The sequence below is a fragment of the Ranitomeya imitator genome, chromosome 4 (assembly GCF_032444005.1).
Source record: "Ranitomeya imitator isolate aRanImi1 chromosome 4, aRanImi1.pri, whole genome shotgun sequence".
NCBI lineage: Eukaryota > Metazoa > Chordata > Amphibia > Anura > Dendrobatidae > Ranitomeya > Ranitomeya imitator.
In genome coordinates, this window is record NC_091285.1 from 1,311,813 (window position 1) to 1,380,725 (window position 68,913).

Below are 68,913 nucleotides of genomic sequence, written 5' to 3' on the forward strand. Positions count from 1 at the left end.
CGACCAGCGATCTCCCAGCAGGGGCCTGATCGCTGCTGCCTGTCACACTGGACGATATCGCTAGCGAGGACGCTGCAACGTCACGGATCGCTAGCGATATCGTCTAGTGTGACGGTACCTTAAGGGAGGATCAGGAATGGTGAGGGCTAGGGGTGGACAGGGAGGATCAGGAATGGTGAGGGCTAGGGGTGGACAAGGACAATCAGGGTTGGTGAGGGCTAGGGGTGGACAGGGAGGATCAGGGATTGTGAGGGCTAGGGGTGGACAGGGAGGATCAGGGTTGGTGAGGGATAGGGGTGGACAGGGAGGACCTGGGTTGTGAGGACTTGGGATGGACAGTGAAGATCAGGGTTGGTGAGGGCTAGGCATGTACAGGGAGGACTGGGGTTGGTGAGGGCTAGAGGTGGTCAGGGTTTATGAGGGCTAGGAGAGAACAGGAAGGATCAGGGTTTGTGAGGGGTAGGGGAGGACAGGGAGGATCAGGGTTTATGAGGGCTAGGAGAGAACAGGAAGGATCAGGGTGCGGGAGGGCTAAGGGAGGATCAGGAATGGTGAGGGCTAGGGGTGGACAGGGAGGATCAGGAATGGTGAGGTCTAGGGGTGGACAAGGACAATCAGGGTTGGTGAGGGATAGGGGTGGACAGGGAGGATCAGAGTTGGGGTGGGCAAGGGGAGGACAGGATTGTACCAAGAGGAGGGGACCAGGAGGTGTAGTTTGTGACTGCACAGGGTGTGATCTGAGGGAGGACATAGTCCAGCATTCACACAAGCAGGAAGCAGTTTGTTCTCTGACTTCTGTCCCAGGACCCTCACGGCTCTCAGGTGAGATTCATTAGGTTTCCGCATCTTGTCCTTATCTTTTGCATTTGGAGTCTCCTGTGCATGCTCTGCGGTTCTGCTCTGCGGTTCTGCCTGCGATGCATGTTCTATGGTTGTGCTCTAGTCTTGCTCTGCGGTTCTGCTCTGCTTTACATGCTCTGTGCTGCCGTAGGTCTTGCATAATCTATGATTGGAATTTGTAATTGGACTTTGCTCTCCTGTTATGCATGCTCTACGGTTTGGTTCTGCTGTTTGCTCCATGGTCGGGCTCTGCTGTGTTTGCATCTTATCCTCCAGTCACCTCCAGAGCTGCAGTCACTATTCTGCTGTTACATTGTGTCTTATTCTCCAGTCACCTCCAGAGCTGCACTCACTATTCTGCTGTTACATCATGTCTTATCCTCCAGTCACCTCCAGAGCTGCACTCACTATTCTGCTGTTACATTGTGTCTTATCCCCCAGGTCTTTTATTAAATAAAATGAAATACTTTACATGACAATAACTGTGATACATTGCAAAATAAAACACAACAGAACAGAACATAAGAACAAAGCTCCAATCAGACGACAACAAACGACAAAAGCCACAAAGTAATAAACCGGAAATGGAACAAAAATGGAGAAAGTTCATGACCTACAAATCAGGGACGAGAAAGAAAAATTCCAATAACATAAAAAAAAGCAAAACTAAAAGACAACAAACAAAATATTCATAACTTACGTGAATACCTGTAAAAAATTATAAATAATAAATAGTATAAAATCATGTAAGACCCCCGGCCCAGCGTCATTCATACTACTATATACAACCCCAACTACATTCACACCGTCCTATATACAATATTATATACAATATATACACTATAAACACATTATACTAAACCAAACACTATACAACACCGCAAACACAACACAACCCTGCTGGTCCCACTGCCGAACCTTACAGCCCCCCTTACACCACCACATTCACCCTAAATACAATACAGTGTACAACATTAACATTTGGTTTTTAATTATTATTTTTTTATTTTAAAATATATATACACACACCTACTCTAACTATCCCGCCACCCCTGATCCAGCTCTGGCCACAAAGTTCAGGAATCATCCGAGCTAGGATCAGGCCCCAAAGTTGTTCCCCAGGCGGGGCCTGGGCCAGATCAGTCTCTTATCACCGCCGCTGAACCCCCCAATCCCCCCACCCAACCTAACTAAGACCCTCTATTATACACACTATATACAATATATACAATACACTATATACAATATATACATAAACCAACATCACAGAACACAACCTACATTCTCACCACCCGAGGCTCAAGTTCGATGCCTGCAAACCTTCTATTCAGGGAACAGAAATACAAAACACAAATCTAGGGTGTAAAGACATCAGCTGTTGTGAATTCTGTGGCTGAGTTCACTTCTGTGGTCACAAGTGGTATTGCAGTCTCTGGGCTTCCTCCCTCAGGTGTTTTGGTGAGCTCGTTGGCTGCCTTGCTATTTAGCTCCACCTGAGTCTGTCTTCCTTGCTCCTTGTCAATGTTCCAGTGTTGGATCTGAGCTACTGCATCTTTCCTTGGGCCTGCTGCTCTGCTAGATAAGTGCTTCTAGTTTGTTTTCTGTTTTTTCTGTCCAGCTTGCTATTGTCTTTTGCTGGAAGCTCTGAGAAGCAAAGGGGTGCCCCGCCGTGCTGTTAGTTCGGCACGGTGGGTCTTTTTGCCCCTTTGCGTGGTTTTCGTTTTAGGGTTTTTTGTAGACTGCATAGTTCTCTTTGCTATCCTCGCTCTGTCTAGAATATCGGGCCTCACTTTGCTGAATCTATTTCATTCCTACGTTTGTCTTTTCATCTTGCTAACAGTCATTATATGTGGGGGGCTGCCTATTCCTTTGGGGTATTTCTCTGAGGTAAGTCAGGCTTGTATTTCTATCTTCAGGCTAGTCAGCTCCTCAGGCAGTGCCGAGTTGCATAGGTAGTGATAGGCGCAATCCACTGCTGCTTATAGTTGTGTGAGGATAGATCAGGTACTGCAGTCTACAGAGATTCCACGTCTCAGAGCTCGTCCTATTGTTTTTGGTTATTGCCAGATCTCTGTATGTGCGCTGATTACTGCATGCTGTGTTGCCTGATTGCCGGCCATAACAGTACAAGGAGCGACACCAATGATTCCCAATAGAGGGAAAAAAGAAATCCTGACATCATTTTTTTTTCTTAGCTCTGTCTTCAGTCTTTTTTTTCCCCTAGACATTAGAGTGCTTCAGGACACAGCTGTGGACATGGATATTCAGGCTCTGTGCTCCTCAATGGATAATCTCGTTATAAATGTACAAAAGATTCAAGATACTATTGATCAGAAATCGATGCTAGAACCAAGAATTCTGATTCCTGGTTTGTTTTTTGGTGACAGAACTAAGTTCCTGAGCTTCAGAAATAATTGTAAGCTATTTTTGGCCTTGAAACCTCATTCTTCTGGTAATCCTATTCAACAGGTTTTGATTATTATTTCTTTTTTGCGCGGCGACCCACAGGACTGGGCGTTTTCTCTTGCGCCAGGAGACCCTGCATTGAGTAATGTTGATGCATTTTTCCAGGCGCTGGGATTGCTTTACGATGAGCCTAATTCAGTGGATCAGGCTGAGAAAAATCTGCTGGCTTTATGCCAGGGTCAGGATGATGTAGAAGTATATTGTCAGAAATTTAGGAAGTGGTCAGTACTCACTCTGTGGAATGAATCTGCACTAGCGGCTTTGTTCAGAAAGGGTCTCTCTGAAGCTCTTAAGGATGTAATGGTGGGATTTCCTATGCCTGCTGGTTTGAATGAGTCTATGTCCTTGGCCATTCAGATCGGTCGTCGCTTGCGCGAGCGTAAATCTGTGCACCATCTGGCGGTATTGTCTGAGAGTAAACCTGAGCCTATGCAGTGCGACAGGACTATGACTAAAGTAGAACGGCAAGAACACAGACGTCTGAACAGACTGTGTTTCTATTGTGGTGATTCTACTCATGCTATTTCTAATTGTCCTAAACGCACTAGGCGGTTCGATAGCTCTGCCGTTATTGGTACTGTACAGTCCAAATTCCTTTTGTCCATTACCTTAATGTGCTCTTTGTCATCGTATTCTGTCATGGCGTTTGTGGATTCAGGCGCTGCCCTGAATCTGATGGATTTGGATTATGCTAAACGTTGTGGATTTTTCTTGGAGCCTTTGCGGTGTCCTATTCCGTTGAGAGGAATTGATGCTACACCTTTGGCCAAGAATAAGCCTCAGTACTGGGCCCAGCTGACCATGTGCATGGCTCCTGCACATCAGGAAGTTATTCGCTTTCTGGTACTGCATAATTTGCATGATGTGGTCGTGTTGGGGTTGCCATGGCTACAAACCCATAATCCAGTATTGGATTGGAACTCTATGTCGGTAACCAGCTGGGGTTGTCAGGGAGTACATGGTGATGTTCCATTTTTGTCTATTTAGTCATCCATTCCTTCTGACATCCCAGAGTTCTTGTCGGACTTTCAGGATGTATTTGAAGAGTCCAAGTCTGATGCCCTACCTCCGCATAGGAATTGTGATTGTGCTATCGATTTGATTCCTGGTAGTAAATTCCCTAAGGGTCGTTTATTTAATTTGTCCGTACCTGAACACACCGCTATGCGCAGTTATGTGAAGGAGTCCCTGGAGAAGGGACATATTCGCCCATCGTCGTCACCATTGGGAGCAGGGTTCTTTTTTGTAGCCAAGAAGGATGGTTCGCTAAGACCGTGTATTAATTACCGCCTTCTTAATAAGATCACTGTTAAGTTTCAGTATCCCTTGCCATTGATTTCTGACTTGTTTGCTCGGATTAAGGGGGCTAGTTGGTTTACCAAGATAGATCTTCGTGGTGCGTATAATCTGGTGAGAATCAGGCAGGGAGATGAATGGAAAACGGCATTTAATACGCCCGAGGGTCATTTTGAGTATCTGGTGATGCCGTTCGGACTTGCCAATGCTCCATCTGTTTTTCAGTCTTTTATGCATGACATTTTCCGTGAGTATCTGGATAAATTCTTGATTGTTTACTTGGATGACATTTTGATCTTCTCAGATGATTGGGAGTCTCATGTGAAGCAAGTCAGAATGGTTTTCCAGGTACTGCGTGCTAATTCCTTGTTCGTGAAGGGATCAAAGTGTCTCTTCGGTGTGCAGAAAGTTTCATTTTTGGGGTTCATCTTTTCCCCTTCTACTATCGAGATGGATCCGGTTAAGGTTCAGGCCATCCAGGATTGGACTCAGCCGACATCTCTAAAAAGTCTGCAGAAATTCCTGGGCTTTGCTAATTTTTATCGTCGCTTCATCTGTAATTTTTCTAGCATTGCCAGACCATTGACCGATTTGACCAAGAAGGGTGCTGATTTGGTTAATTGGTCTTCTGCTGCCGTGGAAGCTTTTCAGGAGTTGAAGCGTCGTTTTTGCTGTGCCCCTGTGTTGTGTCAACCTGATGTTTCTCTTCCGTTCCAGGTCGAGGTTGATGCTTCTGAGATTGGTGCAGGGGCGGTTTTGTCACAGAGAGGTTCTGGTTGCTCAGTGTTCAAACCATGTGCTTTCTTTTCCAGGAAATTTTCTGCTGCTGAGCGTAATTATGATGTGGGCAACCGAGAGTTGCTGGCCATGAAGTGGGCATTCGAGGAGTGGCGTCATTGGCTTGAGGGTGCTAAGCATCGCGTGGTGGTTTTGACTGATCATAAGAACCTTACTTATCTTGAGTCTGCCAAGCGCTTGAATCCTAGACAGGCCCGTTGGTCGTTATTTTTTGCTCGTTTTGATTTTGTGATTTCATACCTTCCGGGCTCTAAAAATGTGAAGGCGGATGCTCTGTCTAGGAGTTTTGTGCCCGACTCTCCGGGGTTATCTGAGCCGGCGAGTATCCTCAAGGAAGGAGTCATTGTGTCTGCCATCTCCCTTGATTTGCGGAGAGTGTTGCAGAAATTTCAGGCTAATAAACCTGATCGTTGTCCGGCCGAGAAACTGTTCGTCCCTGATAGGTGGACTAGTAAAGTTATCTCTGAACTTCATTGTTCGGTGCTGGCCGGTCATCCAGGAATCTTTGGTACCAGGGAGTTGGTTGCTAGATCCTTCTGGTGGCCATCTCTGTCACGGGATGTGCGTGCTTTTGTGCAGTCCTGTGGAATTTGTGCTAGGGCTAAGCCCTGCTGTTCACGTGCCAGTGGGTTGCTTTTGCCCTTGCCGGTCCCGAAGAGGCCTTGGACACATATTTCGATGGATTTCATTTCTGACCTTCCCGTTTCTCAAAAAATGTCGGTCATTTGGGTGGTCTGTGATCGCTTTTCTAAAATGGTCCATCTGGTGCCCTTGGTTAAATTGCCTTCCTCCTCTGATTTGGTGCCTTTGTTCTTCCAGCATGTGGTTCGTTTACATGGCATTCCTGAGAATATTGTTTCTGACAGAGGTTCCCAGTTTGTCTCGAGGTTCTGGCGAGCCTTTTGTGGTAGGATGGGCATTGACCTATCTTTCTCCTCGGCCTTCCATCCTCAGACTAATGGCCAGACCGAACGAACCAATCAGACCTTGGAAACATATCTGAGATGTTTTGTTTCCGCTGACCAGGATGATTGGGTGTCATTTTTGCCGTTGGCTGAGTTCGCCCTTAATAATCGGGCCAGCTCGGCTACCTTGGTCTCTCCATTTTTCTGCAATTCTGGGTTCCATCCTCGTTTCTCTTCAGGACAGGTTGAGTCTTCGGACTGTCCTGGTGTGGATTCTGTGGTGGACAGGTTGCAGCAGATCTGGACTCAGGTGGTGGACAATTTGACCTTGTCCCAGGAGAAGGCTCAGCTTTTCGCTAATCGCAGACGCCGTGTGGGACCCCGACTTCGTGTTGGGGATCTGGTTTGGTTATCTTCTCGTCATATTCCTATGAAGGTTTCCTCTCCTAAATTTAAACCTCGTTTTATTGGTCCGTATAGGATTTCTGAGATTCTCAATCCGGTGTCTTTTCGTCTGACCCTCCCAGACTCCTTTTCCATACATAATGTATTCCATAGGTCGTTGTTGAGGAGATACGTGGCACCTATGGTTCCATCTGTGGAGCCTCCTGCCCCTGTTTTGGTGGAGGGGGAATTGGAGTATATTGTGGAGAAGATTTTGGATTCTCGTGTCTCTAGACGGAAACTCCAGTATCTGGTCAAATGGAAGGGTTATGCTCAGGAAGATAATTCATGGGTTTTTGCCTCTGATGTCCATGCCCCAGATCTTGTTCGTGCCTTTCATGTGGCTCATCCTGGTCGGCCTGGGGGTTCTGGTGAGGGTTCGGTGACCCCTCCTCAAGGGGGGGGTACTGTTGTGAATTCTGTGGCTGAGTTCACTTCTGTGGTCACAAGTGGTATTGCAGTCTCTGGGCTTCCTCCCTCAGGTGTTTTGGTGAGCTCGTTGGCTGCCTTGCTATTTAGCTCCACCTGAGTCTGTCTTCCTTGCTCCTTGTCAATGTTCCAGTGTTGGATCTGAGCTACTGCATCTTTCCTTGGGCCTGCTGCTCTGCTAGATAAGTGCTTCTAGTTTGTTTTCTGTTTTTTCTGTCCAGCTTGCTATTAACTTTTGCTGGAAGCTCTGAGAAGCAAAGGGGTGCCCCGCCGTGCTGTTAGTTCGGCACGGTGGGTCTTTTTGCCCCTTTGCGTGGTTTTCGTTTTAGGGTTTTTTGTAGACTGTATAGTTCTCTTTGCTATCCTCGCTCTGTCTAGAATATCGGGCCTCACTTTGCTGAATCTATTTCATTCCTACGTTTGTCTTTTCATCTTGCTAACAGTCATTATATGTGGGGGGCTGCCTATTCCTTTGGGGTATTTCTCTGAGGTAAGTCAGGCTTGTATTTCTATCTTCAGGCTAGTCAGCTCCTCAGGCAGTGCCGAGTTGCATAGGTAGTGATAGGCGCAATCCACTGCTGCTTATAGTTGTGTGAGGATAGATCAGGTACTGCAGTCTACAGAGATTCCACGTCTCAGAGCTCGTCCTATTGTTTTTGGTTATTGCCAGATCTCTGTATGTGCGCTGATTACTGCACGCTGTGTTGCCTGATTGCCAGCCATAACAATCAGCCCACCACCAGGATATAGGAGCGCTAACGGACTAAGGCACCCTGAAGGAGAAACCCCTCCAGAGATGGGCCGCCCTCCGGGCACCCAGACCCCCACACTCCAGAGAACGCACCTTCACCAGGGCACCTAGGATGCTGCTACAAACTTCATCTACTCGGAGGATTTTACTCTGCGTCGAAACTAAAACTCGTGCGTTCCACGTGAAATACCTGACCACTGCGCTGACTAAGAATAAAGTGGCTCGGTCCCTTCTCCCAAGGTCTCTGAACGCTCCATAGGCCCACTCGGCATAGGACAGAGTGGCCAGCCGCGGCCAACCAATGGAAGCGCCCACCCCGTTGTACACCTCTGTATTAAAGGGACAATGAAGCAGGAAGTGCTCCATGCTTTCCAGCATGGTAGCGCAAGCCTCACGGGGACAATTCCTGTCCACAGAGTCGTGTGTTATCCTCCAGTCACCTCCAGAGCTGCACTCACTATTCTGCTGTTACATCGTGTCTTATCCTCCAGAGCTGCACTCATTATTCTGCTGTGACATTGTGTCTTGTCCTCCAGTCACCCCCAGAGCTGCACTCACTATTCTGCTGTTACAACGTGTCTTATCCTCCAGTCACCTCCAGAGCTGCACTCACTATTCTGCTGTTACATGTCTTGTACTTCAGATCAATGACTGATAACACAGAGTAATAGATTGGTTGCAGCTATAATACAGTTGCCTCCCCCCACTGGGTCACCCTTAAGCTCCTCCGCCATTAGGGTTATCACTGGGGCGGCGGTTCTTGCAGGAAGCTGCTGTGCCCCCCAGGGTCAGGGTGATCTGCTCATGCTCCGGCCTCTTCTCTCTTGCAGGATGGTGCAGTTGGCAGATAATGAGGTTTTCCGGGCGTTTGCCACGTACGCCACCATCGTCCTTCTGAAAATGATGTTATTGGGCATGGTGACCGCCTTCTACAGAATAACCCGAAAGGTAAAGCTCATCACCCCTTCGCAGACCACCACAGACACACTCCAAACCCCTACAGACCACGTCAGACCATGCCAGACCACCACAGGCACACTCCAAACCCCTACAGACCATGCCAGACCACCACAGAGACACTCCAAACCCCTAAAGACCAGGTCAGACCACCGCAGGCACACTCCAAACCCCTAAAGACCAGGTCAGACCACCTCAGACACACTCCAAACCCCTAAAGACCAGGCCAGACCACCACAGAGACACTCCAAACCCCTAAAGACCAGGTCAGACCACCGCAGACACACTCCAAACCCCTAAAGACCAGGTCAGACCACCACAGACACACTCCAAACCCCTAAAGACCAGGTCAGACCACCACAGACACACTCCAAACCCCTAAAGACCAGGTCAGACCACCACAGACACACTCCAAACCCCTAAAGACCAGGTCAGACCACCACAGGCACACTCCGATCCCCTACAGACCAGGTCAGACCACCACAGGCACACTCCAAACCCCTAAAGACCAGGTCAGACCACCACAGACACACTCCAAACCCCTAAAGACCAGGCCAGACCACCACAGAGACACTCCAAACCCCTAAAGACCATGCCAGACCACCACAGACACACTCCAAACCCCTATAGATCAGGCCAAACCATGCCAGACCACCAGACACACTCCAAACCCCTAAAGACCATGCCAGACCACCACAGACACACTCCAAACCCCTAAAGACCAGGCCAGACCACCACAGACACACTCCAAACCCCTAAAGACCAGGTGAGACTATGCAAGACTACCACAGACACACTCCAAACCCATAAAGACCATGCCAGACCACAGATAACTACAAAACAGGCCAGGCCACCACGTCATGCCACCAAAGACCACCACAGACACACTCCATACCACTACAGACCAGACCAGACCACCACAGTCACATATCAGACAAGATAAGACCATCAAAGGCCACCTCACACAGTACAAGAGACTAGGCCAGACCACACAGACACACCTCAGACCACTATGAACTAAGCAAGACCACCAGAAAGACATCTCAGACAACAACAGACCAGGACATCACAGACACATCCCAAACGACTACGGAGCAGGCCGCCACGTCATGCCACCAAAGACCACCACACAGACACACCTCAGACCACTATGGACTAAGCAAGACCACCATAAACAAACCTCAGGGCACTATAAACAAGGCCAGACCACCACAGACACATCTCTGACCGTGACAGACCTGGTCAGTCCACCACAGACATACCTCAAGCCACTATAGGGCAGACTAGACCATGACAGACTACCATGGACTGAATGAAACATCTAGTCTGAACAGGTGCCTACCAAAACAAGCAACTTATACATCAAAATAGGAAAATGGATGCACTCAGTTGTGGTAAAGGAAGTCAATGTGAGATACATGAAGTGGGAAGAGCAAAATGGCTTTTGAAATTTAGGAAAGATACACGAGACGTTTAGCACAAAATTTGGCCAAATAGTGTGAGCCCAACAACCATCGTCTTGGTAATCTCATGAATCGGATGGGTCCCCGACCTAACTGCCCAGTGTGAACATTCACCTATGGCTAATCTCTGAGTGCATGGGTGAACACAAACACCATTTAGATATTAGCCATATCGGCAAAAAATTCTACATTAGACGAGGTGCAGAGTGAACATTAATGAGGAAAAATGAACTTTATAGAATTTACCAAATGGCTGCAATGAAACAAAGAGGGAAAAATGTAAAGGGGTCTGAATACTTTCCGCACCCACTGTATACCGAAGTTCGAACACAGAAGAGATCCAGAATAAAAAATGACTTTAAACAATTAAAATAAGCAGAGAGGTCACAATATGGGATGCATAGAGGTGACACTCGAAGGACATAGGGTGGAACATGCATCATTTGTTAGAATCCTTGTGGAGCAATAGATCATTGGAATAAATCAGGTAATATGCACAAATATCGTAGTTACTTACCGATAACGGTATTTCTCTGAACCCATGACGGCACTAACGAGAGAGAGGGATCCGCCCTCAGGGACAGGAAACCCACAGGTTAAAAAGGCGGGACCTCTCCTCCACCTCAGTTGGTTTACAGAGCCTTGCAGGGAATTTCTGCTGTAACTTAATTGGTTATTTTTACACAACAAAATATAACTGTATAACTTATATAAGCTCCTCTCTATATATATATATATATACACTTTTTTTTTTTTTTTTTTTTTTTATGCACACCTCGTGACTTAATTTATAAGTAGTGTGGACACCCATACGTGAAGGGAGGGAATATACAGGTGCCGTCATGGGTTCAGAGAAATACCGTTATCGGTAAGTAACTACGATATTCTCTTACCCCATGACGGCACTAACGAGAGAATTTCAAAGAATGAAAATTTTAGGGTGGGACTACTGCCTCAAGAACTCTCCTACCAAAAGTTAAGTCTGAGGGAGAGGATAGATTAAGCTGATAGTGCTTGAAGAATGTAGAGGGGGAAGACCAAGTGGCTGCTCTACATATTTGATCTATTGATGCTCCACCACGTTCAGCCCAAGAGGTTGCCACCGACCTGGTTGAATGAGCCTTAACTGTGTCTGGAACTTTTTCCCCGGATGAGGTATATGACATCTTGATGGCATCTCTTACCCACCTCGCCAACGTGGCTTTCGATGCCTTGTGACCCTTATTTGGTCCCTGAAAGCAGACAAACAGAGCCCTCCCTTTCCTACACTCCCTTGTGGCTGATAGATAGTGTGTTAGACATCTCTTTACATCTAGAGTGTGTAGAGCCTCCTCTTTTTTGTTTTTTGGATTGGGGCAAAAAGATGGTAACGCTATCTCTTGAGATCTGTGGAATTTTGACGCCACTTTGGGAAGGTAAGAAGGGTCAGTTTTGAGGATTACTCTGTCATCTAATATTTGGGTTAGAGGTGGGTAGGCTGATAAGGCCTGCAGATCACTAATCCTGCGAGCTGAGGTTAGGGCCACCAATAAACAGGTTTTCCAAGATATTATTTTTAGTGAAGCCTGAGATAAAGGTTCGAACGGCGCTTTAGTTAGTGCTGAAAGGACTAAGTTCAGGTCCCAGGGAGGAGCGGTGAGATGTATAACTGGTCTGGACCTAGTAGATGCTCTAATAAATCTTTTTACCCAGTGATTCCCCGCCAAATCCTGGTTGTAAAGGGCACCCAATGCTGCAATCTGAACCTTCAGCGTGTTTGTTGCTAGGCCTTTCTCTAAACCTTTTTGAAGAAATTCTAAGATTTCCTGAATTGGCATCTGATTTGATAGGATAACTCCTGACGTGGAGAGGAACTTTTTCCAGACTTTGCCGTAGGCTCTGGTAGTTATAGGTTTTCTACTGGCCAGCAGGGTAGAAATTAAATTTGAAGAAAACCCCCTTTTTGTTAACAGTTCCCTTTCAAAAGCCAGGCCGTCATGTGCAAACTTTTTATTTTAGGGTGATTCACTGGCCCTTGATGCAGAAGGTCTGGGATATCTGGGAGTACCCATGGATCCGCTATGGACATTAGGCGTAGCCATGGGAACCATACTCTTTTCGGCCAGAACGGAGCTATCAGTATCACTTTGGCTCTGTCTTCCCTGATTTTCTTCAAGACTAAGGGAATTAGAGCTATCGGAGGAAACACATAAGCTAGATGGAATTTCCATGGAATTAACAACGCGTCTATGGCCACTGGACTCCCCCGAGGATCTATCGAGCAGAAGGCCTCCGTTTTCCGATTTTGATTGTTTGCAAATAGATCTATATCCGGGGCCCCCCAAAGATCCACTATGCGTTTGAATATACTTGTATTTAACTCCCATTCCCCCTGTTTTAATTGGGTTCTGCTTAGAAAATCTGCAGTTTGATTTTCTGACCCTTTTATGTGAAGGGCTGTCAGGGAGGACAAGTTGGCTTCTGCTTGTGACATGATGAAATTTGTCACTTTCATTAGGGATTGAGACCTCGTCCCTCCCTGATGGTTTAAATATGCTACTACCACCCTGTTGTCCGTCAGTACTCTCACGTGGTGGGAACGGAGGGAAGTTAAAAAATGATTGATGGCGTACTGAACTGCTAAAAGCTCCTTCATGTTTGAAGTAAGGTCTTTTTCTTCTACTGACCAAGGACCTTGGGCAATTTGCCTGTTTAGGTGGGCCCCCCACCCCCAAGGGCTTGCGTCTGTGGTCAGGATTATCGAGACCGGCCATACCCATGGAACCCCCCTCCTGAGATTGGACGGGTCTGTCCACCAAGCTAAGGAAGTTTTTGTCCGAGAGGATATTTTTAATTGCTTTTCTAAATTTCCTCCTGCGTGGGATACCGCCTCTAGTATTTCCCACTGGAGATCTCTCGAGTGACTCTGAGCCCACTGTACCGCTGGGATACAGGATGTCATTGATCCCAGTATGGACATGGCTCTCCTTAGAGAGATCAGAGGAGAGATACTCAACTGATTCACTAGATGTATCATGTTGGATACTTTTTCTTCTGGCAGACGACACTCTTGCTTTGTTGAGTCTATTAATATCCCCAAGTACAACTGTACTTGAGATGGGATAAGCCTGGATTTTTCCAGGTTCAGAAACCATCCTAGATTCGATAGGGCTACCATCACTCTGTTTAGTTGCTGGCTGCAATGTAGAGAGGAACTGCCCATCACTAGGAGGTCGTCCAGATAAGGCACAATCAATATGTTTTGTTCCCTTATATGGGCCATTACTTCTGCCATTAATTTTGTGAATACTCTCGGGGCAATGGCTAGACCAAACGGAAGAGCCTTGTATTGGTAATGTTTCAGTTCCCCTTGTATCATTACTGCAACCCTGAGATATTTCCGGAAATCCGGATGGATTGGCACATGATAGTATGCGTCCTTTAAGTCTATAACAGTCATGAAACAAGACGGGATAAGGGATCTGACACATGATTTTATTGTCTCCATTTTGAATTTTTCTATTACCAGGTATCTGTTTAGTTGTTTCAAATTTATAATTACTCTGAAAGTTCCGTCCGGTTTTGTTCGAAGAAAGAGCGGAGAATAAAACCCCCTCGTCTCTTCCTGTTGTGGAACTTCCTGTAAGACTTTCTTCTCCAGAAGAGTGAGAACTTCTCTCTGGATGCTTAGCTGCTCGATCTCTGACTTTCTTCGTGGTGTGACCACAAACTGATTGTGTGGCATTGTGTGAAAGCTTAGTTTTAGGCCCGTCTTTATGATGTTTAGAGTCCAGGCACTTCCAGAAATTTTTTCCCAGGTTGGAAGAAAGTGGGTCAGTCTCCCTCCTACCTGGGGCACACCCTCATTGTGGCTGTTTTTTATTATCCGGCTTGTTGAACATGAAACCTCCTCTTTTGAATTTTCTGTCTTCCCACCCCTCCTTTTGATTTTTTGGGGGGCGTCTTTGTGTGAACCTCCTTCCTCGAAAGGGCCGCCTATAAGATTGATTTAGGAATCCCGGAAAGGCTTTCTTTTTATCAACCGCTTTTTCGAGGACATCGTCTAGGGTGGGACCGAACAAATATTCACCTTCACACGGAATGGAACACAACTTAGCTTTAGTTTGCAGGTCCCCCGGCCAGCACTTTAGCCATAATGCTCTCCTAGCCGCATTTGAGAAGGAAGCCGATCTTGCCGTCAGTCTAACTGAGTCTATTGAGGCATCTGCTAAATATGCAGCGGCCCCTCTCATCGCTGACACGGAGTCTAGTATAGACTCTCTCGGGGTTTTATTTTTTAATTGAGTCTCTAAATGATCCAGCCAGACCATTAGTGCTCTAGCTGTACACGTAGCAGCTATACCGGGTTTTAGCCCCCCGCTGGCGGCCTCCCAGGACCCTTTTAGGAAGACATCGGCCTTTTTATCCATAGGATCCTTGAGGGTCCCCATATCTTCAAAAGGCAGAGCGAACTTTTTAGAGGCTTTCGCGATGGCGACGTCTAATTTTGGCGCTTTTCCCCATGAGGCGCAGGCTGGGTCATCAAATGGGTATTTCCTTTTGGGTGTTAACAGTACTTTTTTGTCTGGTCTTTTCCACTCCTTTTTTATAAGGGCTTGAATTTTTTCATTTAATGGGAACACTCTGTACTTCTTTTGTTCCAGGCCACTAAACATAAGATCTTGTACAGATTTTTTGGAACGAGTGTCTGCCAGACCCATTGTCGCCCTAACCATTTTCACCAACGCATCCGTTTCATCTATTGGGAAACAGTTGCGAGCGCTTTCTGAAGATGCGGAGGAGGATGATGAAGCTGTAGAGCTATCAGAATCCCCACTCATACTATCTCCCTCGCTGGAGCTGTAATCTGGAGATTTTTCTTTATGTTTTCTTTTACGGTTTTTTACGCTTTTTAATGCGTCTGCTACTTGGGTTTTAATTAAATCTTTTAATTCAGATGTGAAACTTGGTGTCTCCTCATCAATGGTGTTCTTAATACATGGCGCACAGAGTTTTTTAACCCATGAATCCGGCAAATCTGCTGAACAAAGCGGGCATACTCTATGTTTACTTTTCCCCTGGCATTTCTTTCCCTAGGAAACAATAAACCCCTATTAGAATTTACACTTTCACGGAGGTCACTTACCCTCCTAATGTGAGGAAGATACCGGCTGTGGCTTTGAGGATGCCTCCTCCACTTGAACCACCGTCTCCCTCCTGGATCCACCAGAGCCTCTGCTACGCTGGGATCCTGAGCTGCTGCGCTGCGTGGGTTTTCTTGAGGAATGGCGCTCCTTCGGGTTCTTTGTCACAGGGGCCTGTGAAATTTCTTCCACCGACTGCTCTATTCCACTCATGGTGGTAATCTCTGAGCAGCGGTATACCCCTTTTTCTTCTGGATATATACTAATGGAGCGGCGCCAGGCAACTTCCGGTTTACCCAGAGGTGCCCTGCGCCGCCCCGGAAGTGACCCCCACGCCTGCGCAGTAAGTCGCCGAACCCCGCGCGCGCGCTCACTGTTTGCCGGCTCACAGGAGGGACGGAGCTTCCGCAGCCGCCGCTGCTCCCAGCGTTCTCCTGTCAGTGACCGGCGTCACCACTCCTGTGTGCCTTATGGATCGGTGGAGAAACCCTCCAGGTAGCCGCCGCTACCTATTGCCGATCATCCCTTTGAAAAGGAAGAGGCAGGCTTTCTCGGCATCCTCTTCACTGCCTCCCCTCTGCGCGCATCTACGAGGCCCGCCGACCCCGGATCGCGCCCTCAGGGAGGAATCCACCTGAGACCGTGGCAGGGCCCCCCGCTGCCTGAACTCGGCCTGATGGTCCCTGGACTCCTGGATGGTGAGTTGTGGGATCCCCGTCGGGGACAGGAAACCGAACTGAGGTGGAGGAGAGGTCCCGCCTTTTTAACCTGTGGGTTTCCTGTCCCTGAGGGCGGATCCCTCTCTCTCGTTAGTGCCGTCATGGGGTAAGAGAAATACAGCATTTTTCGGACTATAAGACGCACCGGACTATAAGACGCACCCAGGTTTTAGAGGTGGAAAATAATATTTGAAGCAAAACAAAAAAAAATTGTGGTAAAATGTAATAACATAAATAACATACTATTATATGTGGTGTTATTATATATAATAGTATGTTATTATGTTGGAAGCTTCGGGACCAGTGTGGTGTCTGTAAAGTTCTATAAGACGCTGGAGGGTGAGTATAAGAATCGGGGCACATGGCTGATATTTAAAGCACCACTCCAGCACTGCAAAATAACACTGGACTGCTGCTTTAAGACCCCATTGGGAGAACTATAACTCCCAGCATGTCCTGCAAATTCTATGGCATGCTGGGAGTTATAGTGCACCACAGGAGTGGCAGAGTGCTTTATGGTGTGTTGTAAAGACTAACCTTTTAGTTGTGGCAGCTAGACACATGGAGCCTCCCATGACCGCACACACAGAGCTCTCCCTCTTGTTGCCTCTCCACAGCACAGGTCATAAGAGGAAGCTGCAGATTCTAGTGGGGAGTCTGAAGGATCTGTGATGACATCACAAGAGGGAGGGCTCTGTGCTGCTCCAGCCCGCCCTCTTCATGACATCACACAGGTCCTTATGCCCCAGCATCCAGCACAGCCCAGGCAGGTATGCGGCGATCTTGTCTCCTCCGGCCACTGCTGCTGCCTCCTTCTCTCCCGGACACACAGATCTCCCTGCAGGAATCCAGCGCTGGGGAAACCATGTGTGTTTCAGTGAAGGAGTATTCAATGGCTGCTCCCTGCTCAGCTGACAGGTGGGCGGGGAAGCGGCTAATGAATATTCACTGCACTTTAATCATGGGGACCAGTGGTTTCCCCAGTGCTGGATTCTGGGCAGTGAGGACATTTTTCTGCCTCCTGCGAGTGGGATCACAGTGGATCCCACTCCGCGCTGCCCCCTCCCCACATTCTGACCATAAGACGCACCCACACTTTCCTCCCAAATTTGGAGGAAAAAAGTGCGTCTTATGGTCAGAAAAATATGGTAGATATTGCTATTATCGTACAAACAAATCAATGTTGCAGTGTTATTTCTTCATATTAGTAACAGGACAGTAAAGGTCTCAAGAAAGGTGGTGCTGTAATAATAGGTGCAGCACCCCAGGTCACCGGCTGCTGCAGTGATGCTGCTTTCCCTTCGGGGAGGGTAATATTATGCTCAGAGGCAATGGAGTTCTCTTCACAAGGTAAGGCACCGGCATGCAACACATTCTGAATCCAGGCCAGGAGGGGGAGCTTCCCTAGGCCTTATGTATCCTGACCTGGAGGAGAAGTTTAGTCTGGGAGAGACACTGAAGTAGAAGGAAGTCTGGAACTGAGTGCAGACGGAGAGGCCTGGCAGCCACGAGGGAGCTGCAGCCTCAGGAAGGACAGATAACCTGGAAGGGTTGTATGTGGAGTAGCCGGAAGGGAAGGAGCACAGGAGAGGAACGGAGCTCAGAGGGGAACAGTGGCAGGGCACCCTCAGAGCTGAAGCGCAGTACAGGGAACCGGGAGCCCGAGGTTTTTGTGAGACTCTAGGACACAGAGCAGAACCGGAGGGCACGACACTACACGTTAACTGCCCGCACCACACCTGAGATGCAGCAGCACCTGAGGAGCCCGGGGCATGATAGAGTCTCTGTAAAAAGGCTCAAGCTGCCCGTCATGCAGGTACCTGTCTTAGGACAGGGGGAATAGAGGACTCTGCAGGAAGCTTCAGGCAGCAGGGACCTCACCTTTAAAGGGAACCTGTCACCCCCCCAGGCGTTTGAAACTAAAAGAGCCACTTTGTGCGGCAGTAATGCTGCATTCTGACAAGGTGGCTCTTTTAGTTATTGGTGCTGTAAATGCAGAAATAATCCGTTTCGCAATTTGTCCGAAATAACTGTTTTCAGTCCTGGAGGCGGGCCTCCCCCCCCCGCTGCAGACGCCACACAGCCGTCACTGAAATCTGCCGGCGCCTGCGCTCTTCTGTCATGCCTGGGGCAGGCGCAGTGAGCGCTGCCCGTCAGTCCTCATATGCAGTCTCGCTGACTGCGCCTGTGCGGCCGCCCTGCCTGTGAATCCCAGCCCCGCAGTGTCTTATGATGTATTCACACTGCTGGGATTCCTGGGCATGCGCACTGCGACCTGGGTGAGTGGCTTAGACACGCACTGCGCATGCCCAGGAATCCCAGCAGTGTGAATACATCATAAGACAGTGCGGGGCTGGGATTCACAGGCAGGGCGGCCGCACAGAGGTCTGGGTGTAGGACACGAGGGGAGGAGAGGAGGTCTGGGTGTAGGAGGGGAGGGGAGGTCTGGGTGTAGGACACGGGGGAGGAGAGGTCTGGGTGTAGGAGGGGAGGGGAGGTCTGGGTGTAGGACACGAGGGGAGGAGAGGTCTGGGTGTAGGACACGAGGGGAGGAGAGGTCTGGGTGTAGGACACGAGGGGAGGAGAGGTCTGGGTGTAGGACACGAGGGGAGGAGAGGTCTGGGTGTAGGACACGAGGGGAGGAGAGGTCTGGGTGTAGGAGGGGAGGTCTGGGTGTAGGACATGGGGGGAGGAGAGGTCTGGGTGTAGGACACGGGGGAGGAGAGGTCTGGGTGTAGGACAGGAGGGGAGGAGAGGTCTGGGTGTAGGAGGGGAGGTCTGGGTGTAGGACATGGGGGGAGGAGAGGTCTGGGTGTAGGACACGGGGGAGGAGAGGTCTGGGTGTAGGATAGGAGGGGAGGAGAGGTCTGGGTGTAGGAGGGGAGGTCTGGGTGTAGGACACGAGGGGAGGAGAGGTCTGGGTGTAAGAGGGGAGGGGAGGTCTGGGTGTAGGACACGGGGGGAGGAGAGGTCTCGGTGTAGGACACGGGGGGAGGAGAGGTCTGGGTGTAGGACACGGGGGGAGGAGAGGTCTGGGTGTAGGACAGGAGGGGGAGAGGTCTGGGTGTAGGACAGGAGGGGAGGAGAGGTCTGGGTGTAGGACAGGAGGGGAGGAGAAGTCTGGGTGTAGGACACGGGGGGAGGAGAGGTCTGGGTGTAGGACACGGGGGGAGGAGAGGTCTGGGTGTAGGAGGGGAGGGGAGGTCTGGGTGTAGGACACGAGGGGAGGAGAGGTCTGGGTGTAAGAGGGGAGGGGAGGTCTGGGTGTAGGACATGGGGTGAGGAGAGGTCTGGGTGTAGGACACGGGGGAGGAGAGATCTGGGTGTAGGACACGAGGGGAGGAGAGGTCTGGGTGGAGGACAGGTGGGGAGGAGAGGTCTGGGTGGAGGACACGGGGGGAGGAGAGGTCTGGGTGTAGGACACGAGGGGAGGAGAGGTCTGGGTGTAGGACACGAGGGGAGGAGAGGTCTGGGTGTAGGACACGGGGGGAGGAGAGGTCTGGGTCTAGGACACGAGGGGAGGAGAGGTCTGGGTGTAGGACACGGGGGGAGGAGAGGTCTGGGTGTAGGACACGAGGGGAGGAGAGGTCTGGGTGTAGGACACGGGGGGAGGAGAGGTCTGGGTCTAGGACACGAGGGGAGGAGAGGTCTGGGTGGAGGACACGGGGGGAGGAGAGGTCTGGGTGTAGGACACGAGGGGAGGAGAGGTCTGGGTGTAGGACACGAGGAGAGGTCTGGGTGTAGGACACGGGGGGAGGAGAGGTCTGGGTGTAGGACACGGGGGAGGAGAGGTCTGGGTGTAGGACACGGGGGGAGGAGAGGTCTGGGTGTAGGACACGGGGGAGGAGAGGTCTGGGTGTAGGACACGAGGAGAGGTCTTGGTGTAGGACACGGGGGGAGGAGAGGTCTGGGTGTAGGACAGGTGGGGAGGAGAGGTCTGGGTGTAGGACACGGGGGGAGGAGAGGTCTGGGTGTAGGACACGGGGGGAGGAGAGGTCTGGGTGTAGGACAGGTGGGGAGGAGAGGTCTGGGTGTAGGACACGAGGGGAGGAGAGGTCTGGGTGTAGGACACGAGGAGAGGTCTGGGTGTAGGACACGGGGGGAGGAGAGGTCTGGGTGTAGGACAGGTGGGGAGGAGAGGTCTGGGTGTAGGACACGAGGGGAGGAGAGGTCTGGGTGTAGGACAGGTGGGGAGGAGAGATCTGGGTGTAGGACACGGGGGGAGGAGAGGTCTGGGTGTAGGACAGGTGGGGAGGAGAGGTCTGGGTGTAGGACACGAGGGGAGGAGAGGTCTGGGTGTAGGACACGAGGAGAGGTCTGGGTGTAGGACACGAGGGGAGGAGAGGTCTGGGTGTAGGACACGGGGGGAGGAGAGGTCTGGGTGTAGGACAGGTGGGGAGGAGAGGTCTGGGTGTAGGACACGAGGGGAGGAGAGGTCTGGGTGTAGGACACGGGGGGAGGAGAGGTCTGGGTGTAGGACACGGGGGGAGGAGAGGTCTGGGTGTAGGACACGGGGGGAGGAGAGGTCTGGGTGTAGGACACGGGGGAGGAGAGGTCTGGGTGTAGGACACGAGGGGAGGAGAGGTCTGGGTGTAGGACAGGTGGGGAGGAGAGGTCTGGGTGTAGGACACGAGGGGAGGAGAGGTCTGGGTGTAGGACACGAGGGGAGGAGAGGTCTGGGTGTAGGACACGAGGGGAGGAGAGGTCTGGGTGTAGGACACGAGGGGAGGAGAGGTCTGGGTGTAGGACACGGGGGAGGAGAGGTCTGGGTGTAGGACACGAGGAGAGGTCTGGGTGTAGGACACGAGGGGAGGAGAGGTCTGGGTGTAGGACACGGGGGAGGAGAGGTCTGGGTGTAGGACACGAGGGGAGGAGAGGTCTGGGTGTAGGACACGGGGGAGGAGAGGTCTGGGTGTAGGACACGGGGGAGGAGAGGTCTGGGTGTAGGACACGAGGGGAGGAGAGGTGTGGGTGTAGGACACGGGGGAGGAGAGGTCTGGGTGTAGGACACGAGGGGAGGAGAGGTCTGGGTGTAGGACACGGGGGAGGAGAGGTCTGGGTGTAGGACACGAGGGGAGGAGAGGTCTGGGTGTAGGACACGGGGGGAGGAGAGGTCTGGGTGTAGGACACGGGGGAGGAGAGGTCTGGGTGTAGGACACGAGGGGAGGAGAGGTCTGGGTGTAGGACACGGGGGAGGAGAGGTCTGGGTGTAGGACACGGGGGGAGGAGAGGTCTGGGTGTAGGACACGGGGGGAGGAGAGGTCTGGGTGTAGGACACGGGGGAGGAGAGGTCTGGGTGTAGGACACGAGGGGAGGAGAGGTCTGGGTGTAGGACACGAGGGGAGGAGAGGTCTGGGTGTAGGACAGGAGGGGAGGAGAGGTCTGGGTGTAGGACACGAGGGGAGGAGAGGTCTGGGTGTAGGACAGGTGGGGAGGAGAGGTCTGGGTGTAGGACAGGTGGGGAGGAGAGGTCTGGGTGTAGGACACGGGGGGAGGAGAGGTCTGGGTGTAGGACACGGGGGGAGGAGAGGTCTGGGTGTAGGACACGAGGGGAGGAGAGGTCTGGGTGTAGGACACGGGGGGAGGAGAGGTCTGGGTGTAGGACACGGGGGGAGGAGAGGTCTGGGTGTAGGACAGGAGGGGAGGAGAGGTCTGGGTGTAGGACACGGGGGGAGGAGAGGTCTGGGTGTAGGACACGGGGGGAGGAGAGATCTGGGTGTAGGACACGGGGGGAGGAGAGGTCTGGGTGTAGGACACGGGGGGAGGAGAGGTCTGGGTGTAGGACACGAGGGGAGGAGAGGTCTGGGTGTAGGACACGAGGGGAGGAGAGGTCTGGGTGTAGGACAGGAGGGGAGGAGAGGTCTGGGTGTAGGACACGGGGGGAGGAGAGGTCTGGGTGTAGGACACGGGGGGAGGAGAGATCTGGGTGTAGGACACGGGGGGAGGAGAGGTCTGGGTGTAGGACACGAGGGGAGGAGAGGTCTGGGTGTAGGACACGAGGGGAGGAGAGGTCTGGGTGTAGGACAGGTGGGGAGGAGAGGTCTGGGTGTAGGACACGGGGGGAGGAGAGGTCTGGGTGTAGGACACGAGGGGAGGAGAGGTCTGGGTGTAGGACACGAGGGGAGGAGAGGTCTGGGTGTAGGACAGGTGGGGAGGAGAGGTCTGGGTGTAGGACACGGGGGAGGAGAGGTCTGGGTGTAGGACACGGGGGGAGGAGAGGTCTGGGTGTAGGACACGAGGGGAGGAGAGGTCTGGGTGTAGGACAGGTGGGGAGGAGAGGTCTGGGTGTAGGACACGAGGAGAGGTCTGGGTGTAGGACACGGGGGGAGGAGAGGTCTGGGTGTAGGACACGAGGAGAGGTCTGGGTGTAGGACAGGTGGGGAGGAGAGGTCTGGGTGTAGGACACGGGGGGAGGAGAGGTCTGGGTGTAGGACACGAGGGGAGGAGAGGTCTGGGTGTAGGACACGAGGGGAGGAGAGGTCTGGGTGTAGGACACGGGGGGAGGAGAGGTCTGGGTGTAGGACAGGTGGGGAGGAGAGGTCTGGGTGTAGGACACGAGGGGAGGAGAGGTCTGGGTGTAGGACACGGGGGGAGGAGAGGTCTGGGTGTAGGACACGGGGGGAGGAGAGGTCTGGGTGTAGGACACGGGGGGAGGAGAGGTCTGGGTGTAGGACAGGTGGGGAGGAGAGGTCTGGGTGTAGGACACGGGGGGAGGAGAGGTCTGGGTGTAGGACACGAGGGGAGGAGAGGTCTGGGTGTAGGACACGAGGGGAGGAGAGGTCTGGGTGTAGGACACGAGGGGAGGAGAGGTCTGGGTGTAGGACACGAGGGGAGGAGAGGTCTGGGTGTAGGACACGGGGGGAGGAGAGGTCTGGGTGTAGGACACGGGGGGAGGAGAGGTCTGGGTGTAGGACAGGTGGGGAGGAGAGGTCTGGGTGTAGGACACGAGGGGAGGAGAGGTCTGGGTGTAGGACACGGGGGGAGGAGAGGTCTGGGTGTAGGACACGGGGGGAGGAGAGGTCTGGGTGTAGGACACGGGGGGAGGAGAGGTCTGGGTGTAGGACAGGTGGGGAGGAGAGGTCTGGGTGTAGGACACGGGGGAGGAGAGGTCTGGGTGTAGGACAGGTGGGGAGGAGAGGTCTGGGTGTAGGACACGAGGGGAGGAGAGGTCTGGGTGTAGGACACGGGGGGAGGAGAGGTCTGGGTGGAGGACACGAGGGGAGGAGAGGTCTGGGTGTAGGACACGGGGGAGGAGAGGTCTGGGTGTAGGACACGGGGGGAGGAGAGGTCTGGGTGTAGGACACGAGGGGAGGAGAGGTCTGGGTGTAGGACACGAGGGGAGGAGAGGTCTGGGTGTAGGACACGAGGGGAGGAGAGGTCTGGGTGTAGGACACGAGGGGAGGAGAGGTCTGGGTGTAGGACACGGGGGAGGAGAGGTCTGGGTGTAGGACACGAGGGGAGGAGAGGTCTGGGTGTAGGACACGGGGGAGGAGAGGTCTGGGTGTAGGACACGAGGGGAGGAGAGGTCTGGGTGTAGGACACGAGGGAGGAGAGGTCTGGGTGTAGGACACGAGGGGAGGAGAGGTCTGGGTGTAGGACACGAGGGGAGGAGAGGTCTGGGTGTAGGACACGAGGGGAGGAGAGGTCTGGGTGTAGGACACGAGGGGAGGAGAGGTCTGGGTGTAGGACACGAGGGGAGGAGAGGTCTGGGTGTAGGACACGAGGGGAGGAGAGGTCTGGGTGTAGGACACGGGGGGAGGAGAGGTCTGGGTGTAGGACACGAGGGGAGGAGAGGTCTGGGTGTAGGACACGAGGGGAGGAGAGGTCTGGGTGTAGGACACGGGGGGAGGAGAGGTCTGGGTGTAGGACACGGGGGGAGGAGAGGTCTGGGTGTAGGACACGGGGGGAGGAGAGGTCTGGGTGTAGGACACGAGGGGAGGAGAGGTCTGGGTGTAGGACACGGGGGAGGAGAGGTCTGGGTGTAGGACACGAGGGGAGGAGAGGTCTGGGTGTAGGACACGGGGGAGGAGAGGTCTGGGTGTAGGACACGGGGGAGGAGAGGTCTGGGTGTAGGACACGGGGGAGGAGAGGTCTGGGTGTAGGACACGAGGGGAGGAGAGGTCTGGGTGTAGGACACGAGGGGAGGAGAGGTCTGGGTGTAGGACACGAGGGGAGGAGAGGTCTGGGTGTAGGACACGAGGGGAGGAGAGGTCTGGGTGTAGGACACGAGGGGAGGAGAGATCTGGGTGTAGGACACGAGGAGAGGAGAGGTCTGGGTGTAGGACACGGGGGAGGAGAGATCTGGGTGTAGGACACGAGGGGAGGAGAGGTCTGGGTGTAGGACACGGGGGAGGAGAGATCTGGGTGTAGGACACGAGGGGAGGAGAGGTCTGGGTGTAGGACACGAGGGGAGGAGAGGTCTGGGTGTAGGACACGAGGGGAGGAGAGATCTGGGTGTAGGACACGAGGAGAGGAGAGGTCTGGGTGTAGGACACGGGGGGAGGAGAGGTCTGGGTGTAGGACACGGGGGGAGGAGAGGTCTGGGTGTAGGACACGAGGGGAGGAGAGATCTGGGTGTAGGACACGAGGGGAGGAGAGGTCTGGGTGTAGGACACGGGGGAGGAGAGATCTGGGTGTAGGACACGAGGGGAGGAGAGGTCTGGGTGTAGGACACGGGGGAGGAGAGATCTGGGTGTAGGACACGAGGGGAGGAGAGGTCTGGGTGTAGGACACGAGGGGAGGAGAGGTCTGGGTGTAGGACACGGGGGAGGAGAGATCTGGGTGTAGGACACGAGGGGAGGAGAGGTCTGGGTGTAGGACACGAGGGGAGGAGAGGTCTGGGTGTAGGACACGGGGGAGGAGAGATCTGGGTGTAGGACACGAGGGGAGGAGAGGTCTGGGTGTAGGACACGGGGGAGGAGAGATCTGGGTGTAGGACACGAGGGGAGGAGAGGTCTGGGTGTAGGACACGAGGGGAGGAGAGGTCTGGGTGTAGGACACGAGGGGAGGAGAGGTCTGGGTGTAGGACACGAGGGGAGGAGAGGTCTGGGTGTAGGACACGAGGGGAGGAGAGGTCTGGGTGTAGGACAGGTGGGGAGGAGAGGTCTGGGTGTAGGACACGAGGGGAGGAGAGGTCTGGGTGTAGGACACGAGGGGAGGAGAGGTCTGGGTGTAGGACAGGTGGGGAGGAGAGGTCTGGGTGTAGGACACGAGGGGAGGAGAGGTCTGGGTGGAGGAGGAGAGGTCTGGGTGTAGGACAGGTGGGGAGGAGAGGTCTGGGTGGAGGAGGAGAGGTCTGGGTGTAGGACACGGGGGAGGAGAGGTCTGGGTGTAGGACACGGGGGGAGGAGAGGTCTGGGTGTAGGACAGGTGGGGAGGAGAGGTCTGGGTGGAGGAGGAGAGGTCTGGGTGTAGGACACGGGGGAATATACACTTTTCCTTCCACCATGCTGTCTCTTTTCCCGCCATACGTCACCCGTCGGCTCTGCTCTCCTACACTTCGCTGTTCTCAGTCCGGTTCCTTCCGGACACGAGCCGTCTCCACCTCAGAAGCTGCTCAGACATTCGGCCCTGACTGGTCACCAAGGGGTTAATCATGTTGCGTGCAGTGATGGGGGATGCGAATCAGCGTCTGGCCATCTCCTTGGTAACCGCCGGGAGGAAATGACGCGTGCGTGTCAGCACGGTCAATATGCGCTCCTGTAAACCGGAAACAGTCGTTTACTCCCTCATATGCGTGCCACTCACCGGAAGTGAATGATTAGCTGCCCCCCGAGAGCGTCCATCTGTGGTGACGGCGGCACAGAGAAGCCTCACAGACAGACTAGTAATAAGCGGCGACATTGCTCCACTGTTCTCCCTGTGACGGAGAAGACAGGAGTCCGGTACCGGGTCCGCACTGTCGTTGTTTGGCGGCGGAGACGCTGCAGTGAATTGGTTTCTGTTGGAGCCCGCCATATTTAAAGGCAATGTCTGCCGGCCAGTCACTGTGCTGTATGGGATGTATCCGGGCGACCATGGAGGAGTCACTATTCTGGAGGAGCGTGTTCAGGTGATTGCAGGCAGCTCCTAATGTCCCAGTGCATCAGGACTGGCAGTGAGGGCTCCTCAGGACAGACTCTGAAGACTGGGTAAAGTGGAGTCACTTACATAACCACAGCCTGGTGACATCACTAACAGGGCTGGTTTACCCAGACCCTCCTATCCCTCAGTCTAACTAAATTTCACACCAGTTTGTCTAATGCCTGTATCTCCGCTACAGAACATGTCAGAATCATAACACACCCAGCATTCATCTTGTATTAACATTGGCGTTCTAATGAGACCAAATTTGGGCTTGATGGGATACATAGTTCCAGAGAAATCCATACTCTGTGCCTGTTGGAACTAGAAGCCCGCGCTTACCGTGGCTGATAGATCCGTCGATGGAGATTCACAAACTGGACTTTTTATTTTCCTAGCCTAAACCGTTGGCCCAATATCTCACTATAATGGAACAAAGGACTTCTTGCCTTTAAAGAAGGAGATGAGACCAGTTTCTGCTGGAGGAAGGTTTGAGCCGACACATACGATCGTAAAAATTCTTTTGGAAGGGGCATGAGGCGTTTGGGAGCTGCACATACACATCTCAGAACAGGAACACAGAGAAGGGGGGTTTAGCCCACAGCGTGGGCTAGCAAGAGAAACTAAAACTTATATTACATTTCAGACAATATCGTGACAGTAGCTCTTCTCTGAACTTGCTCCAGTTTTTCAATGTCTTTTTTAGAATGTGGTGCCCAGAACTGGACACAGTATCCATAGTAACATAGTTAGTAAGGCCGAAAAAAGACATTTGTCCATCCAGTTCAGCCTATATTCCATCATAATAAATCCCCAGATCTACGTCCTTCTACAGAACCTAATAATTGTATGATACAATATTGTTCTGCTCCAGGAAGACATCCAGGCCTCTCTTGAACCCCTCGACTGAGTTCGCCATCACCACCTCCTCAGGCAAGCAATTCCAGATTCTCACTGCCCTAACAGTAAAGAATCCTCTTCTATGTTGGTGGAAAAACCTTCTCTCCTCCAGACGCAAAGAATGCCCCCTTGTGCCCGTCACCTTCCTTGGTATAAACAGATCCTCAGCGAGATATTTGTATTGTCCCCTTATATACTTATACATGGTTATTAGATCGCCCCTCAGTCGTCTTTTTTCTAGACTAAATAATCCTAATTTCGCTAATCTATCTGGGTATTGTAGTTCTCCCATCCCCTTTATTAATTTTGTTGCCCTCCTTTGTACTCTCTCTAGTTCCATTATATCCTTCCTGAGCACCGGTGCCCAAAACTGGACACAGTACTCCATGTGCGGTCTAACTAGGGATTTGTACAGAGGCAGTATAATGCTCTCATCATGTGTATCCAGACCTCTTTTAATGCACCCCATGATCCTGTTTGCCTTGGCAGCTGCTGCCTGGCACTGGCTGCTCCAGGTAAGTTTATCATTAACTAGGATCCCCAAGTCCTTCTAAGACTAAGATCCAGATGAGGCCTGACCAAGCAGGAGTAGAGGGGGATAATTACTTCACGTGATCTAGACTCTATGTTTCTCTTGATACATCCTACAACTGTGTTTGCCTTTTTCCTGCTGGATCACACTGATGACTCATGGGCAGTCAGTGATCTATTAGTATACCCAAGTCTTTTTCACACGTGCTGTTGCTTAGTTCTGTTCCTCACATTCTGTAGATGTAATTTTTGTTTTCTTGCCCAGATATAGAATCTTGCATTTTTCCCTGTTAAATACCATTTTGTTAGTCGCTGCCCATTCTTCAAGCTTCTCTAGATCCTTCTGAATCCTTGCTCTGTCTTCTCTAGTGTTAGCTATCCCTCCTAGCTTTGCATCGTCTGTAAATTTGTTTAGGTTATGTTCAGTTCCCTTATCTATCATTTAGAAAAATATTCAACAATACTGGGGCCAGAACAGAGCCTTGTGGTCCCAACTTGTAACACTGGGGCCAGGACAGAGCCTTGTGGTACCCCACTTGTAACACTGGGGCCAGGACAGAGCCTTGTGGTCCCGACTTGTAACACTGGGGTCAGGACAGAGCTTTGTGGTCCCCACTAGTAACACTGGGGTCAGGACAGAGCCTTGTGGTCCCGACTTGTAACACTGGGGCCAGGACAGAGCCTTGTGGTACCCACTTGTAACACTGGGGCCAGGACAGAGCCTTGTGGTACCCCACTTGTAACACTGGGGCCAGGACAGAGCCTTGTGGTCCTGACTTGTAACACTGGGGCCAGGACAGAGCCTTGTGGTACCCACTTGTAACATTGGGGCCAGGACAGAGCCTTGAGGTACCGCACTTGTAACACTGGGGTCAGGACAGAGCTTTGTGGTACCCCACTTGTAACACTGGGGCCAGGACAGAGCCTTGTGGTCCCCACTAGTAACACTGGGGCCAGGACAGAGCCTTGAGGTACCGCACTTGTAACACTGGGGCCAGGACAGAGCTTTGTGGTACCCCACTTGTACCACTGGGGCCAGGACAAAGCCTTGTGGTACCCCACTTGTAACACTGGGGCCAGGACAGAGCCTTGTGGTACACCACTTGTAACACTGGGGCCAGGACAGAGCCTTGTGGTGCCCCACTTGTAACACTGGGTCCAGGACAGAGCCTTGAGGTCCCACTTGTAACACTGGGGCCAGGACAGAGCCTTGTGGTGCCCCACTAGTAACACTGGGGTCAGGACAGAGCCTTGTGGTCCCCACTTGTAACACTGGGGTCAGGACAGAGCCTTGTGGAACCCCACTTGTAACACTGGGGTCAGGACGGAGCCTTGTGGTGCCCCACTTGTAACACTGGGGTCAGGACAGAGCCTTGTGGAACCCCACTTGTAACACTGGGGTCAGGACAGAGCCTTGTGGAACCCCACTTGTAACACTGGGGTCAGGACAGAGCCTTGTGGTGCCCCACTAGTAACACTGGGGTCAGGACAGAGCCTTGTGGTGCCCACTTGTAACACTGGGGCCAGGACAGAGCCTTGTGGTGCCCACTTGTAACACTGGGGCCTGGACAGAGCCTTGTGGTGCCCACTTGTAACACTGGGGCCAGGACAGAGCCTTGTGGTGCCCACTTGTAACACTGGGGCCTGGACAGAGCCTTGTGGAACCCCACTTGTAACACTGGGGCCAGGACAGAGCCTTGTGGTACCCCACTTGTAACACTGGGGCCAGGACAGAGCCTTGTGGTGCCCACTTGTAACACTGGGGCCAGGACAGAGCTTTGTGGTACCCCACTTGTACCACTGGGGCCAGGACAAAGCCTTGTGGTACCCCACTTGTAACACTGGGGCCAGGACAGAGCCTTGTGGTACACCACTTGTAACACTGGGGCCAGGACAAAGCCTTGTGGTACACCACTTGTAACACTGGGGCCAGGACAGAGCCTTGTGGTACCCCACTTGTAACACTGGGGCCAGGACAGAGCCTTGTGGTGCCCCACTTGTAACACTGGGGTCAGGACAGAGCCTTGTGGTACCCCACTTGTAACACTGGGGTCAGGACAGAGCCTTGTGGTCCCACTTGTAACACTGGGGCCAGGACAGAGCCTTGAGGTCCCACTTGTAACACTGGGGCCAGGACAGAGCCTTGTGGTCCCCACTTGTAACACTGGGGTCAGGACAGAGCCTTGTGGTCCCGACTTGTAACACTGGGGTCAGGACGGAGCCTTGTGGTCCCGACTTGTAACACTGGGGCCAGAACAGAGCCTTGTGGTCCCGACTTGTAACACTGGGGCCAGGACAGAGCCTTGTGGTCCCGACTTATAACACTGGGGCCCGGACAGAGCCTTGTGGTCCCGACTTATAACACTGGGGCCCGGACAGAGCCTTGTGGTCCCCACTTGTAACACTGGGGTCAGGACGGAGCCTTGTGGTCCCCACTTATAACACTGGGGCCTGGACAGAGCCTTGTGGTGCCCCACTTGTAACACTGGGGCCAGGACAGAGCCTTGTGGTGCCCACTTGTAACACTGGGTAAGGACAGATCCTTGTGGTGCCCCACTTGTAACACTGGGGCCAGGACAGAGCCTTGTGGTGCCCACTTGTAACACTGGGCAAGGACAGATCCTTGTGGTGCCCCACTTGTAACACTGGGGCAAGGACAGAGCCTTGTGGTGCCCACTTGTAACACTGGGGCCAGGACAGAGCCTTGTGGTGCCCCACTTGTAACACTGGGGCCAGGACAGAGCCTTGTGGTGCCCACTTGTAACACTGGGGCCAGGACAGAGCCTTGTGGTACCCCACTTGTAACACTGGGGCCAGGACAGAGCCTTGTGGCCCCACTTGTCACACTGGGGCCAGGACAGCCTTGTGGTGCCCACTTGTAACACTGGGGCCAGGACAGAGCCTTGTGGTCTCCACTTGTAACACTGGGGCCAGGACAGAGCCTTGTGGTACCTCACTTGTCACACTGGGGCCAGGACAGAGCCTTGTGGCCCCACTTGTCACACTGGGGCCAGGACAGATCCTTGTGGTACCCCACTTGTAACACTGGGGCCAGGACAGAGCCTTGTGGTGCCCACTTGTAACACTGGGTAAGGACAGATCCTTGTGGTGCCCCACTTGTAACACTGGGGCCAGGACAGAGCCTTGTGGTGCCCACTTGTAACACTGGGCAAGGACAGATCCTTGTGGTGCCCCACTTGTAACACTGGGGCAAGGACAGAGCCTTGTGGTGCCCACTTGTAACACTGGGGCCAGGACAGAGCCTTGTGGTGCCCCACTTGTAACACTGGGGCCAGGACAGAGCCTTGTGGTGCCCACTTGTAACACTGGGGCCAGGACAGAGCCTTGTGGTACCCCACTTGTAACACTGGGGCCAGGACAGAGCCTTGTGGCCCCACTTGTAACACTGGGGCCAGGACAGAGCCTTGTGGTACCCCACTTGTCACACTGGGGCCAGGACAGATCCTTGTGGTACCCCACTTGTAACACTGGGGCCAGGACAGAGCCTTGTGGTGCCCCACTTGTAACACTGGGGCCAGGACATTTTTCCAATTTGATGCACAACCATTTATTGCCACTCTTTGAGTACGATCACTGAGCCAGTTATGAATCCACCTAACCGTAGCCTTCTCAATCCTACACTTGTTCATTTTTCAATAAGGATAGTATGAGGTACTTTATCAAATGCTTTGCTGAAGTACGATGGCAGCTGGCCCATGATTAGCACTGCGCCTGAGGTAAGGGGAAAATGGGGAGAAGCATGGGGATGATAAGGAAGGTGGTCATGTGCAGCTGACCAGTGTCACGATGGACTGTGACCTGGCCGATGGTAGCTGGCCCATGATTAGCACTGCGCCTGAGGTATCTAGGGAGGCAGGGAAGGTCTTATCCCAAGCCTGTCTGGGGTCATGGTGAGGGAAGAATGTGGCTCAGTTTGCCAAGATGGTGGGAAAGCGGTACCCATAACCTTTCAGGGGGTGGGAAAGTAAAGTCCATAGCCTGTCAGGGTGGTAGAAAGGTAGTCTCCCCAGCCGGGGGGGGGGGGGGGGGCAGAAATGTATTCACAGTCTGTCAGGGTGATGGGAAAAGTGGGTCTGCAGCCTGTCAGACAAATGGAGGATTATCTCCCTAGAGACAGGCTACGTAGCCGCTGTCACCTGCAGCCAGAGAGCCCAGAGCGCAGGTAACGCACTGCATTCTGGGCCCTCATCATCCAGCGGGATCACAGTACCAGTTACTGACTCCGAGCAGGCTCCAGTGCTCCTGTAAGTTTGGAGTCTTAGCGTCACTTCTGGCTACCTCTAGGCAGGAGTCTCAGACCTCTCTGGTGGAGAATGACCCCCGGCGAAGCCAATCTCCGAATCCTAGAAGGAGAGGGCACTGTGGGATCCAGGAAGGGTGGGCCGTAAGGTGGACTTGGGAGATGATCTATCAATCGGTCTCATGTCACCTCAATTAGGGGGAGGTGTCAGAGAGGAAAATGAACATCCATAAGACATCTCCAGGGAAAGCAGGATATCGGGGGAAGAGTCGGAAAGACTCAAGAGGCAGAGAAGTGGGAAACCTTTACAGGCAACTGGAAGTTGGACATGTGCAACTAGTAGGGCAGCACGGTGGCCCAGTGGTTAGCACAGCAGCCTTGCAGTGCTGGAGTCAAACCCCACCAAGGACAACATCTGCAAAGAGTTTGTATGGTCTCTCCGTGTTTGCGTGGGTTTCCTCTTTGTACTCCGGTTTCCTCCCACATTCCAAAGACTGATAGGGATTCTAGATTGTGAGCCACATCGGTGACAGTGATGATAATGTGTGCAAACTAAAGTGCTGCGGAATATGTTAGCGCTATATAAAAATAAAGATTATTATTATTAACTAGTACAAAAATTATAAAGAAAGAGGAAGAAAAATCAGCGTGTGTTACATGTAATCCCTTAAAAAAAATCATAAACTTTTAATGACAAATTGGTTAATAATACCTTCCCAGTGCAGACATATCAATAGATGAATAAAAATACAGGTCTTAGAGCAATAACCTATCCATTCCCTACACTTGCCTACTATCCCTTCCTGGCAGCGGGGGTTGGCACCCTATTGGGAACGGTTGTTTGGCGCCCCCCACTCCACGAAGGCTGTCCGTAATTAGCCCTAGGACATACTATTATGCTAAAGGTTGGAAAACAACGAGCAATAAAAGAAATGAAGGGATAGAACTTCTGAATATATAGAGCACCCTCATATAGTCGCTCTGCAATAGTTAAATTTGAGTTAATAGAAATGTTATGGCGATATCGAATGCCTGTGATCTTCAAGAGTGAAGATATCGGGAATGTCGGGAATATCATAATTTTCTGAAACTGAAATCACATCCCACTATCAGAGCCACATGAGGTCCTGAAGGGGAGGTATGAGATTTAATGTAGATGCTTATAACAAGCCAAGGCACACAAGGATCTGTGATCGATGCAGGGCGACAGGGCCGGCGTCAGCACCCGGCGCACCTGGGCAAATGCCGGGGCCCACTCGCCGTCGGGGACACCAGCGTGCGCAGTGGATGCTTTATGAGACTGTCTGAGATCGGGCTCTGAGCTGTCCATGAGACGGCACAGAGCGCACTGTAAGATGGCAGAGGTCCTGGCAGCGGCTGGAGGAGCAGTTGATGCTAGGCTGTGGCTGCTGCAGGTAGTGAGGCCGAAGCCGCAGAGCTCAGGCTCAGACACCCGGCGCCGCCGCTCTTCTCACCTGGGGGCTTCTCAAGGAGTGCAGCAACGCAGGGCTCCAGGGACGTCTGGTCTGCACTCCGGCGCGTGTAGCAGATGGAGGTACCGGGGTCGGCATGGGAGTGTTGAGCTTCTGGTTTATCTTTATATTTTATGGAATTGTGTATGTTGTATTGCTTTGTCTCCTTTATAAAATCTTTTGTATATTTTTTTATAAACACCGTATCTTTCTGGATTAAATATAAAATTTAATAGTTCCTTTCCTTTATTTCTGTAATACACAACCCAAAGCCATTCAGTGCGTAAACCTGTATGCACCTGTACCGGTGTCCATCAGCCTGTATAAACGATTGGTGGTGGCAGCGATTGGCTCTATTATTGGGAAGCTGGCAGTGTCCTTACCGGGGTATATACAGGGGCTCTCACAGAATGAGAAGAGCATCAAAAAGTGAATCTCATATATAGAGTCATTACACACAGAGTGATCTACTTCACGTGTTTATTTCTGTTAATGTTGATGATTATGGCTTACAGCCAATGAAAACCCGAAAGGTATTATCTCAGTAAATTAGAATAATTAGCAAACACCTGTAAAGGCTCCTAAGCGTCTATAAAAGTCCCTTAGTCTGTTTCAGTAGCTCCACAATCATGGGGAAGACTGCTGACTGACAGATGTCCAGAAGGCGTCATTGACACACTCCACAAGGGAGAAGCCACAAAAGGTCATTGGTAAAGAAGCCGTCTGTTCACACAGCGCTGTAACTAAGAATATTAATGGAAAGTGGAGTGGAAGGAAAGTGTTGTAGAAAAAGATGCACAAGACAGAGGGATAACCGCAGCCTACAAAGGATTAAGAAAAGGCCATTCAGTAATGTGGAGGAGATTTTATATTTAATCCAGAAAGATAGGCAGTGTTTATAAAAAAGAAATGTACAAAAGATTTTACAAAGGAGATAAAACAATACAACATACAACTGGAATCCAGGCCTTTGTATGGGGTGGTTCTGGGATCCAGGCCTTGGTATGGGGTGGTTCTTGATCCAGGCCTTGGTATGGGGTGGTTCTGGGATCCAGGCCTTTGTATAGGATGGCCCTGGGATACAGACCTTGGTATAGGGTGGCCCTGGGATCTAGGCTTGGTATAGGGTGGCCCTGGGATCTAGACCTTGGTATAGAGTGGCCCTGGGATCTAGGCTTTGGGATAAGGTGGCCCTGGGATCCAGGCCTTGGTATAGGGTGGCCCTGGGATCTAGGCATTGGGATAGGGTGGCCCTGGGATCCAGGCCTTGGTATAGGGTGGCCCTAGGATCCAAGCCTTGGTATAGGATGGCCCTGGGATCCAGGCCTTGGTATAGGGTGGCCCTGGGATCTAGACCTTGGTATAGAGTGGCCATGGGATAGGGTGGCCCTGGGATCCAGGCCTTGGTATAGGGTGGCCCTAGGATGCAGGCCTTGGTATAGGATGGCCCTGGGATACAGACCTTGGTATAGAGTGGCCCTGGGATCTAGGCTTGGTATTGGGTGGCCCTGGGATCCAGGCCTTGGTATAGAGTGGCCCTAGGATCCAAGCCTTGGTATAGGATGGCCCTGGGATCCAGGCCTTAATTTAGGGTGGCCCTGGGATCTAGACCTTGGTATAGAGTGGCCATGGGATCCAGGCCTTGGTATAGGGTGGCCCTAGGATCCAGGCCTTGGTATAGGATGGCCCTGGGATACAGACCTTGGTATAGGGTGGCCCTGGGATCCAGGCCTTGGTATAGGGTGGCCCTGGGATCCAGGCCTCGGTATAGGGTGACACTGGGATCCAGGCCTTGGTATAGGATGGCCCTGGGATCCAGGCCTTGGTATAGGGTGGCCCTGGGATCTAGACCTTGGTATAGAGTGGCCATGGGATCCAGGCCTTGGTATAGGGTGGCCCTGGGATCCAGGCCTTGGTATAGGGTGGCCCTAGGATCCAGGCCTTGGTATAGGGTGGCCATGGGATCCAGGCCTTGGTATAGGGTGGCCCTGGGATACAGACCTTGGTATAGGGTGGCCCTGGGATCCAGGCCTTGGTATTGGGTGGCCCTGGGATACAGATCATGGTACAGTTGTAGTGATTCTGCAGATATCTCTCATTTACAGAGCTGACATTTGACCATGTGGTCATTCTCCAGTCACTTCCACAGTTGTATTTTCTATTCCACTACTTTGCTGTTAACTCTCAGGATCATATCTCCTGTCTTCCCCACTGGTTAAGTGCTGTGCATTTGAGTGTTTGCCTTGTATCTCAATATCCTAGCCAGTTCAGCGTGGCTGCTGAGTACCACCATGACACCTGGGTATATGACTCCTCTCGTCATGTAGAAAAGCAATGACTGTGCCTCCTTCGGCCCTCAATACCCTGTTCACTGTGCGTTACAATGCAATGATGGCGTCAGATATCTTTTCTGGTTACAGGTCTTTGCCAATCCTGAAGACGCTTTAGCTCACAGCAAAGGAGGTGACCCCAAGAAATTCCTCCGAACTGACCAAGATGTGGAGCGGGTCCGCAGGTAATAATTGCCTACCAAAAGTGCCAGTAATGTATGGTATGATCAAGTGTCCATATGTACAGGGTATCCTGCGATCTCTCCTCCATTTGCGAAGGACGTTCTTGAATTTTTTCTTTGTCTGTAGAGGGATCCTTAGGTCTCTTCTCCATATGTGTAGCGTATCCTCAGATCTCTTCTCCACTATGGAGGCCATCCTCAGGTCTCTCCTCCATGTGCGGAGTGCATCCTTGGAGCTCTTCTGTGTTGGTGGAGCGTGTCCACGTGTCTCCTCCATATGGGGAGGGCGTCCTTGTGTGTCTCCTCCATATGGGAAGGGCGTCCTTGGTTGTCTCCTCCATGTGTGGAGGGCATCTGCGTGTCTCGCCTCCATGTCTGGAGTGCGTCCTTTGAGTTCTTCTGTCTGTGGAGGGTGTCCTCTGGTCTCCTACATCTGCTGAGGGTGCCCTCCTGTCATTGTTCCATCTGCAGAGGGCATCCTCGCATCTCTTCTCCATCTGTGGATGGCGTCCTCAGGTCTCTACTTCATGTGCAGAGGGCGACCTCCTGCCATTCTTCCTTCTGTGGAGGGCATCCTTGTATTTCTTGTCTGGACGGCATCCTCAGGTTTCTTCTCCATGTACAGAGGGTATCTTTGGATCTCTTCTCCATCTGTGGAATGCATCCTCAGGTCTCTCTTCCATGTGTGGAGGGTATCCTCAGGTTTCCTCTTATCTCTGCTCTATGGACGGTGTTCTCAGGTCTCATTTCCATCTGCAGAGGGTGTCCTCAAATCTCTTCCCTGTCTGTCAACGGTGTTCTTTGGTCTTTTCTCCATATGCGGAGGGTGTCCTAACATTCTTCTATTTGTGGAATGCCTCCTTGGATTTCTCCTTCATCTGTGTAGGGCATCCTCATGTCTCATGCTTTCTCCTGTCATTCCTCTATCTGTGAAAGGGAATCCCACGGTCTCTCCTCCATCTGTATACAGTGTCCTTGGCTCACTCCTCTATCTGTATAGGGGCTCCTCGAGTCTTTTCCCCATCTGTGAAAAGGTTTTTTTAGATGTCTCCTTCATCTGCAGGGGGCGCCTTGTGCTGCCCAATATGGTGGCATTATATGTGACTGGCTGCAATCTACAGAGAATGCCTGACTAAGCTCCTAGAGACTAGCGCCTGCAGTTGGAGGAGCAGTGACTTCATATGATCACTGGAGGACAGCAGTTGCCCACCCCGATCCACCTGCTTCTATAGTGACCACCATACCCCCTCCTCTAGTGACCACCATACCCCCTCCTCTAGTGACCACCATACCCCCTCCTCTAGTGACCACCATATCCCCCTCCTCTAGTGACCACTTCACCCCCTTCCTCTAGTGACCGATCCACCTGCTTCTATAGTGACCACTCTCCCTCCTCTGGTGAGCACTTCACTCCCCTCCTCTATTGACCGCTTCACTCCCCTCCTCTGGTGAGCACTTCACCCCACTCCTCTGGTGAGCACTTCACCCCACTCCTCTGGTGAGCACTTCACTCCCCTCCTCTATTGACCGCTTCACTCCCCTCCTCTGGTGAGCACTTCACCCCACTCCTCTGGTGAGCACTTCACCCCACTCCTCTGGTGAGCACTTCACTCCACTCCTCTATTGACTGCTCCACCCCCTCCTCTAGTCACCGCTCAACCCCCTCCTCGAGTCCACCCCCTCTTTTAGTCATCCATCCTCCTGCTCTAGTCAGTGCTCTACTTTCCCCCTGTAATCCTCCATCATCTTGTAGTTCCCCATCCACCCTCTTCCTCTAGTCACCCATCTACTCCTCCTTCTCTATGCAAACCTGCCCCCTCCTCCTCTAATCATCTCTTTACCTCCTACTCATTTAATCACCCCCTCCGTCCCCCCATCCTCCATTCACCCAATTAATCACCAGTTCTAGTCACCCATTCTCCCCTCCAGTATGTTTTGCAGTACTAATGTCCATCTCTCTTTGCAGGTGTCACTTGAATGACATAGAGAACATCATCCCATTTGTGGGGGTGGGGCTCTTCTACGTGCTCAGTAATCCTGACCTGTACTTCGCTCTTCTGCATTTCCGTGTCTTTGTCGCCAGTCGCGTGCTGCACACCATCTCCTACCTGATGCCTCTGCCGCAACCCAGCCGAGCCCTCACCTTCTTTGTGGGATACCTGGTGACGGTGTCCATGGCGGTGTTCACCCTGCGGGGCCTACTCTACATCTAGAGGAGCTGCCTACATACAACAGAGGGTGGAGTTTACTAGAGTCCCGCCCCTGCAGAGCCTGTGCTACATTTCCAGGGGGAGGCGTTCTCGAGCCCTGTTCCCCCATTTCTGCACCAATGTGATGCAGATTCTGATTTTCCTCATTTGTTTTTGTATCTGAAACTTGGAATAAAGCTACCGGTTTCCAACATCCCTCGTCCATGTGTGGTCCTGTGTGTTTACGTGCAGCCTATCCGCCCGTACATGACCGCCACCACAACATAGCATAGTCATATGAAGTCCAGCCTCCTGTGTACCTCATGACAACACTCTCTGTATGCTACCTTCCCTCATACAATGTAACAACCCATCACCTGTGAGAAGTATGGGACCAAGAGGGTGAAGAGTAAAGTGAAGTATGTAATCACGCCCCTGACGTCACCAACAAACTGCGTAATGTGTCTTCTGCTCCCAAGATGGCCGTGATAGAGCAGTTCTAAGTCTAACTATCACCCATCCTGCTGTATCCCACAGACCCAGAAAGGCAAAAGAACTGTAGCTTCAAAGTAACGCTGCTCCTCGTGCAACTATGGCTGCTAAATGGGATTAAGATGGAGTTTCGCTGATATCGTGTGAGTTTTGCCGAGATCGCATGAGTGTAGCCGAGGTTGTGTGAGTTTTGCCGAGGTTGTGTGAGTTTTGCCGAGATCGCATGAGTGTAGCCGAGATCGTGTGAGTTTTGCCGAGATCGCATGAGTGTAGCCGAGGTTGTGTGAGTTTTGCCGAGGTTGTGTGAGTTTTGCCGAGATCGCATGAGTGTAGCCGAGATCGTGTGAGTTTTGCCGAGATCGCATGAGTGTAGCCGAGGTTGTGTGAGTTTTGCCGAGGTTGTGTGAGTTTTGCCGAGATCGCATGAGTGTAGCCGAGATCGTGTGAGTTTTGCCGAGATCGCATGAGTGTAGCCGAGGTTGTGTGAGTTTTGCCGAGATCGCATGAGTGTAGCCGAGGTTGTGTGAGTTTTGCCGAGATCGCATGAGTGTAGCCGAGGTTGTGTGAGTTTTGCCGAGATCGCATGAGTGTAGCCGAGATCGTGTGAGTTTTGCCGAGATCGCATGAGTGTAGCCGAGGTTGTGTGAGTTTTGCCGAGATCGCATGAGTGTAGCCGAGATCGTGTGAGTTTTGCCGAGATCGCATGAGTGTAGCCGAGGTTGTGTGAGTTTTGCCGAGATCGCATGAGTGTAGCCGAGATCGTGTGAGTTTTGCCGAGATCGCATGAGTGTAGCCGAGGTTGTGTGAGTTTTGCCGAGATCGCATGAGTGTAGCCGAGGTTGTGTGAGTTTTGCCGAGATCGCATGAGTGTAGCCGAGATCGTGTGAGTTTTGCCGAGATCGCATGAGTGTAGCCGAGGTTGTGTGAGTTTTGCCGAGATCGCATGAGTGTAGCCGAGATCGTGTGAGTTTTGCCGAGATCGCATGAGTGTAGCCGAGGTTGTGTGAGTTTTGCCGAGGTTGTGTGAGTTTTGCCGAGATCGCATGAGTGTAGCCGAGATCGTGTGAGTTTTGCCGAGATCGCATGAGTGTAGCCGAGGTTGTGTGAGTTTTGCCGAGATCGCATGAGTGTAGCCGAGGTTGTGTGAGTTTTGCCGAGATCGCATGAGTGTAGCCGAGATCGTGTGAGTTTTGCCGAGATCGCATGAGTGTAGCCGAGGTTGTGTGAGTTTTGCCGAGGTTGTGTGAGTTTTGCCGAGATCGCATGAGTGTAGCCGAGATCGTGTGAGTTTTGCCGAGATCGCATGAGTGTAGCCGAGGTTGTGTGAGTTTTGCCGAGGTTGTGTGAGTTTTGCCGAGGTTGTGTGAGTTTCACTGAGATTGTGTGAGTTTTGCCGAGATCGTGTGAGTTTTGCCGAGATCGTGTGAGTGTAGCCAAGATTGTGTGAATTTGCCGAGACCGTGTGTGAATGTGAGGATATGGTCGCTTACTAAAGTCTATAGGACAAATGGACGTAGAGTGGAGTCCACACCTCTACGACAGAGACATTTTCCAGCACAGAGTACAGGTTTTGTTGTGTTTTATCAGTGATTTTCTTTCTCATCAGTTCTTTCTCAGGAATCAATATTTCCATTCAGTGACAGTAAGCAGAAGAAGAGGAGCAGGCTAGATCTTATGTATAGCTAAGGCCAGACAATAGACTGCTAAGGGTAAATGTAAAGGTACTGTCACACTCAGCGACGCTGCAGCGATATAGCCAACGAGCCGATCGCTGGAGCGTCGCTGTTTAGGTCGCTGTAGAAACGTCAAACACAGCAGCTCCAGAACGATGCAGGAGCGATCCAGTGACGTAACGGCGGCTCACTTATTGTTCTCGCTGGTTGTTAGCTCCATGTCAAACAGCCGGAGTGTACCGATCCGACACACATCTAGGGGCCCTATGCTCCTTGCTGGCGTAGTTGCTTTTGATGTCAAACATGACGATACACGCCGACCTTGCGATGAAATAAAGTTCTGGACTTCTAGCTCCGACCAGCAATCTCACAGCGGGATCCAGATCGCTGCTGCATGTCAAACACAATGAGATCGCTATCCAGGACGCTGCAACGTCACGGATTGTTGTCGTTCTCTTTGCAAAGTTGCTGAGTGTGACGGTACCTTTAAGCAATTATTCTACCAATCCATTGTTCTACCAGCCTAGGCCCATTGTGTAGACAGAGATAGTAGACCCAGGGGAGCCTTCACCACAGGGGGTCTCACATGCAATCTCAGGTGATGGAATATGCTTTATTCTATGAACTAAAGAAAATAGTTTAAGGGGGCGGGAGAAAAAGACATGGGGTTGAATCGGGCAGTTGTTGGAGGGACTTTGAAGGGAAAGGATCGAAGCTGGGATGGATGGACGGTCTATGGAGGTTTGGAGATTGATTGTTGGCTGGAGGGGTATCCTTGAGCTACAGTCATGATGTCCATCGTCTGGAGGAACATAGGCTGTGACTACACACTCTATACCGGCTGGAGATACCAAAAGCTGTGGGCCAACCAAAAGTTGGGAGACAGTGGATATCACCTGGTCCGGGGCCAGCGGAACTATCGATATCAGATTGGGAACTTGTGGACTGAGGACAGTGTATGTTGGCCATCTACCCGCATTTGTTGTACAGCCATGGATGTATGAAATAAAATATAGTTGCATCGTTAACCTGCCTAGGTGATTTAATAACCCACAATCTCAGATCTTCACAGTGAGTTTCGCTGAGATCCTGTATTAGTTTTGCGGAGATCATATGAATTTCGCTGAGATCGTGCCTGAGTTTCACGGAGATCGTGTGTGAGTTTCACGGAGATCGTGTGTGAGTTTTGTTGAGAACGTGGGTGTTTCTGTTCCAGGACTTTTCTTCAGCTCTGGCATATTCTATGAAATTTATTGTTAGTTACTGACAAGCACTTTATTGCAGCGTCGTGTGTACAGGGGTCTGCTGCTGTGTGTCCTGGTGGAGGGAGGGTTTCTCCCTGATGGGCTAACATTTCCTTTTCCTGAATTAGTACTGCAACTGCTGACAACCACGCGTCGGCCATTACTACAGGAGTCTTCACGGAAGGTTCAACCACAGCAAGAGAGGATCTGCTACCCAGGTGACCCTTGTAATGCTGACATTAAGCCCATCAGTGCCCCCAGACTACTAGGGATACTTACAATAACCCGATCACTGCCCCACACCAGCAGGGATGCTGCTGACATTAACCCCATCATTGTCCTGACCACCAGGGACACAGATATAAACCTTGGTGACTGATGACAGATGTGTGGTCACTCTTTGTATTCCCGGATTGCACGGCCGGTGATTGATGACAGATGTGTGGTCACTTCTCGTATTCCCGCAGCGGCAGTGAATGTAAAGAGCCACCGTGGAATGCACTGGGTGCACCAACAGTAAATGTGAAGAGCCACCATGGAATGCACTGGGTGCACCAACAGTAAATGTGAAGAGCCACCATGGAATGCACTGGGTGCACCGGCAGTAAATGTGAAGAGCCACCATGGAATGTACTGGGTGCACCGACAGTAAATGTGAAGAGCCACCGTGGAATGCACTGGGTGCACCAACAGTAAATGTGAAGAGCCACCATGGAATGCACTGGGTGCACCGACAGTAAATGTGAAGAGCCACCGTGGAATGCACTAGGTGCACCGGCAGTAAATGTGAAGAGCCACCATGGAATGTACTGGGTGCACCGACAGTAAATGTGAAGAGCCACCGTGGAATGCACTGGATGCACCAGCAGTGAATGTGAAGAGCTACCGTGGAAGGCACTGGGTGCACCGGAAGTGAATGTGAAGAGCCACCGTGGAATGCACTGGGCGCATCGACAGTCAATGTGAAGAGCCTCCGTGGAATGCACTGGGTGCACCGGAAGTGAATGTGAAGAGCTACACTGGAATGCACTGGGTGCACCAGCAGTGAATGTGAAGAGCCACCGTGGAAGGCACTAGGTGCACCGACAGTAAATGTGAAGAGCCACCGTGGAATGCACTGGGTGCACCGACAGTAAATGTGAAGAGCCACCGTGGAATGCACTGGGTGCACCGACAGTAAATGTGAAGAGCCTCCGTGGAATGCACTGGGTGCACCGACAGTAAATGTGAAGAGCCACCGTGGAATGCACTGGGTGCACCGACAGTAAATGTGAAGAGCCACCGTGGAATGCACTGAGTGCACCGACAGTAAATGTGAAGAGCCACCGTGGAGTGCACTGAGTGCACCGACAGTAAATGTGAAGAGCCACCGTGGAAGGCACTAGGTGCACCGACAGTAAATGTGAAGAGCCACCGTGGAATGCACTGGGTGCACCGACAGTAAATGTGAAGAGCCACCGTGGAATGCACTGGGTGCACCGACAGTAAATGTGAAGAGCCTCCGTGGAATGCACTGGGTGCACCGACAGTAAATGTGAAGAGCCACCGTGGAATGCACTGAGTGCACCGACAGTAAATGTGAAGAGCCACCGTGGAATGCACTGGGTACATCGGTAGTAAATATGAAGAGCCTCCATGGAATGCACTGGATGCACCGGAAGTGAATGTTTCGATGTGAGGTAGGGTAGGGGGTGAGGTGGGGGGATGGGGGACCGGGGTTGGGGGAGATGTCCCCTGAAATCAGTAGGAGCAGGAAGATAAAGAGCAAGTAGTTTTTGGACTTGTATGAAGTTTTTTGTGCAGTGTGTTTGGGTAAGATAGACTGAGGTTTTTCAAGAAGGTGAGAAGCGCATGGGAGCTGTACATGGGAGAGGGAAGGAGAGAGGAGCTGATGTATATGAGTCGTGATGGAGGGGGGATAGGGCGGTGAATGTGGATGGCAAGGGAGCCTAGAAGGATAGGAATAAAGCACATGGATAGACGGGAGTGCAGAGTGTGGGTTACCTGACTCCTGCCCTGACTAACTGCCATGGAATAACTGCTGTATCAGGACGCTTAGCTCCGTGACGCTTCTGGGACGCGTGCACCCCCACACGCGTGCACCCCTAAGGATACATGAAAACTTATTATTTTGGGATCACTATTCCCCCAGTGACCCCCAACCCTTATATTTGATATGCGGTCTGGCCTGTTGGTTAATATTAGGTCTAGCAGTGCCCCCCTTCTTGTTGAGTCCTGAACCAGTTGTCAGAGGTAATTGTCTCTCATAGTTGTCAGACCCCGATTACCTTTGCTGGAACTGCAGGTTTCTGTTCCCCAATCTATTTCAGGGTAGTTGAAGTCCCCCATAATAATGACTTCTCCTTGAGTCGCAGCTTCATCTATTTGCTTTACGAGGATATTCTCTGTTGCTTCCATTATTTTTGGAGACTTATAACAAACCCCTATCAGTAATTTATTATTTTCCCCCCTCACCATTGTTTAAAAAAGTACAAAAGATGTTACAAAGAGAGACAGATACAGTATATACAGGCAATTATAAAATAACGGGGATTAAAATATGAAACTTACAGTTATCAGTAGGGTTGAGCGACCTTGACCTTTTTAGAGTCGAGCCGTGTTTCGCGAAACCCGACTATCTTAGAAGTCGAGTCGAGTGGAATTGGCCGATTATCGCGAAAAGTCGGGGATCGACCGAAACACGAAACCCAATGCAAGTCAATGGGGGAGCATAGTCGGCAGTGAGTGGAGGCCAGGAAAACACCTACACTGCCCATTTTAATGGCAAAAACATCCATTCTTGTTACAGAAGCTTGTCAATCGTAATTTAGCTTATAATAATTGGAAGGCATTTGAAATTGGGGGTCATTTGGCTAAAGTTGTGTGGGGTAGGGCTGGTTCAAGTAATTAGTGGGCCCAGGAAATCTGGACCACGTCACGGCAGTGGAGCAGGGAGAGGTAAGTATTTCAACTTTGCAAGTGCTGTGATCCTGAGCAAGCAGGGGGGGCCCACTCGTTGGCATTGGCACTGGTACAGGGCCCCTCAAAGTACAGCGGTGTGTTTGCACGGCGGGCGGCGCCTCCCACCGGCAGCAACACTTTTGTGTACTATGAGAGGCCCTGTGCCAGTGACGTCGCCAACTAGTATTCCTCCCCCCACCTGATGAAGGAACCTGCACTTTCATCTGCACCTTCCTCTTTGTCCCCGTGTAAGGTGGTATCGTATGCGGGAAGGGGGACCTGACTTTCAGCAGGGTCACAATCTTGCAGTGTAGCGTGCACGGGAAATGTTGCGTTATGGGTCAATGTACCAGCAGACTCATCTATCACTGGCTGGGCAATGGGCAGGATGAGGAGGAAACACAGATATAGGCCCAAAGAATAAAGTGGACTAAATGCAGTTCAAAATTGGTAACACAGGACTAACCAGGGGGCATTGCAGTGGAGGACAACTGGAATGAGAGGCTGACACAGAGAGTAGGCCCAAATCAGTAAGTAGTCGAAATGCAGTTCAAAATTGGCAACAGTAGTAAACAGGCGGCACAGCTTTGTTCAGTGGAGGAGAACACCAAGGAGTGGCAGACACCGATAGTAGGCCCCAACCCAACTAGTAGGCCAAATGCAGTCTAACATTAACAACTACTTAACGAGCGCCTGAAAACGGAATTTCAGGACAGGAATCCAGGAGAACAGCAAGGAGTGGCAGACACCGATAGTAGGCCCCAACCCAACTAGTACGCCAAATGCAGTTGTTCCATTTAACCACTATTTAACAAGAGCCTGAAGATAGAAGCTCAGGAAAGGCAACCTGGAGAACACCTTGGAGTGGAACACACCATCTCTCTACACCCCATACCCAATTTGTAGGCCTAATGCAGTGTAGTTTTCAACAACTACTAAACGAGAGTCGGAAGATCGAAGCAATGTGGACGAAACCTGGGGAACACCTTGGAGTGTAACACACCGTCTCTCTACACCCCATACCCAATTTGTAGGCCTAATGCAGTGTAGTTTTCTACAACTACTAAACGAGAGTCGGAAGACCGAAGCAATGTGGACGAAACCTGGGGAACACCTTGGAGTGGAACACACCATCTCTCTACACCCCATACCCAATTTGTAGGCCTAATGCAGTGTAGTTTTCAACAACTACTAAACGAGAGCATGAAGATCGAAGCTCAGGAAAGGCAACCTGGAGAACACCTTGGAGTGGAACACACCATCTCTCTACACCCCATACCCAATTTGTAGGCCTAATGCAGTGTAGTTTTCAACAACTACTAAACGAGAGTCAGAAGATCGAAGCAATGGCGAGGAAACCTGGGGAACACCTTGGAGCGGCAGACACCGTTAGTAGGCCCTACCAAAGTTGTAGCCCCAATGCAGTTTTAAAATTCCTAGAGGCTGAAAACAAGACTATTGACGCTCAGCTTTTTTCAAAGGAACACAGCTGTATTGAGTGGCGCAGACAGACACAGGTAGTAGGACTTAAACCAAAAATGTGGCTCACTGCAGTTTAAAAAAGGTTACAGGGGTACACAGGCAGCATTGCTCTGGGCAGTGGAGGACAATTTCAATAGTGGACCGCAGACAGACTTTGTACGCCTACTATTAAAAAAAGGATGCTCTATGCAATTAAAAATAGGTTCCAGGGGTCCACGGGCAGCAGTGATGTGGTCAGTGGAGGAGTAGTAGAAAGAACGGGCCGCAGACAGGCTTCGAAGGCCTAACATAAAAAAATATTGGGCTGTAGGCACTTTTAAATAGGTTCCAGGGGTACACGGGCAGCAGTGGTCTGGTCAGTGGAGGAGTAGTTGAAAGAACGGGCCGCAGACAGGCTTCGAAGACCTAACATAATAAAATATTGGGCTGTAGGTACTTTTAAATAGGTTCCAGGGGTACACGGGCAGCAGTGGTCTGGTCAGCGGAGGCCGATTGTAATTAGTGTCTGCCAGTTAGTAGTCCAAAACAATACATAAATGTGAATGTCTCGCATTAAAACAAAACGAAAACACTAAAGGGTGCAATCATTAGGTACAGGGGTGGGATCCTCTGCGTAGTTTCAGACCTACTAATTTGGCGCAAAGTATTTACTTGGGTAAAGAGAGGACACTGCCCCTGACTATGTTAAGTACCATCATACATGTCAACACAATGGTATTGTCTGTGGCAGGAATGGAAGGATGTCAGCGCATAGACTAAACATAGGTGTAACTGTGAGAGATAATTGTGCAAGTGGTAGAGCAATGTTTGAGCTGGGGGTGGGTGAACTCTCTTGTGGCCGGCGGTACAGGCCCAGGGCCCCTCGTGTTACAACAGTGTGTCTGACGTTGGGTGCGCACCACCACCGCCAGAGACACTTTATTGTACTATGAGGGACCCTGTGGCAGTGCTGTCGACCAAAAGCGGGCACACCCACCTCTTCAGACAAACAACACTCTCACGGGTGCTTGCGCCAAGTCGCGATACCACGCCCCCGTGTGGGGAGTTTGGCCATTTAGGGAGGTCTAAACATGTCGTATGCTGGACAATCAGTTGCAGCAAATTAAGACATTAGAAAAGTAATTCACAGTAGTCCACAGGCAAGAGCTTTTCATAGGAAAGCTAGGTGTCGGCCGGGCAAGGTGGGGCAAAAGAATTCGAAATCCAGTTGTGGTTCATTTTAATGAATGTTAGATCATCAACATTTTGGGTAGCCAGACGAGTCCTTTTTTCGGTTAATATTGAACCTGCAGCACTGAATACTCTTTCTGATAGGACACTAGCTGCCGGGCAAGCAAGCTCCTGCAATGCATATTCTGCCAATTCTGGCCAGGTGTCTAATTTGGATGCCCAGTAATCAAATGGGAATGACGGTTGAGGGAGAACATCGATAAGGAATGAAAAATAGTTGGTAACCATACTGGACAAATGTTGTCTCCAGTCACTTTGAATTGATGCTGCAGTACCTGTCCTGTCTGCGGTCATAGCAAAATCACTCCACAACCTGGTCAGAAAACCCCTCTGGCCAACGCCACTTCGGATTTCTGCACCCCTAACAATCCTGGTCTGCTGGCCCCTGCAGCTCGTGTGAGAACGATCCCGGGCGCTGTGTGCTGGGAATGCCTGAAGCAAACGGTCAACAAGAGTTGATTGTTTGGTTGCTAATATTAGTTCCAAGTTCTCATGTGGCATTATATTTTGCAATTTGCCTTTATAGCGAGGATCAAGTAGGCAGGCCAACCAGTAATCGTCATCGTTCATCATTTTAGTAATGCGTGTGTCCCTTTTGAGGATACGTAAGGCATAATCCGCCATGTGGGCCAAAGTTCCAGTTGTCAAGTCTGCGGTTGTGATTGGTTGAGGGGCAGTTTCAGGCAAATCTACGTCACTTGTGTCCCTCAAAAAACCAGAACCCGGCCTTGCCACCCCACCAATTTCCAGTGCCCCCGGGAAAGCTTCCTCATTAAAAATATACTCATCCCCATCATCCTCCTCGTCCTCCACCTCCTCTTTGCCCGCTACCTCGTCCTGTACACTGCCCTGACCAGACAATGGCTGACTGTCAACAAGGCTTTCCTCTTCCTCTGGTGCAGACGCCTGATCCTTTATGTGCGTCAAACTTTGCATCAGCAGCCGCATTAGGGGGATGCTCATGCTTATTATGGCGTTGTCTGCACTAACCAGCCGTGTGCATTCCTCAAAACACTGAAGGACTTGACACATGTCTTGTATCTTCGACCACTGCACACCTGACAACTCCATGTCTGCCATCCTACTGCCTGCCCGTGTATGTGTATCCTCCCACAAAAACATAACAGCCCGCCTCTGTTCGCACAGTCTCTGAAGCATGTGCAGTGTTGAGTTCCACCTTGTTGCAACGTCTATGATTAGGCGATGCTGGGGAAGGTTCAAAGACCGCTGACAGGTCTGCATACGGCTGGAGTGTACAGGCGAACGGCGGATATGTGAGCAAAGTCCACGCACTTTGAGGAGCAGGTCGGAGAACCCAGGATAAGTTTTCAATAAGCACTGCACCACCAGGTTTAAGGTGTGAACCAGGCAAGGAATGTGTTTCAGTTGGGAAAGGGAGATGGCAGCCATGAAATTCCTTCCGTTATCACTCACTACCTTGCCTGCCTCAAGATCTACTGTGCCCAGCCACGACTGCGTTTCTTGCTGCAAGAACTCGGACAGAACTTCCGCGGTGTGTCTGTTGTCGCCCAAACACTTCATAGCCAATACAGCTTGCTGACGCTTGCCAGTAGCTGGGCCATAATGGGACAACTGGTGTGCAACAGTGACAGCTGCCGATGGAGTGGTTGGGCGACTGCGGTCTGTGGAAGAGCTCTCGCTTCTGCAGGAGGACGAGGAGGAGGAGGGGTGCGAATGCCTACAGCCAACTGTTTCCTAGACCGTGGGCTAGGCACAACTGTCCCGAAATTGATGTCCCCTGTGGACCCTGCATCCACCACATTCACCCAGTGTGCCGTGATGGACACGTAATGTCCCTGGCCATGCCTACTGGTCCATGCATCTGTAGTCAGGTGCACCTTTGTACTCACAGATTGCCTGAGTGCATGGACGATGCGCTGTTTAACATGCTGGTGCAGGGCTGGGATGGCTTTTCTCGAAAAGAAGTGTCGACTGGGTAGCTCGTAGCGTGGTTCAGCGTACTCCATCAGGGCTTTGAAAGCTTCGCTTTCAACTAACCGGTAGGGCATCATCTCTAACGAGATTAGTCTAGCTATGTGGGCGTTAAAACCCTGTGTACGCGGATGCGAGGATAAGTACTTCCTTTTTCTAACCAGAGTCTCATGTAGGGTGAGCTGGACTGGAGAGCTGGAGATCGTGGAACTAGCGGGTGTGCCGGTGGACATGGCAGACTGAGAGACGGTTGGAGACGGTATTGTTTCCGCCGGTGCCCTAGATGCAGTATTTCCTCCTATGAAACTGGTGATTCCCTGACCCTGACTGCTTTGGGCTGGCAAAGAAACCTGCACAGATACTGCTGGTGGTGCGGAAAATGGTGGCCTTACAGTGACGGAAGGGATGTAGCGTTGCTGACTAGCTTCATTGGCCGAGGGTGCTACAACCTTAAGGGACGCTTGGTAGTTAGTCCAGGCTTGCAAATGCATGGTGGTTAAATGTCTATGCATGCAACTTGTATTGAGACTTTTCAGATTCTGACCTCTGCTTAAGCTAGTTGAACATTTTTGACAGATGACTTTGTGCGGATCAATTGGATGTTGTTTAAAAAAATGCCAGACTGCACTCTTTTGAGCCTCGGATCCCTTTTCAGCCATTGCAGACTGAGCTTTAACCGGATGGACACGCTGTCCTCCAACAGTTTTTGGCTTTGCCACGCGTTTTGGGCCAGATACGGGCCCGGCAGATGGAACCTGTTGCGATGTTGATGCCTGCTGCAGCCCCTCCTCCTCCGCTTCAGAACTACTGCCGCCTGCACCCTGTTCCCCCAATGGCTGCCAATCGGGGTCAACAACTGGGTCATCTATAACCTCCTCTTCTAGCTCGTGCGCAACTTCGTCTGTGTCACCGTGTAAGTCGGTGGTAGAGCGTTCGTGATGGGGCAACATAGTCTCATCAGGGTCTGATTCTGGATCAGTACCCTGCGAGGGCAATGTTGTGGTCTGAGTCAAAGGACCAGCATAGTAGTCTGGCTGTGGCTGTGCATCTGTGCACTCCATGTCAGATTCAACTTGTAATGGGCATGGACTGTTAACTGCTTCACTTTCTAAGCCAGGGACGGTATGTGTAAAGAGCTCCATGGAGTAACCCGTTGTGTCGCCTGCTGCATTCTTCTCTGTTGTTGTTTTTGCTGAAGAGGACAAGGAAGCGACTTGTCCCTGACCGTGAACATCCACTAACGACGCGCTGCTTTTACTTTTACCAGTTTCACGAGAGGAGGCAAAAGAGCTAGAGGCTGAGTCAGCAAGATAAGCCAAAACTTGCTCTTGCTGCTCCGGCTTTAAAAGCGGTTTTCCTACTCCCAGAAAAGGGAGCGTTCGAGGCCTTCTGTAGCCAGACGACGAACCTGGCTCCACAGCTCCAGACTTAGGTGCAATATTTCTTTTCCCACGACCACCTGATGCTCCACTACCACTACCATCATTACCAGCTGACAATGAACGCCCACGGCCACAACCTCTTCCACCAGACTTCCTCATTGTTTTAAAAACGTTACCAAACTAACGGTATTTGTTGCTGTCACACAACTTACACGGTGAGCTATAACTTCAGTATGATTTAGCTACCCCTTTACAGGTGAGTGAGACCACAACGAAAATCAGGCACAATGTTACACACTCTGTTGTTGGTGGCAACAAATGAGATGGCACACACGCAGGACTGTCACTGAAGCGCAAATGTCAATATTAATCTCCCACTGTATTTTCTTTTTTTTATTTCAGGGAGAATTTAGAAAGCAAAAAAAAAAAAATTGCCTTTCTATGGCCCAGTGCCCACTATTTGAGAGAGAGATGGCACACCCAGGAGTCAAGACTGGCACACAAGCAGAAAGGGCAATATTAATCGCCCACTGATTTTTTTTTTTCAGGGAGACTTTAGAAACAAAATAAAATAAAATGATTTTTTCAGGAAGAATTTAGAAACCAAATAAAATAAAAGGATTTTTACCGGGAGAATTTAGAAACCAAATAAAAAAAAAATTGCCTTTCTATGGCCCAGTGCCCACTATTTGAGAGAGAGAGATGGCACACCCAGGAGTCAAGACTGGCACACAAGCAGAAAAGGCAATATTAATCTCCCACTGATTTTTTTTTTTTCAGGGAGACTTTAGAAACAAAATAAAATAAAATGATTTTTTCTGGAAGAATTTAGAAACCAAAAAAAAAATATAGGCTTTCTATGGCCCCTCATGTTACAACAGTGTGTCTGACGTTGGGTGCGCACCACCACCGCCAGAGACACTTTATTGTACTATGAGGGACCCTGTGGCAGTGCTGTCGACCAAAAGCGGGCACACCCACCTCTTCAGACAAACAACACTCTCACGGGTGCTTGCGCCAAGTCGCGATACCACGCCCCCGTGTGGGGAGTTTGGCCATTTAGGGAGGTCTAAACATGTCGTATGCTGGACAATCAGTTGCAGCAAATTAAGACATTAGAAAAGTAATTCACAGTAGTCCACAGGCAAGAGCTTTTCATAGGAAAGCTAGGTGTCGGCCGGGCAAGGTGGGGCAAAAGAATTCGAAATCCAGTTGTGGTTCATTTTAATGAATGTTAGATCATCAACATTTTGGGTAGCCAGACGAGTCCTTTTTTCGGTTAATATTGAACCTGCAGCACTGAATACTCTTTCTGATAGGACACTAGCTGCCGGGCAAGCAAGCTCCTGCAATGCATATTCTGCCAATTCTGGCCAGGTGTCTAATTTGGATGCCCAGTAATCAAATGGGAATGACGGTTGAGGGAGAACATCGATAAGGGATGAAAAATAGTTGGTAACCATACTGGACAAATGTTGTCTCCAGTCACTTTGAATTGATGCTGCAGTACCTGTCCTGTCTGCGGTCATAGCAAAATCACTCCACAACCTGGTCAGAAAACCCCTCTGGCCAACGCCACTTCGGATTTCTGCACCCCTAACACTCCTGGTCTGCTAACCCCTGCAGCTCGTGTGAGAACGATCCCGGGCGCTGTGTGCTGGGAATGCCTGAAGCAAACGGTCAACAAGAGTTGATTGTTTGGTTGCTAATATTAGTTCCAAGTTCTCATGTGGCATTATATTTTGCAATTTGCCTTTATAGCGAGGATCAAGTAGGCAGGCCAACCAGTAATCGTCATCGTTCATCATTTTAGTAATGCGTGTGTCCCTTTTGAGGATACGTAAGGCATAATCCGCCATGTGGGCCAAAGTTCCAGTTGTCAAGTCTGCGGTTGTGATTGGTTGAGGGGCAGTTTCAGGCAAATCTACGTCACTTGTGTCCCTCAAAAAACCAGAACCCGGCCTTGCCACCCCACCAATTTCCAGTGCCCCCGGGAAAGCTTCCTCATTAAAAATATACTCATCCCCATCATCCTCCTCGTCCTCCACCTCCTCTTTGCCCGCTACCTCGTCCTGTACACTGCCCTGACCAGACAATGGCTGACTGTCAACAAGGCTTTCCTCTTCCTCTGGTGCAGACGCCTGATCCTTTATGTGCGTCAAACTTTGCATCAGCAGCCGCATTAGGGGGATGCTCATGCTTATTATGGCGTTGTCTGCACTAACCAGCCGTGTGCATTCCTCAAAACACTGAAGGACTTGACACATGTCTTGTATCTTCGACCACTGCACACCTGACAACTCCATGTCTGCCATCCTACTGCCTGCCCGTGTATGTGTATCCTCCCACAAAAACATAACAGCCCGCCTCTGTTCGCACAGTCTCTGAAGCATGTGCAGTGTTGAGTTCCACCTTGTTGCAACGTCTATGATTAGGCGATGCTGGGGAAGGTTCAAAGACCGCTGACAGGTCTGCATACGGCTGGAGTGTACAGGCGAACGGCGGATATGTGAGCAAAGTCCACGCACTTTGAGGAGCAGGTCGGAGAACCCAGGATAAGTTTTCAATAAGCACTGCACCACCAGGTTTAAGGTGTGAACCAGGCAAGGAATGTGTTTCAGTTGGGAAAGGGAGATGGCAGCCATGAAATTCCTTCCGTTATCACTCACTACCTTGCCTGCCTCAAGATCTACTGTGCCCAGCCACGACTGCGTTTCTTGCTGCAAGAACTCGGACAGAACTTCCGCGGTGTGTCTGTTGTCGCCCAAACACTTCATAGCCAATACAGCTTGCTGACGCTTGCCAGTAGCTGGGCCATAATGGGACAACTGGTGTGCAACAGTGACAGCTGCCGATGGAGTGGTTGGGCGACTGCGGTCTGTGGAAGAGCTCTCGCTTCTGCAGGAGGACGAGGAGGAGGAGGGGTGCGAATGCCTACAGCCAACTGTTTCCTAGACCGTGGGCTAGGCACAACTGTCCCGAAATTGATGTCCCCTGTGGACCCTGCATCCACCACATTCACCCAGTGTGCCGTGATGGACACGTAATGTCCCTGGCCATGCCTACTGGTCCATGCATCTGTAGTCAGGTGCACCTTTGTACTCACAGATTGCCTGAGTGCATGGACGATGCGCTGTTTAACATGCTGGTGCAGGGCTGGGATGGCTTTTCTCGAAAAGAAGTGTCGACTGGGTAGCTCGTAGCGTGGTTCAGCGTACTCCATCAGGGCTTTGAAAGCTTCGCTTTCAACTAACCGGTAGGGCATCATCTCTAACGAGATTAGTCTAGCTATGTGGGCGTTAAAACCCTGTGTACGCGGATGCGAGGATAAGTACTTCCTTTTTCTAACCAGAGTCTCATGTAGGGTGAGCTGGACTGGAGAGCTGGAGATCGTGGAACTAGCGGGGGTGCCGGTGGACATGGCAGACTGAGAGACGGTTGGAGACGGTATTGTTTCCGCCGGTGCCCTAGATGCAGTATTTCCTCCTACGAAACTGGTGATTCCCTGACCCTGACTGCTTTGGGCTGGCAAAGAAACCTGCACAGATACTGCTGGTGGTGCGGAAAATGGTGGCCTTACAGTGACGGAAGGGATGTAGCGTTGCTGACTAGCTTCATTGGCCGAGGGTGCTACAACCTTAAGGGACGCTTGGTAGTTAGTCCAGGCTTGCAAATGCATGGTGGTTAAATGTCTATGCATGCAACTTGTATTGAGACTTTTCAGATTCTGACCTCTGCTTAAGCTAGTTGAACATTTTTGACAGATGACTTTGTGCGGATCAATTGGATGTTGTTTAAAAAAATGCCAGACTGCACTCTTTTGAGCCTCGGATCCCTTTTCAGCCATTGCAGACTGAGCTTTAACCGGATGGACACGCTGTCCTCCAACAGTTTTTGGCTTTGCCACGCGTTTTGGGCCAGATACGGGCCCGGCAGATGGAACCTGTTGCGATGTTGATGCCTGCTGCAGCCCCTCCTCCTCCGCTTCAGAACTACTGCCGCCTGCACCCTGTTCCCCCAATGGCTGCCAATCGGGGTCAACAACTGGGTCATCTATAACCTCCTCTTCTAGCTCGTGCGCAACTTCGTCTGTGTCACCGTGTAAGTCGGTGGTAGAGCGTTCGTGATGGGGCAACATAGTCTCATCAGGGTCTGATTCTGGATCAGTACCCTGCGAGGGCAATGTTGTGGTCTGAGTCAAAGGACCAGCATAGTAGTCTGGCTGTGGCTGTGCATCTGTGCACTCCATGTCAGATTCAACTTGTAATGGGCATGGACTGTTAACTGCTTCACTTTCTAAGCCAGGGACGGTATGTGTAAAGAGCTCCATGGAGTAACCCGTTGTGTCGCCTGCTGCATTCTTCTCTGTTGTTGTTTTTGCTGAAGAGGACAAGGAAGCGACTTGTCCCTGACCGTGAACATCCACTAACGACGCGCTGCTTTTACTTTTACCAGTTTCACGAGAGGAGGCAAAAGAGCTAGAGGCTGAGTCAGCAAGATAAGCCAAAACTTGCTCTTGCTGCTCCGGCTTTAAAAGCGGTTTTCCTACTCCCAGAAAAGGGAGCGTTCGAGGCCTTCTGTAGCCAGACGAAGAACCTGGCTCCACAGCTCCAGACTTAGGTGCAATATTTCTTTTCCCACGACCACCTGATGCTCCACTACCACTACCATCATTACCAGCTGACAATGAACGCCCACGGCCACAACCTCTTCCACCAGACTTCCTCATTGTTTTAAAAACGTTACCAAACTAACGGTATTTGTTGCTGTCACACAACTTACACGGTGAGCTATAACTTCAGTATGATTTAGCTACCCCTTTACAGGTGAGTGAGACCACAACGAAAATCAGGCACAATGTTACACACTCTGTTGTTGGTGGCAACAAATGAGATGGCACACACGCAGGACTGTCACTGAAGCGCAAATGTCAATATTAATCTCCCACTGTATTTTCTTTTTTTTATTTCAGGGAGAATTTAGAAAGCAAAAAAAAAAAAATTGCCTTTCTATGGCCCAGTGCCCACTATTTGAGAGAGAGATGGCACACCCAGGAGTCAAGACTGGCACACAAGCAGAAAGGGCAATATTAATCGCCCACTGATTTTTTTTTTTCAGGGAGACTTTAGAAACAAAATAAAATAAAATGATTTTTTCAGGAAGAATTTAGAAACCAAATAAAATAAAAGGATTTTTACCGGGAGAATTTAGAAACCAAATAAAAAAAAAATTGCCTTTCTATGGCCCAGTGCCCACTATTTGAGAGAGAGAGATGGCACACCCAGGAGTCAAGACTGGCACACAAGCAGAAAAGGCAATATTAATCTCTCACTGATTTTTTTTTTTTCAGGGAGACTTTAGAAACAAAATAAAATAAAATGATTTTTTCTGGAAGAATTTAGAAACCCAAAAAAAAATATAGGCTTTCTATGGCCCACTGAGTGAGAGTTGGCACACACAGGAGTCAGGAGTGGCACACAAGCCCAGAGGCCAATATTTATCTCCCACTGATTGATTTATTGATTTTTTCAGGTAGAATTTAAAAACCAAATCTACAAAAAAAATTAATAGGCTTTCTATGGCCCACTGAGTGAGAGATGGCACACACAGGAGTCAGGAGTGGCACACAAGCCCAGATGCCAATATTTATCTCCCACTGATTGATTTATTGATTTTTTCAGGTAGAATTTAGAAACCAAATCTACAAAAAAAATTAATTGGCTTTCTATGGCCCACTGAGTGAGAGATGGCACACACAGGAGTCAGGAGTGGCACACAAGCCCAGAGGCCAATATTTATCTCCCACTGATTGATTTATTGATTTTTTCAGGTAGAATTTAGAAACCAAATCTACAAAAAAAATTAATAGGCTTTCTATGGCCCACTGAGAGATGGCACACACAGGAGTCAGGAGTGGCACACAAGCCCAGAGGCCAATATTTATCTCCCACTGATTGATTTATTGATTTTTTCAGGTAGAATTTAGAAACCAAATCTACAAAAAAAATTAATAGGCTTTCTATGGCCCACTGAGTGAGAGATGGCACACACAGGAGTCAGGAGTGGCACACAAGCCCAGAGGCCAATATTTATCTCCCACTGATTGATTTATTGATTTTTTCAGGTAGAATTTAGAAACCAAATCAACCAAAAAAATAAATAGGCTTTCTTTGGCCCACTATGTGAGAGAGATGGCACACACAGGGATGGCACTCTAGCAGAAATGCCAATCTTAATCTCCCACAACTTATTTTTTTAGGGAGAATTAAAAAAAACAAAAACAAAAAAAAACAGGGACTGTCCTACAATTACTATCTCCCTGCAGTAATCTCAGCCAGGTATGGCAGGCAGCAACAAGGAGTGGACTGATGCACAAATTAAATAAAAAGTGTGGACAAACAAAAAAGATAGCTGTGCAGAAAGGAAGGAACAAGAGGATTTGTGCTTTGAAAAAAGCAGTTGGTTTGCACAGCGGCGTACACACAGCAATGCAGCTATCAGGGAGCCTTCTAGGGCAGCCCAATGAGCTACAGCGCTGAGGAAAAAAAAAAAATGTAGCTTCCACTGTCCCTGCACACCGAAGGTGGTGTTGGGCAGTAGAAATCGCTACAGCACAAGCGGTTTGGTGGTTAATGGACCCTGCCTAACGCTATCCCTGCTTCTGACGAAGCGGCAGCAACCTCTCCCTAAGCTCAGATCAGCAGCAGTAAGATGGCGGTCGGCGGGAACGCCCCTTTATAGCCCCTGTGACGCCGCAGACAGCAAGCCAATCACTGCAATGCCCTTCTCTAAGATGGTGGGGACCAGGACCTATGTCATCACGCTGCCCACACTCTGCGTTCACCTTCATTGGCTGAGAAATGGCGCTTTTCGCGTCATTGAAACGCGACTTTGGCGCGAAAGTCGCGTACCGCATGGCCGACCCCACACAGGGGTCGGGTCGGGTTTCATGAAACCCGACTTTGCCAAAAGTCGGCGACTTTTGAAAATGAACGACCTGTTTTGCTCAACCCTAGTTATCAGTCAAGGGCACGCCATGTGGAGGTGGTGGGGGGAGGGGCACCTTCCCCAAGTGATAATGGTTCATCAGCACAGCTGTCTCCTGGCTGGCACCCTGGGCAAATCAATTCCCTTTGTCTGGGCCTCTGGGCTTTATATCCTTTGCCCAAAATCCCTGGATGACCTCACGGGGTTGGCTGAGCTACGGAATGCACTTCTGTCACGATAATATAAATATGCCATATTCGAAGTATCCTTCTAGAATGTTCCATGGCACACACACACAGCAGATTCGACCCCCCTCTTTATCCCCCCTCAGCTTTCCTCTGCCTGCATGTGTAATCCTATACTACTTCCCCCCACCCTCAGGAATGTGTTAGGCTATGTTCACATTTGCGTTGTGCGCCACTGCGTCGGCGATGCAACGCACAACGCAAACAAAAATGCAACAAAACGCACGCAAAAACGCTGCGTTTTGCGACGCATGCGTCGTTTTTTGCCGAAATTTGGACGCAAGAAAAATGCAACTTGTTGCGTTTTCTTGGCCCGACACTTGCGACAAAAAAAACGCATGCGTCGCACAACGCAGCACAAAAAGACGCATGCATCCCCCATGTTAAATATAGGGGCGCATGACGCATGCGTCGCAGCTGCATCGCCCGACGCAAACCCAACACAAACATGCATAACGCTAATGTAAACGTAGCCTTAATTAGCAGAGCTCAGCTCTTTTGTTTGCTGCCATGCACTTTCAAGTTTGTGTGAGAGTTATTCATGATGAAATAATTCAACCCTAGGTTGTGATAGAGATATAAAAGTTACATATTCCGAATGTCCACCGTTAGATGTATGACCCACTGAAATCTCTAGGATCTAAACCCAATGAAATTCAAGGAACAGATTTCTCAGTAAGCAGGTCATGTATCCACTTTGTGTTAATGCTTAAATGAGCCCCCATGTCATGCTGAGCATAATGATAATTTTGTCTTTCTTCTGGGCGGTTCACCCTCAGAGATATGGTTAATAGCAGGATATCATGACTTTCAAAAAGGGGAGTATTCAGCCACCCATGGAGTTCTTCAAAAGGGGAGTGCCTTGGTTTTGGGCACAGGTATAAGATATTGTTAGGTCACTTTGCACTAGTCTTTGTCCAGGGAACTACCTGAGAGGACGCTCTGTGATGCATTTTGATGTATCGCCCCTCCCTCACACTGCATGGTCTGCCAGAAAATGAAATGAAGCAACTGTAAGTGTCTTTACAATCTCTTTTTATTTTGTAATTGTCTGCACATACGATACTTATCTCCTTTTATAATATGTTTTATATACTTTTGTAAACATTGCCTAACCTTTTTTGGAGTAAAAGCTAAAATATTTACTAGCGTTGTTTTCCTTGCACTAAAACTTACCCTAAAGCCTCTGACCTAAGCCATTGCTACTGATTGGGTTTGCTCCTGACCCGTTATTAAATAAGAAATAGGAGCTGGTGGCAGCGGAAGTGTCCTGAGCTTTTGGGGAAACTGGCATCGACAGGCGGCGTTGCTAATTATTTTTCCTGCCTGAGTGGGAGTAATTATATTGCCCTCGCTGCAGTGTGCCCAATAGCCAGTACAAAGCAAGGCAGCCTTTCTGGTGACTAATTATCCTAGGTGCAGTTCCCTGTCTGATCTGAGGGTAAGGGGGCACCAGAGAGCTGTGAGTTCCAAACCTGAAGTGGGATATAAATAAATCCCCTAAAGAAAGGAACTGGGGCAACCAAACAACCCCCGGTTCATGACAACTCCCCTTTTCAGAAGTTACTAAAACTTTATTAATTCCAGATTTGTGGCTTGAAACCTTGTAGACTGATGGCGGGACTATCATTACTCTTGTTCTGTCCACATAAAGAGTGGCTGTGTAGCTCGGTCGGGTCGAAATCCTTTTCTCGGCTCCTGCTGGACGCTGAGGCTTCAAAACCAACTGGTGGGCAGCTCTACCGATGTAGATGCCAAAACTGTAAGCTTCCCACCTCTGTCATTAATCGGTGCTATTATATTTAAGTTTGCAAGGACAAAGAAGCCTTGGCTTGCCATGTGCTTCAAGCTTGCTTTCAACCAGTTTAGGGTCATAAAACTACTCAGTGGGGCTGCTGGCACACTGGTTTCATGTTACAGCTGTATAGCAGGGGAGAGGGAGGGGTGAGTGGAATCACACACAGGCACATGCAGGCAAAGGAAACTGCTGCTGAGAGCTCTGTATGTGTAATTGGAACCCTAAGAAATACGTCATATTTCATTACATCCCCCATAGTATTTACTGCACTTTTCTCCCCATACTATCCCCTGCACTTTTCCCCATACTATCCCCTCTCACTTTTCTCCTTCCATACTATACCCTAACACTTTTCCCCATACTATCCCCTCTCACTTTTCTCCTTTCATACTATCCTTTCATACTATTTCCCTCATACTATCTTCTCTCACTTTTCACCCCCATACTGTCCCCTCATACTATTCCCTCACTCTATTACCCCTTACTATCCCCTCATGCTTTTCTCCCCTACATTATCCTTTTTCCTCCAAGCTATCCTCTCACTTTTCTCTCTCCATACTATCCTCTCATACTATCTCCCTCATACTATCTCCTCCCACCTTTCTCCCCCATACTATGCCCTCACACTATTCCCTCATACTATCCCCTCACTCTATTACCCCTTACTATCCCCTCATGCTTTTCTCCCCTACATTATCCCCTCTAACTTTTTCCTTCAAGCTATCCTCTCACTTTTCTCTCTCCATACTATCCTCTCATATTATTTCCCCCATATCATCCCCTCTCACTTTTCTTCCCCACACGCTATGGCCAGCTCTTTCTCTCATTGCTGACTATTTTACATCAGCCCCTTCTCCAGATCCCAGTAGGACGCTTGTCCATCACGTCCGGCCACCAGCACCATGGTCGGATCGTGGAGTACATCCGCCCTCACCTGACAGCTCATTTATTGACCACAAGTATCTTGCAATCTACAGCACCCTTCTGGTCAGGTCCCATTTGTGCCTGGCTCAGCGCTCATATGTCTGCGCTATTTGTCATCTGCTAGGCTGATGTGTTATGTGGACTCGAGCCACTAACATCACAGGTTATCTGAGAGCTCCCATGTTCCTAATATTGATATTCGACAGTTTTCAAGTGATGTTCCGCGAAGTAGACTCTGGATGAAGATGTTGGCTATCTATGATTCTCATGACATCGCACTTCCGACATATCGATAATGCCCAGATACTAGTGGTCAGGACTTTGGCTATGATGTTTCCTGCTGTATTAATCCTTTTCTGTCATTATGATTTACCTGTTACCATTGATTTACACATTTACTGACATTGAACTATTTGATTTTCTTCAGGGAATCTGATGAAGGTCGGAGAGACCGAAACATCTAATAAATAAAGACACGAGATTTCGGTAAAAATCAAATCCATTGTTGAACCCCACAGAACCCACAGGACTAAAGTGAATTTACTTGACATAATCACATCAGCATTAGGCTGCCGTCACACTGGCAGTGTTTGGTCAGTATTTTACATCAGTATTTGTAAGGTCGGCGTCACACTCAGCGTATGAAAATACGGTCCGTTATTTACGGCCGTAATACGCAGAAAAGTCCCCAAAATAGTGATCCATATGTCATCCGTAGGCAGGGTGTGGCAGCGTATTTTGCGCATGGCATCCTCCGTATGTAATCCGTATGGCATCCGTACTGCGAGATTTTCTCGTAGACTTGCAATACGGACATACAATGGATCCATGGGCTCAAATAATCGTAAAAAGATATATACTGTGTATATATATATATATATATATATATATATATATATATATATATATATATATATATATATATATATGCCAGGGAAAATGCCTGGGAAAATATTCTGAAAAGTTCCCAGGCTGGAGTTCATATGAGGACATCCAGCAGAGGGCGCATCACCGCAAATCGAGGTAACTACAGGACAATCCCCTACATTCCATTCATTCACCAGGTTTTTACAGGCAGGGGCAGCTGCATTAGCTGGCTTCTGCTTGTAAAATTAGTTAACCCTTTCAGATGGATTTACAGCGTGGGACGAGACTGATCGTCGGAAGGTATGAGATATTGTTGTTTTTGTTTACATTTGTTTCAGGTGACGAGGGTCTTCAGTGAGTGGATTACCAGTATAATAAAATATTACAACAACCTGTGTATTTATTTCATTAAAATACTTTGTAATAATGTGTGTTTTTTTTTAACCATTTCATACTATTGGATTAATAATGGATAGGTGTCATAATTGACGCCTCTTCATTATCAATCTGGCTTAATGTCACCTTACAATAGCAAGGTGACATTAACCCTTCATTACCCCATATCCCACCGCTACACAGGAATGGGAAGAGTGGTCAAGTGCCAGAATAGGCGCATCTTCCAGATGTGCCTTTTCTGGGGTGGCTGGGGGCAGATGTTTTTAGCCGGGGAGGGGGGGGGGCAATAACCATGGACCCTCTCCAGGCTATTAATATCTGCCCTCAGTCACTGGCTTTCCCACTCTGGCGGAGAAAATTGCGTGGGAGCCCACGCCAATTTTTCCCGCATTTAACCCTTTAATTTAATAGCTAGAGCGCCCAAATTTTGCACATACACACTACTAACATTAGTAGTGTGGAATATGCAAAAAAAATGGGGATATGAGATGGTTTACTGTATGTAAACTATGTCTCATATCATGTCGGGTTTGTGAAGGAGAAAGGAAAAGCCGACAATTGAATTACCGGCTTTAAAGCTATCTCGCGCTGGATGAAATATTAATATACAGTATATATATATATGTGTCTCACTGACATATATATATATATATATATATATATATACCCCTATACTATGTGTAGACATTTATCTTAGCTATTCTACTGTAAGCTGTCAGTGTGATTTTACTGTACACCGCACTGAATTGTCGGCTTTTCTCGCTAACACCGCTGCGTATTTCTCGCAAGTCACACTGCTGGTCCGTGTGTAATCCGTATTTTTCTGGCCCCCATAGACTTTCATTGGTGATTTTTTTTGCGCAATATGGTGACAAACGCAGCATGCTGCGATTTTCTACGGATCAGTAAAATACGACAGATAGGAGCTGGGCCATAGAGAATCATTGTACCGTATGCAATCCGTATTTTCTGCACCTCTCATACGTCCGTAAAACTCGCTAGTGTGACGCCGGCCTAAGCCAAAATCAGGAGTGAAACAATTAGAGGAAAAGTATAATAGAAACATCTGCACCACTTCTGTATTATCACCCACTCCTGGTTTTGGCTACAAATACTGATGTAAAATACTGACCAAATACTGCTAGTGTGACTGCACCATTAACCCCACAACTGCCGGAAGTCAAAGTTTCAACGCTACGCCTCATGCTTGAAAGGCGCCAGTAGAAATGAATGCAAAGACTCCAAAAGGTTGCAAAGTCCCATGTCTGTCCCCTGCAGGCAGCATCCAGGGCTACTGCCAACTCTCTTGATATTTTCCTGCCTATACAGCTATATCATAACATTCTATCAGCAGCCACCACTAGGTGGAGCTCACAGCACACAGTGTATACAGCTCCGATAGAGATACATTATACATTCTACCTGCAGTCACCACTAGGGGGAGCTCACAGCACACAGTGTATACAGCTCCCATAGAGATATACATTCTACCTGCAGTCACCACTAGGAGAAGCTCACAGCACACAGTGTATACAGCTCCCATAGAGATACATTATACTTTCTACCTGCAGTCACCACTAGGTGGAGCTCACAGCACACAGTGTATACAGCTCCGATAGAGATACATTATACATTCTACCTGCAGTCACCACTAGGGGGAGCTCACAGCACACAGTGTATACAGCTCCCATAGAGATACATTATACATTCTACCTGCAGTCACCACTAGGAGGAGCTCACAGCACACAGTGTATACAGCTCCCATAGAGATACATTATACATTCTATCTGCAGTCACCACTAGGGGAGCTCACAGCACACACTGTGCACAGCTCTCATAGAGATACATTATACATTCTACCTGTAGTCACCACTAGGAGGAGCTCACAGCACACAGTGTATACAGCTCCCATAGAGATACATTATACATTCTACCTGCAGTCACCACTAGGAGGAGCTCACAGCACACACTGTATACAGCTCCCATAGAGATACATTATACATTCTCCCTGCAGTCACCACTAGGGGGAGCTCACAGCACACAGTGTATACAGCTCCCATAGAGATATACATTCTACCTGCAGTCACCACTAGGAGGAACTCACAGCACACACTGTGTACAGCTCCCATAGACATACATTATACATTCTACCTGCAGACACCAATAGGAGGATCTCACAGCACACAGTGTATACAGCTCCCATAGAGATACATTATACATTCTACCTGCAGACACCAATAGGAGGATCTCACAGCACACAGTGTGTATAGCACCCATAGAGATATATTATACATTCTACCTGCAGTCACCACTAGGAGGAGCTCACAGCACACAGTGTATATAGCACCCATAGAGATATATTATACATTCTACCTGCAGTCACCACTAGGAGGAGCTCACAGCACACAGTGTATATAGCACCCATAGAGATATATTATACATTCTACCTGCAGTCACAACTAGGAGGAGCTCACAGTACACAGTGTATACAGCTCCCATAGAGATATATTATACATTCTACCTGCAGTAAGGTAGACGGTTCCAGAGAAATCCGCACTTTGTACTCGTTGTGTTTAGCTGCTCGCGCTTACAGTGTTTGACAGATCTACTGATGGAAGTTAGCAATATATACTCCTTATTTTTCTAGCCCAAATCGGTGGCCCAATATCTTATTATAATAGAACAAAGAACCTCATGTCTTTTGAGAGAGACTAGACCAGTTTCAGCTGGTACTAGATGAGAGAATTGTGCATTGCAGCTACAGAAGTCATAAAAATTCTTGTGGTGGGAAGGAATGAGGGATTTGGGATCCACACATGCACATCTCAGCAAGCAGAAACACAGAGAGAAGGGGGGTCAGAGCCCACAGTATGTGTGCTAACAGGGAAAACTAAAAATCATATTATACATTATCATCACAGTATCTCTATGGGAGCTTTGTACTCCGAGCTCCACTTAGTGGTGTCTGGAGGTAGAATGTATCTCTATCGAAGCTGTATACACTGTTTGCTCCTCCTAGTGATGACTGCAGATAGAATGTATAATGTATCTTTATGAGAGCTGTATACACTGTGCTGTGAGCTCCCGCTAGTGGTGACTGCAGGTAAAATGTGTAATGTATCTCTATGGAAGCTGTATACACTGTGTGCTGAGCTCCTCCTATTGGTGGCTGTGGGTATACATAATGTATCTCTATAGGCGCTGCATACACTGTGTACTGTGAGCTCCTCCTACAGGTGTCTGCAGGTAGAATATATAATATATCTCTATGAGAGCTGTATACATTTTGTGCTGTGAGCTCCTCCTAGTGGTGAGTGCAGGTAGACTATATAATGTATCTCTAAGGGAGCTGTATACATTGTGTGCTGTGAGCTGCTCCTAGAGGTGACTGCAGGTAGAATGTATAATATATGTATATGGGAGCTGTATACACTGTGTGCTGTGAGCTCCTCCTAGTGGTGACTGCAGGTAGAATGTATAATGTATCTCTATGGGAGCTGTATAACCTGTGTGCTCTGAGCTCCTCCTAGTGGTTACTGCAGGTAGAATGTATATCTATGGGAGCTGTATACACTGTGTGCTGTGAGCTACTCCTAGCGGTTACTGCAGGTAGAATGTATAATGTATCTCTATGGGAGCTGTATACACTGTATGCTGTGAGCTCCTCCTAGTGGTGACTACAGGTAGAATGTATAATGCATCTCTATGGGAGCTGTATACACTGTGTGCTGGAAACTCTTCCTAGTGGTGTCTGCAGGTATAATGTATCTTTATAGGAGCTGTATACACTGTGCGCTGTGATCTCCTCCTATTGGTTACTGCAGGTAGAATCTATAATGCATCTCTATGCGAGCTGTATACACTGTGTGCTGGAGCTCCTCCTAGTGGTGACTGCAGGGAGAATGTATAATGTATATCTATGGGAGCTGTACATACTGTGTGCCCTGAGCTCCTCCTTTTGGTTACTGCAGGTACAATGTAAAATGTATCTTTATGGGAGCTGTATACACTGTGTGCTGTAACTCCTCCTAGTGCTGACTGCAGGTAGAATGTATAATGTATCTCTATGGGAGCTGTATACACTGTGTGCTGTGATCGCCTCTTAGTGGTGACTGCAGGTAGAATGTATAATATATCTCTATGGGAGCTGTATACACTGTGTGCTGTGAGCTCCCTCTAGTGGTGACTGCAGGTAGAATGTATAACATACAGTGGGGCAAAAAAGTATTTAGTCAGTCAGCAATAGTGCAAGTTCCACCACTTAAAAAGATGAGAGGCGTCTGTAAATTACATCATAGGTAGACCTCAACTATGGGAGACAAACTGAGAAAAAAAAATCCAGAAAATCACATTGTCTGTTTTTTTTAACAATTTATTTGCATATTATGGTGGAAAATAAGTATTTGGTCAGAAACAAAATTTCATCTCAATACTTTGTAATATATCCTTTGTTGGCAATGACAGAGGTCAAACGTTTTCTGTAAGTCTTCACAAGGTTGCCACACACTGTTGTTGGTATGTTGGCCCATTCCTCCATGCAGATCTCCTCTAGAGCAGTGATGTTTTTGGCCTTTCGCTTGGCAACACGGACTTTCAACTCCCTCTAAAGGTTTTCTATAGGGTTGAGATCTGGAGACTGGCTAGGCCACTCCAGGACCTTGAAATGCTTCTTACGAAGCCACTCCTTCGTTGCCCTGGCGGTGTGCTTTGGATCATTGTCATGTTGAAAGACCCAGCCACGTTTCATCTTCAATGCCCTTGCTGATGGAAGGAGGTTTGCACTCAAAATCTCACGATACATGGCCCCATTCATTCTTTCATGTACCCGGATCAGTCGTCCTGGCCCCTTTGCAGAGAAACAGCCCCAAAGCATGATGTTTCCACCACCATGCTTTACAGTAGGTATGGTGTTTGATGGATGCAACTCAGTATTCTTTTTCCTCCAAACACGACAAGTTGTGTTTCTACCAAACAGTTCCAGTTTGGTTTCATCAGACCATAGGACATTCTCCCAAAACTCCTCTGGATCATCCAAATGCTCTCTAGCAAACTTCAGATGGGCCCGGACATGTACTGGCTTAAGCAGTGGGACACGTCTGGCACTGCAGGATCTGAGTCCATGGTGGCGTAGTGTGTTACTTATGGTAGGCCTTGTTACATTGGTCCCAGCTCTCTGCAGTTCATTCACTAGGTCCCCCCGCGTGGTTCTGGGATTTTTGCTCACCGTTCTTGTGATCATTCTGACCCCACAGGGTGGGATTTTGCCAGGAGCCCCAGATCGAGGGAGATTATCAGTGGTCTTGTATGTCTTCCATTTTCTAATTATTGCTCCCACTGTTGATTTCTTCACTCCAAGCTGGTTGGCTATTGCAGATTCAGTCTTCCCAGCCTGGTGCAGGGCTACAATTTTGTTTCTGGTGTCCTTTGACAGCTCTTTGGTCTTCACCAAAGTGGAGTTTGGAGTCAGACTGTTTGAGGGTGTGCACAGGTGTCTTTTTATACTGATAACAAGTTTAAACAGGTGCCATTACTACAGGTAATGAGTGGAGGAAAGAGGAGACTCTTAAAGAAGAAGTTACAGGTCTGTGAGAGCCAGAAATCTTGATTGTTTGTTTCTGACCAAATACTTATTTTCCACCATAATATGCAAATAAAATGTTAAAAAAACAGACAATGTGATTTTCTGGATTTTTTTTCTCAGTTTGTCTCCCATAGTTGAGGTCTACCTATGATGTAAATTACAGACGCCTCTCATCTTTTTAAGTGATGGAACTTGCACTATTGCTGACTGACTAAATATTTTTTTGCCCCACTGTATCTCTATGGGAGCTGTATACACTGTGTGCTCCTTTTAGTGGTGACTTCTTGTAGAATGTATAATGTATCTCTATGGGAGCTGTATACACTGTGCTGTAAGCTGCTCCTAGTGGTGATCCCAGGTACAATGTATAATGTATCTCTATGGGATCTGTATAAACTGTGTGCTGTGAGCTCCCCCTAGTGGTGACTGCAGGTAGAATGTATAATGTATCTCTATGGGAGCGGTATACACTGTGTGCTGTGAGCTCCTCCTAGTGGTGATCCCAGGTACAATGTATAATGTATCTCTATGGGATCTGTATAAACTGTGTGCTGTGAGCTCCCCCTAGTGGTGACTGCAGGTAGAATGTATAATGTATCTCTATGGGAGCTGTATACACGGTGTGCTGTGAGCTCCTCCTAGTGGTGACTGCAGGTAGAATGTATAATGTATCTCTATGGAAGCTGTATACACTGTGTGCTGTGAGCTCCCCCTAGTGCTGACTGCAGGTAGAATGTATAATATATCTCTATGGGAGCTGTATACACTATGTGCTGTGCGCTCCTTCTAGTGGTGACTGCAGGTAGAATGTATAATGTATCTCTATGGGAGCTGTATACACTGTGTTGTGAGCTCCCCCTAGTGGTAACTGCAGGTAGAATGTACAATATATCTCTATGGGAGCTGTATACACTGTATGCTCCTCTTAGTGGTGACTGCAGGTAGAATGTATAATGTATCTCTATGGGAGCTGCATACACTGTGTGCTGTGAGCTCCTTTTAGTGGTAACTGCAGGTAGAATATACAATATATCTCTATGCGAGCTGTATACACTGTGTGCTGTGAGCTCCTCCTAGTGGTGACTGCAGGTAGAATGTATAATATATCTCTATGTGAGCTGTATACACTGTGTCCTCCTCTTAGTGGTGACTTCTTTTAGAATGTATAATGTATCTCTATGGGAGCTGTATACACTGTGTGCTGTGAGCTCCTCCTAGTGGTGACTGCAGGTAGAACATGTAATGTATCTCTATGGGGGCTGCATACACTGTGTACTGTGAGCTCCGTCTAGTAGCGACTGCAGGTAGAATGTACAATATATCTCTATGGGAGCTGTATACACTGTGTGCTGTGAGCTCCTCCTAGTGGTGACTGCAGAAAAAATGTATAATATATCTCTATGAGAGCTGTATACACTGTGTGCTGTGAGCTCCCTCTAGTGGTGACTGCAGGTAGAACATGTAATGTATCTCTATGGGGGCTGCATACACTGTGTACTGTAAGCTCCTTCTAGTAGCGACTGCAGGTAGAATGTATAATGTATCTCTGTGGGAGCTGTATACACTGTGTGCTGTGAGCT

The 68,913-nt window shown here is 49.7% G+C and overlaps 1 protein-coding gene across 1 annotated transcript; it reads left to right on the forward strand.

Annotated features, from left to right (window-relative positions):
• The first annotated feature begins 662 nt into the window (after window positions 1-662).
• MGST1 (microsomal glutathione S-transferase 1) lies at window positions 663-38,332 on the forward strand. Its single transcript, XM_069762751.1, has 4 exons — window positions 663-822; window positions 8,760-8,877; window positions 35,838-35,932; window positions 37,896-38,332. Exons 2-4 carry the CDS (start codon window positions 8,761-8,763, stop codon window positions 38,140-38,142), a joined length of 459 nt encoding a protein of 152 aa, XP_069618852.1. The 5' UTR covers window positions 663-822; window position 8,760; the 3' UTR covers window positions 38,143-38,332.
• Window positions 38,333-68,913: the final 30,581 nt, after the last annotated feature.

Bases quoted from the DNA above. Each gene is read 5' to 3' on its own strand.
- MGST1 (XM_069762751.1), top strand. From the start codon at position 8,761: ATGGTGCAGTTGGCAGATAATGAGGTTTTCCGGGCGTTTGCCACGTAC. The intron at 8,878-35,837 runs GTAAAGCTCATC...TTCTGGTTACAG, and splicing joins TCTACAGAATAACCCGAAAG to GTCTTTGCCAATCCTGAAGA. The intron at 35,933-37,895 runs GTAATAATTGCC...CTCTCTTTGCAG, and splicing joins GATGTGGAGCGGGTCCGCAG to GTGTCACTTGAATGACATAG.